Here is a 72,089-nt window from a genome sequence, read left to right as displayed (position 1 = left end):
TTCTAAAGGTTTGTCTTTTCTGCTGCTATTTGGGCACGGCCCCGTGCTCGCTGAGCACGGGGCGTGTTCAGTCTTCTGTTTTCTTAGTTTTGCTTGGGAAGATGGTGTTGAGGGGTCGGGCATTCCACTTTTGTTCCTTTTCTTGTATTTATGTTAGATTTAGCTGTCTTTTTGCTTCATTTGTTAATTTGAGCTCATTTAATCCTGAAAATACAAAAGGAAGACAAAAACACACTTTTTCCAACATTAGTACTAAAAAAGGGTTAGTTTTATGCCACAATTGATATAATTTATATGTTGCATTTTGCGCATATCATTACATATGCTTAAAATGAATTTATGCGTAAAAAGGGCATTTTGGTCATTTACCTAAGGCATATAAACTACCTATCATACAACTACTTAAGCGAAGTGACCATAAGGTATAACCTCGGAAGGTTATTCCCTACACAACTATGGTCACAATATATGGTTGGTCGGATCCTAATGATCGACCAAACGGGTCGGGTTCGTAAGTCTAAGTGGTTGTTTAGACCGCTTATCTTACGACCCTATATAAGCACTAATCTAAAAGTGACGAGTTAAACATGTTAAAACATGTTTAACGAAGTTTGAAAACAAGTTTGATATCAAGACAAAGGGTCTTGATACCCAAAAATAGTTTGGTTGCAAAAATACGCATAAACGCGCATTTTGACTGAAACTATGACTCGTCACTACACCTAATCAACGTGGTAATCAGTAGGTATAGTCACTAGGGACTATAACCATCGTGATTACGCTCACGTTGCGAAGTTCAAACGAACTTCGTGTTGACCAAAGAGTGGTCAAAGCAGAAAGTCAAACACTGTTTGACTTTCACGCTTAAAAACGCATAAAAGAACGGAAGAAGCTTACAAAGGGTCCAAGCAATGGAGGTTTGATCTAAAATTTCTCAGGTATGGAGGTTCTTAAGCTCCAACTTAGAGAAATCAGATCAAATGTGAGCTTGAATGAAAATGGGGATGGGTATTTATAGGATTTCCAAGACCGTTAGGATCGTTCCTCGTAAACCTTGCTTCGATCTTGGCCCTCCACTTGGGCACATGGTTTTCAAAACCATGGGAATGATAAAAACCATCAAAAACAAGCAAATGGTATTGACAAAATTGCATTTAAACCCCTGGAAATCGACCTGAATGCCAAAAAAGGAAGTCTGATCTGGGCTTGTCCTCGCGGCCCGCGTAGCCAGACCCTAAGGTCTACGTGGCCCGCCTAGACACTTTCAGAAACTGACAACTTTGGCCTCTGCAATGCGTAAAACTTGTTTTTGGCTCGTTTAAGCCCCGTTAACCTCATCTCAAGGCTCTAAAATGAAGCTAAAGTATAGGGAACTTAAATTATGCTCAAAACTATCTCGGATGTCGGTTCGTTTGGTCGTACGGTTGCGTTGTTCGGTTAATTACGATGAAACACGAACGGACGCGAAAAACGATCCAAATTACGCGACGAATGGAATTTTATCATGCCAATCACTAAATAAAATATTTTAATGATTACATAAATTTTTGGATGTTCGGATATATTCAGAACGTAAGATATGCGCTAAAATGCAAACTTATGCACTTTTTGACGCTTTTAGTCCTTGATTGACCAAAAAGTTTATTTTAGCATACCGAACCCCTCAAAGCCTATTTCTAAGCTATGTAAAGGATATTTAGGTATGTTTAACTTATGATCAAGTTCTGGAATGTTCGTTATCATTCAATTCAGTATACTTTTGCAGTTTGACGCAAATAGTCCCTAGGATCGAACAAACTTGATTTCGACACACCAAACCATCCAAAACTTATTTCTAAGTTATGTAAGGGTTATTTAAGGTATGTTAAGCCTCTGTTACTATTCCAGAGTGTTTGTTGCATTAAACTGGTTATATTTACGCATCAGATCGCGTATAACCTTCCAGAAAGCGATTTAAAGCTCGAAATTGAACAAGAATTGATATGTGCAAACGATACACATATTTATATAAATCCCAAGTATGAAATACAATATTTCATTGGTTTGGTATTTGTTTGATGGTTGAAGTGACACAGGTGTCACAGTCTCCCCTACTTTAGGAAACTTCGTCCCGAAATTTAATTCTAGAGGAAACTTGTGAAGACAATTTGTGATTGTTTCGTTTTCGAATGAATCCCTCGAACCCTAAGTAAAACTCTGGGCCATGTTTGGACTCTTAGAGAAATTGTCAACTGTCAAAGTGAAGTCCTTGTAATAACAAAACATGGAGTTTCGAACTACGAACAGAAGAACGTTTCTTATGAAGACTATCATAGGAAACTTGTGTGTGCTCGAAATCAGAGTCGGAGAGTGTAAGATAAAATGACATTGGTCAAGGTCCAGGACTTCTAGTAACTTAAATAACGCTACGTTCGTAATGTAATAAGGAACACTTATATATAGGAAGTACCAGCGACGTATCCACCATGCCCCTTTCTACATTGTTCCCGTTTCGTTATTCTCATCACTATAGGTCTTAACACATGACAAAACTTGCTGTGGTTTCTGTGTACTGAATTCCATAATTATGTATGCATCCATAATTACGTAATTCCTTGCACAGTTCGCACAGTTCATTTCATAATGCGTAGGGGAAAAATCAATCGAATAAACATGAAGTGACTTGACTAGACCACCAAAGAATCTTTTTAACTAGATCAACGAACGATCTTTTTAACTAGATCAACACATGATCTTCTTAACTAGACCGTCGTGCGATCTCCTTAAATAGACCACTTAAGGGATCTTTTCAATTATATCATCACATGATATTCCTAACCAGATTTTTGAATCAATCTGTTTAACTAGACCACTCAAGGGGTACAATTATAGAATAGTACTTCATAATCTAGGGGACTTTAACTATAACGTAGAAGCCTATTAAGGATTTAAGATAGTACCTTTGGATATCCTACTATGAATCCCTCATATTGAGATATGGAAGATTCTATGAGGATTTGAATAATGAATATTCGGATCACACGAAAACACAAGACATAAAGAAATCACATAAGTACATAATCACATAATTGTTTAACTTGATCATTAATTTGTTATCTTTGGACACGAGTATTTAAAGCACACCAGGAATCCAATCCGTGGATTTCATTTGGCATTTTAAACATAAGAATCTAACTATGAAGATAGGAAGATCTTAATAGGAATTCGTCTTTGTCCTTATTGAATCGTAATATACGTATTAAGGCAAACGAATAGTTCAATTAAGGGCTCCGATTTGAGCGATATTTATCCCTAAGGATCTAATTATGAGGATAGAAAGATCCTATTTTGGATTTTGGAATTTGTGTAACGAGAGGTGTTTCGAAACCTTGCACTAAACGTGCTTAAGTCGATACACAAGGTAGAAAGTTCATGAGGTTGAGGTACTAGATATGCCAAGGCGACATATGAAGCAGAATTTGGAGTTTGAGCAGCGGCAGGATTTGCAACAGCTTTGTTTTGGATAACAAAGCATCACATGTTAACCAAGTGTCCCCATCGTCCGCAGTGGGTGCATTTGAAACAGGGTATTTGGTTCGGATGATGATGGTTACATTGATTGCACCAAAAAGTGGTTCCCTTGTATGGCTTCATCCCTGAGGCGAGTCATGGTGATAGCTAAATCAACGGTCCTCTGGAGTACGACGCCTATTTGTTGGGCAATTGCAGCACCTAGTTCGGATACTTGAGTGTTGTTGCGATGAAGAGGCATCATGAAGGAAATGGAAGACATGGGAGGAAACAAGGGAAATGAAAACAGAATGACAACGCATAAATATTGCGATAATTTGTTTGTTACCAAAGGCAAACAAATGAGCTGGTGACTAATCAAAGTAAGTGGGTCATATTAATGTATCACGAAGACATGTTTTAGCCTATAAATGGACACTCACCCCAAGAGTTTCCAGGTAAGAGTGACTGGTCCGATTATGTGGATTTGTACGAACACTCTAGCCTTAGACAGAAAGCTCAGAGTACAGGCATCCACCCTTCCAGATTGCACGTGTTCACATTATAAGACCCAAACTTTGACGAGATTTTGAAAACTTAGAGGGTTCAAAACCTAGTGATCAATCATTCAAGAACAGATGATTAGTTTTCAAAGCAGATTCGAAATTTGTGTTCTTGTTGTGGTTGTCACCTAAGGATAAGTGACGGTATTGTTTTAAAACTAAACACAAGATAACTTGAGTTAGGGTCCTAGGAAGGTTATAGTCTAGGTCTAAGCATTACTAATAACCTAATTCCCTATAACCATTGGCTCTGATACCAACTTTTCTGTCATACCCCGACCACGAAAAACAACAAATCGTGACGGAAACGTCGGGGAGTGTTGTAACAGAATCATTGCTTCACAACCATGGATTTAAATTACTTCGTTTTATTGAATTAATGAACTCATTGTTTTATTACAAATCAAGTAAATACAATTATTGTCTTTCAAATTTTAAAGTCGCTAAGGCACGAGTCCATCCTATGTATATCATGCATCAACAATCATCACATAGCAGCACCTGAAACATAGGTACGTCAGCATAAAAATGCCTGTGAGATACATAGGTTTTATTAATGCATGATTCATGACTTGTAAGTTTAAAAGAATGTTTAACAAAAATAGCCATGAACTTAAAAATATTTCCTTTTATGAATCATATAACAAGTGATAAGAAATCAGATGATATAAAAGAAAGATGCATAAATAAATAATTAAGTAAAATGAGTTTGTATAAAATATGTTGTTTGTAAAACAATGTTTTGATAAAAAGGTTTGTAGTATATATAAAAATATACTTTGGTTTTAAGAAAGTGAGTAAGTAATATATTAAAATATATTTCAGTTCCAAAATAGTTAATCAGATAGTATATTAAATATACTTTAGTTGTCAAAATAATAGTTTTCAGTAGTATATCAAAAGTATACTTTGGTTTTATTAATAACATATTAAACTATGCTTTAGTTTTGTAAATAATATATTAAACTATGTTTTAGTAATTAACAAAATATATGTTGTTTTGTACAATATCACACATGAGAGCATATCAAACTATACCTTTGGGAGTATAACAAAATATACAACAAAAATGTGATTTAGAATTCATTCAAACCTTAGTGTATCAAAATACACCTTAGAGACTATAGAAATACCACAAAGGCAATCTCTATTTAGACAAAAATCGGTTTCTGACATTCCATACCACAGGAATGGGGTGTCAAATCTTATAGCGTATATCATACCACCAATCAGTCTGGTGAACGTATAAAACAAGTACAATCCAACATTTTAATTTTATAATCTTTGAAAAAAAATAGTGTTTAAACCATAAATAATCATTCAGTTTGTCAAAAGATAAGTACTACCATGTATAATCAATTATACTTTGAAAACATGAACATAACAATTAGGTACACATGTTACACCCCAAAACGTTGAAAACAGTAAAAGAGGGGACTATGAACTCACTTGAGATTGCTTAGAAGTCTTTGAATAACAACCAAGAAAAGCTAGAAGGATCACGGAATCAAACGGCACCTAATATAGATAACTATGTAAATAAACCGGACCTAAATCGGAAGATCGGATAGAATGAGGTTTCGTAAACCAAAATGAGTATAGGAACTCATGTAATATGGTTAAAAAAAGCCTACATCCTAAAACGAAACCTATCCTAAGTACCCATTACGGCCCGTTTAGGTAGCTTACGCTACTTTAAGGCGTCTGTAACGACTCTCACTAAAATTAATACTTATTATGTTAATTGTATAAAAAGGAAACCCTAATCGAGACACCCAAGTAATTCTGCATAAACCCTAAAATTTTCAGAACATTCAAAATCAGGATCAGGGCCCCTAAAACTCAAAGGGGGTTAAACCCTAATTGATATTTATCTTCGAAATACGTTGTCAAAATAGAAATTTGTTCGTACGTCGACTCACCCAGGATATGCTAGTGACAAGGCTACCCTCGGCCATAGGGGCACGCCACGCGATACGCGACAGGGGCAGAGGATCCCTCCGCGACTCGCGGGCGCTCAAATTTTGGGTATAAATGCAGGGGCTTGGGGCCTGAACTATTTGCTCAGTTCGACGGTCTAAAACGTCGTCCTACTCTTTGTATCTCCGTTTCTTTCTATCAACGCCCTAAAACCCCGAAACTCTGCTCGTTATTAGGGTAATAACTCTAATCGCTGCTACGATTCAATCTCCGATCGACTGAAACTATCCGACGGGATGTTTAAATGCTATCCTTTGTCATTAGTCGTGATTCTGACAGGATGTTTAAGTACCACCCGAACTCGGGGAATACTCTGTCACTCGTTGTGAATCCGATGGATGTTTAAGTGATTACACTTTGTCATTCGTTGTGAGGGTTTTATCTCGTGATTATCGTTAAAGTTGAATTGAGTTAATACACTAATACGAGTTCCATTGTATCTAGAAATTAGAACTCGTAAGCAAGGAGCTGCTAGAGTACTTAATAGCTAAGTAAACTTAATAGTTAAATAAACTTAGCAGCAAAGTTAGCTGAGTAGATTAATTAATCTATTAATTAAGTTAAGTATGATTAATTAATCAAGATTAATTAAGTTAATCAAGATTAATTAAGATTAATTAAGCTAAGCAAGATTAATTAAGCTAAGCAAGATTAATTAAGCTAAGTAAGTTATTTAGTTAAATGGATAAGCAAACTTAATAGTTAAGGAAACTTAATAGTTAAGGAAACTTAATAGTTAAGGAAACTTAATAGTTAAGGAAACTTAATGGTTAAGGAAACTTCCTAGCTAAGGAATAAATCTACCTATAAATAGGAAGCTTAGGATTCATTTTCCTTTGTTCATTTCTTCTATTCTTCTCTCTATACGTTTGTGTTCTAACCAATAATCACCAAAGCGATGTCCTGTCCGATCGATTCAGGAACCATCTAACGAATGCCGAAGTGTTGTGCTTTGTGAATTTCGTTAAACGGAATCCAAAGTACTATACTTTGTGAGTTCATTAAATGGATACCAAAGTACTGTCTGAATAAGACTATACTTTGTGAAATTCGTTAAGTTTCGAATCTCGTGAGTCGTGACTAACCGTTAAGGTTTGATTTGGGTTTTACACAAATACATATTCCATTCTATTAAACTATGTGTTTAACTACCAAGAATACTCCCAACTACACACTTACAATCAAACAAGCTATTAAATCATCTGAAGATCCAGAATAATAAAGTGCATGCTTAATTATCGGAAGAAGTAGAATCAAGAAGCTTGTTAACTCAATCCTGCATGCTTGTAAAGTGAGTCATTCTCTGTTAATGCACAAGAAAACATATGAAACTTAAAATTGTACGTCCACAAGACGTCAAAGTTTATCACACACGACTTCCAAGGCAAGACCTTTGAAAAATATAAATTTGGGCACGATGATACCAATACTAATTCCGTCAGTAAAAGAACTCCTAATCAAAAAGCGGCACTTTGCCACATGATCTTACAAACGATCAAAATATCGCTGAGGTACGTTGGAACAATATTTCACAACCGTCGGTGCACAGTCTAATTATAGTCATAATTATTGGCACTACAAAAGAAGTCATATACCTTTGCAAATCCCCTATTTCATTTCATTTCATTCGACATTCCTTGGTAATGTCACTTAACAAAGGTTATCACACGAAATTCCAGATAAAGTTCTTATATTTCTTTCGTTGCAATTCTGACTTCTGCCTATAAATAAGTTGACTTTCGTGTTTCTACTTCTTTTAATGGTCATCATACCATAAAGATTTCTTTCATAGTAGCAAATATTGATCCATTTCATTTCTTGGTAAATCCACATGCTACACATGCACTGTTTGTTGCGCATGTGGTTCATTTGAATTATGAAGACCATAGGAGGGCATCATTCCAATTTGTTGTTTTATCAAAAGTTCAAATATCATTTCGCTATACTTGATCTTTTCATTGTAAACCGCGTTTTTACAAAGCGATGACTCTTTAATATCGAATCAATGAATTTCTTGAAAAACTCGATTTTCTTTTGAAAGGTATACATGGTTTCTGTTATAATCATGTCCGAACTTCCTTATTAAAACTCGTTTTATTCAAACCAAGTAAACTTGCTCGCAATACGTATTCAATTCAAAGTCCCATATGATATTTTAGGCCATCACAATTCCAACAAGCACTTTGATTCTCTTGAACCATAACATGCTTGTTTGGTATTCGACTTCATTAAATCATTTCTTTGATCACGATCACCTTGTGGTGACGTTTTAACAAAATCTAAAGCTTGCGCTAATCTCAGATTTAATTATTTATTTATTTATTTATTTATATTGAATCCGCTTTGTTGATTTATTCTATACAAGCGATCTTAACACAATCATGTGCTAAGATAATGATATACAAATTTATTTCATATTTCAGTATATCTCTTAATAGTTCTTACTGCATGATAAATAATTATTGCTTTATCATGATAATTATTGCTTTATCATCTTCAATCGAAAAACATTATACTGATTATATATGGAAACTTACATAAGTAATTACCTTATTTACAATATAGTATTCCTATATTTAAAAATTCTTGTTAAACCATTGAGGTGAAGAATTTATATTATGTTTAAGGAATACTCTCGTTTAAGTTTATGACTAGTTATTGTTATTTATTTTTGGTAATAATATATTAATAATAGTAGTATTAATATTATTTTAGGTATTAGGGTTATTGTCAGGAACACATATTGGATAGCCTAGCCTTAGTTAGGCATGGACTGATCACCCATGCTTAAACAAGGCAGCACTAACCAATATCCAACCATGATAATAACTATTTAATGTATACAAATTAAGTCATCATACTTATTTAGTAAATTTCAATTATATATAAAAATATTTTTATATTATGTATAGAAATATATATACTTTGTACTGTAAAGAGAAGACATATTTTCATAAAACAATTAAAGGGACGAATAAAATTATCTAAATAATTGTCTAAGTATTCATGAACAAGACATATTATAAATAAATGTTCATCTTGATTAATATTTCACAACTATTAAATACTTATAGAAATATTCTTTTATAATATATATATATATTAAAATATCAAATGTTATTTACGCAAGCCAATATTTAAGTATGCTTGATATTAAAATAAACATTTATTATTTTACTTTTATGATTTAAAATACCCTATTATAAAATCTTATAGTTAAACATACTTGATTTTAAAAATGATAATCGTGAGTTCTAGGATATTGGGTAAACCTATTTATAAAACATATATCATTATTTTGTCAAAATTACCACAGGTTTTGATATTTTAAACCTATCTATATTTATTTATTATTCTACTTTATGATAACATAAAAGGAAAAGGTATTTAATAAATCAAAATATCACCTATCTTTAATCAAACATTTTGATTAAAATCATCTGAATACAATTATGTATTAAGACAAAAATACACTAACTTTATTGTCTGTTCGTGTATTCTTACAAATCACCCATCTCAGCACATTGATTTTCTCATATCATAATTCAATATTTGACAAATCATTTTCATGTTTTCATTTCATTTTGAACCTGTCAATCTTAAGTCTTCCTTAGGTACCAATCAAGGTAAGTTTTCTTCTGACAAAGAATTTTATTAATTCTAAAAAGTTCTTCACATTCATTTTAAATATCTATTGATCATATATCTTTTGGCTTGAACATAATCACCTTGGAAACTATATCATTTCATCAGAATGTCTCATCTTTTGAAATATCTAGATTCGCTTCCTTGAAACTCTCAGTTAATTTCGAAAACGGTAAATTTATTATTAAGTTCTTTCAATCATAACAATACCTTGCAGTATCCATATACACTTGTAGTCTGTGCTAATAATAAACCCTATCCATACGTCATTCGTTTGATTTGTCATATTCTTGGTACAATTATGTACTCAGATTACGATACACTAAATTTTATTGTCCAGTACCATTTAAGTAAACGATATTGATTTTCGGATAATCATTAACAAATCATTTTCCATACTTCCATTCACAAATAGATATTTATCAATTCGGAATCTCCCTCAATTGATCAAAGTAAGTTCATTTCGGATATTGAATCCAATTGTTTCTATAAATCATTTTTATTTTCAAAATTCATACCCCTCAAATATCTTTTGATTCCATCCCACGATACATTGTTTCTATTAATTAAAAGAAGTAACATAACCCCAAGAAAATATCATAGTCCAAATCTCGAGGGCGAGATTTTATTAAGGTGTGGAGGATATAACGACTCTCACTAAAATTAATACTTATTATGTTAACTGTATAAAAAGGAAACCTTAATTGAGACGCCCAAGTAATTCTGCATAAACCCTAAAATTTTCAGAACATTCAAAATCAGGATCAGGGCCCCTAAAACTCAAAGGGGGTTAAACCCTAATTGATATTTATCTTTGAAATACGTTGTCAAAATAGAAATTCGTTCGTACGTCGACTCACCCAGGCTATGCTAGTGACAAGGCTACCCTAGGCCATAGGGGCACACCCCGCGATACGCGACAGGGGGAGAGGATCCCTCCGCGACTCGCGGGCTGCTCAAATTTTGGGTATAAATGCAGGGGCTTGGGGCCTGAACTATTTGCTCAGTTCGACGGTCTAAAACGTCGTCCTACTCTTTGTATCTCCGTTTCTTTCTATCAACGCCCTAAAACCCCGAAACTCTGCTCGTTATTAGGGTAATAACTCTAATCGCTGCTACGATTCAATCTCCGATCGACTGAAACTATCCGACGGGATGTTTAAATGCTATCCTTTGTCATTAGTCGTGATTCCGACAGGATGTTTAAGTACCACCCGAACTCGGGGAATACTCTGTCAATCGTTGTGAATCCGATGGATGTTTAAGTGATTACACTTTGTCATTCGTTTTGAGGGTTTTGTCTCGTGATTATCGTTAAAGTTGAATTGAGTTAATACACTAATACGAGTTCCATTGTATCTAGAAATTAGAACTCGTATGTAAGGAGCTGCTAGAGTACTTAATAGCTAAGTAAACTTAATAGTTAAATAAACTTAGCAGCTAAGTTAGCTGAGTAGATTAATTAATCTATTAATTAAGTTAAGTATGATTAATTAATCAAGATTAATTAAGTTAATCAAGATTAATTAAGATTAATTAAACTAAGCAAGATTAATTAAGCTAAGCAAGATTAATTAAGCTAAGTAAGTTATTTAGTTAAATGGATAAGCAAACTTAATAGTTAAGGAAACTTAATAGTTAAGAAAACTTAATAGTTAAGGAAACTTAAGAGTTAAGGAAACTTAATAGTTAAGGAAACTTCCTAGCTAAGGAATAAATCTACCTATAAATAGGAAGCTTAGGATTCATTTTCCTTTGTTCATTTCTTCTATTCTTCTCCCTATACGTTGGTGTTCTAACCAATAATCACCAAAGCGATGTCCTGTCCGATCGATTCAGGAACCATCTAACGAATGCCGAAGTGTTGTGCTTTGTGAATTTCGTTAAACGGAATCCAAAGTACTATACTTTGTGAGTTCATTAAATGGATACCAAAGTACTGTCTGAATAAGACTATACTTTGTGAAATTCGTTAAGGTTCGAATCTCGTGACTACCGTTAAGGTTTGATTTGGGTTTTACACAAATACGTATTCCATTCTGTTAAACTATGTGTTTAACTACCAAGAATACCCCCAACTACACACTTACAATCAAACAAACTATTAAATCATCAGAAGATCCAGAATAATAAATTGCATGCTTAATTATCGGAAGAAGTAGAATCAAGAAGCTTGTTAACTCAATCCTGCATGCTTATAAAGTGAGTCATTCTCTTTTTATCAATGGTTTTACAAAACTCCAAGTTATTTTCAAAGTTATAATTACAGAGATTAAGTCTTTGTAATCACCAAATTACAGCCGGTATGTGGGGTTTTGTATACATTACTTGATAATCTTCACCATTGGGGCAGCCAATGGGTGATATGACCATAATCACAGACACCATTGGACAATTAGAGGGCCAATGGGTCGAGTGACAAAGTACCGTGGGTAGTTGGTTTGATATTAGAAACATTGTAATCGCTCTTAATGCTGTGAATTATAACAAATCTGTTTTTATAAAACCTGAATGAACTCACTCAGTATTTCCCGCTGACAAAACCTTTTTAAAAACGCGTTTCAGGTAATTACAGTAGGTTGGAGTAAGAGTTGGATACGGCACCAACAAGACTTACAGAAGTGGCTCATTTTTATCAATTAAATTAAATTAATGTTTTATGTAATCAAGTTTATCCCTTATTAAAGCTACCATTGTAAAATATGGGTTTTTATCCCATCTATTTAATAAATGAAATCCGGTGTTTCTAAACTCTGATATTTTTCCTAACTCACGGTCCTAATGAAATTTCCGCTGCAATGTTTTTCAAAAATAACCACCGGTACCACGGGACTGCTCGCGGCTTCCGATTCCGTCCAGGGTGGGTCGGGGGTCGTGACAGCGTCGTTCGCGTAAAACGCGTTCGGACCGCCTAACTAGTCCTCTGACAAGTAATATATGCCTTAACATGTCTAATAATGTTTCCTAATTAGTTTAGATGTCAAAATTTATGTTACATATGCTTAAAATGAATTTATGCGTAAAAAGGGCATTTTGGTCATTTACCTAAGGCATATAAACTACCTATCATACATCTACTTAAGCGAAGTGACCATAAGGTATAACCTCGGAAGGTTATTCCCTACACAACTATGGTCACAATATATGCTTGGTCGGATCCTAATGATCGAGCAAACGGGTCGGGTTCGTAAGTCTAAGTGGTTGTTTAGACCGCTTATCTTACGACCCTATATAAGCACTAATCTAAAAGTGACGAGTTAAACATGTTAAAACATGTTTAACGAAGTTTGAAAACAAGTTTGATATCAAGACAAAGGGTCTTGATACCCAAAAATGGTTTGGTTGCAAAAATACGCATAAACACGCATTTTGACCGAAACTATGACTCGTCACTACACCTAATCAACGTGGTAATCAGTAGGTATAGTCACTAGGGACTATAACCATCGTGATTACGCTCACGTTGCGAAGTTCAAACGAACTTCATGTTGACCAAAGACTGGTCAAAGCAGAAAGTCGAACACTGTTTGACTTTCACGCTTAAAAACGCATAAAAGAACGAAAGAAGCTTACAAAGGGTCCAAGCAATGGAGGTTTGATCTAAAATTTCTCAGGTATGGAGGTTCTTAGGCTCCAACTTAGAGAAATCAGATCAAATGTGAGCTTGAATGAAAATGGGGGTGGGTATTTATAGGATTTCCAAGACCGTTAGGATCATTCCTCGTAAACCGTGCTTCGATCTTGGCCCTCCACTTGGGCACGTGGTTTTCAAAACCATGGGAATGATAAAAACCATCAAAAACAAGCAAATGGTATTGAAAAAATTGCATTTAAACCCCTGGAAATCGACCTGAATGCCAAAAACGGAAGTCTGATATGGGCTTGTCCTCACGGCCCGCGTAGCCAGACCTTAAGGTCTACGCGGCCCGCCTAGACACTTTCAGAAACTGACAACTTTGGGCCCTGCAATGCGCAAAACTTGTTTTTGGCTCGTTTAAGCCCCGTTAACCTCATTTCGAGGCTCTAAAATGAAGTTAAAGTATAGGGAACTTGAAGTACGCTCAAAAATATCTCGGATGTCGGTTCGTTTGGTCGTACGGTTGCATTGTTCGGTTAATTACGACGAAACACGAACGGACGCGAAAAACGATCCAAATTACGCGACGAATGGAATTTTATCATGCCAATCACTAAAATAAAATATTTTAATGATTACATAAATTTTTGGATGTCCGGATATATTCAGAACGTAAGATATGCGCTAAAATGCAAAGTTATGCACTTTTTGACGCTTTTAGTCCCTGATTGACCAAAAAGTTTATTTTAGCATACCGAACCCCTCAAAGCCTATTTCTAAGCTATGTAAAGTATATTTAGGGTATGTTTAACTTATGATCAAGTTCCGAAATGTTCGTTATCATTCGATTTGGTATACTTTTGCAGTTTGACGCAAATTGTCCCTGCGATCGAACAAACTTGATTTCGATACACCAAACCATCCAAAACTTATTTCTAAGTTATGTAAGGGTTATTTAAGGTATGTTAAGCCTATGTCACTGTTTCGGAGTGTTTTTTTGCATTAAACTGGTTATATTTACGCATCAGGTCGCGTATAACCTTCCAGAAACCGATTTAAAGCTCGAAATTGAGCAAGAATTGATATGTGCAAACGATACACATATTTATACAAATCCCAAGTATGAAATACAATATTTCATTGGTTTGGTATTTGTTTGATGGTTGAAGTGACACAGGTGTCACAAAAACCCAACCTCTAATTTCTCAAACTAAATTAGCGTCACACCCCGGTCTAAGACAGAAACACCAAGGGTGCAACGAGTTGAATCATGGAAAAGAAATACCACTTTTCTATAAATATTATTATACATATTAATACAAACCTTTGATGAATAGTAACATGTTGTTTTATTATATATATTAAATTAAATTTTCTTTATAGTGCGTTGGATAAAGTGACAATGAGAATTGAGAAAGAGGTTGAATTTAAACTTAAGAGAAAATTGCTAAATTTGTCCCTGAGGTTTCACACAAATTGCTAGATCGGTCCAAAATCAAGATTTGCTGCTAAAACAGTCCAAAATCAAGATTTGTTTTGCTAATACAGTCCAAAAAACAGACACCGTTAAATATAGCAGTTGGACTGTTTTAGCAGCAAATCTTGATTTTGGACTGATCTAGCAATTTGTGTAAAACCTCAGGGATGAATTTAGCAATTTTCTCAAAAATAGTGATTTTTTTAACTGTTTTTGATATTTAATGTGATACTAATACACCATTAATGAATTTCAATAAAAAACATTCAAGTAATTTCTTCAAATATAATAAGTGATGTCATCTTAAACTTTAATTATGATACATATAATGCATTTCGAATTTATTAAGTTTTTTTTTTGGTAATTAATATGATATTAATACACCATAATGGAATTTTAACAAAAAAAAACTATTCATTTTTTCAACATCATAAGATTACCGGGGAAAACCCATTTGGCTCAAGGATCGAACCCGAGTCGTCCACCATCAATTCCGGGGAAAACCCGGTAACCCACTCGCCCGTAGGCACAGCGATAAAATTATCGGTAAATACATTTTTTTAAATATCGTGGTTTAGTGTGAAAAGAAAAAGCTAAGAAACCAAATTAAATTTCTTATGATGTTGCCAATGACCTCTACTCCGAGGGTAACCGAAGTCGTCCACCACCAATTTCGGGAAAACCCAGTAACCCACCCACCCGTAGGCACGACGGTAAAATTACCGGTAAAACCCGTTTGGCTCAAGGATCGAACCCAGGTTTCCCTGGGTCTCCTATCACTACTCACCAGTGCCTCACTCCTTTTTTGCATCAAATGAGAATTGAACCTGAGTCTTCAAAGAATAACTCAAGTCCTCCTACCATTTGAGCTAGAGGTCATTGGCAACATCATAAGAAATTTAATTTGGTTTCTTAGCTTTTTCTTTTCACACTAAACCACGATATTTAAGAAAAAATGTATTTACCGGTAATTTTACTGTCGTGCCTACGGGCGGGTGGGTTACCGGGTTTTCCCCGGAATTGGTGGTGGACGACTCGGGTTACCCTGGGAGTACTCCGTTTTCCAATGGGTGCCCCGAGAGTGCTCGGGATTGATTTGTTGGCCGTTCAAAACAAATTCTTATGAGGTTGAAAAAATGAAGTCTTTTTTTGTTAAAATTCCATTATGGTGTATTAATATCATATTAATTACCAAAAAAAACTTAATAAATTGGATATGCATTGTATGTATCATAATTAAAGTTTAAGATGTCATAACGATAATACAATTACATGGAAAAAAATAACTAACAAAAAAAAATCACTTATTATATTTGAAGAAATTTCTATAACTTTTTTTATTGAAATTCATTAATGGCGTATTAATATCAAATTAATTCTCAAAAACAGTTAAAAAATCACTTTTTTTTGAGAAAATTGTTAAATTCGTCCCTGAGGTTTTACACAAATTGTTAGATCAGTCTAAAATCAAGATTTGCTGCTAAAACAGTCTAAATCAAGATTTGTTGCTAAAACAGTCCAACTGCTATATTTAACGACGTCTGTTTTTTGGACTGTATTAGCATAACAAATATTGATTTTGGACTGTTTTAGCAGCAAATCTTGATTTTGGACTGATCTAACAATTTGTGTAAAACCTCAAGGACGAATTTAGCAATTAACTCTAAACTTAATTATGATTTGATAAACTGATGGTGAATATGAGTGAATTCATAGAAAGTTAATTTTGAAATAATCACTTCTGTTATACGTGTATTTTCAAATTTGATTCGTATTAGTACTATTTAAATTTTATTATATTTTTTTAGTTTATACCTATTTAAATAGGATGTTAGATAAAGTTTTGAGTATGTTGTTGTGAAATGTCTGTTTTTAATTACGTCTACATTTAAATATAACTCAAAACCGAGTTGTAAGTGACAATGTATAAGTGGCCAAAGCACAAACGTACATGTTATCAAAGTTCTACCGAGTTTTTATTTTAGAAATGTAATAATAACGTTTTTTATAACATTCGGAATATACTGTTGTGACGTGTTTATATTTATCTACAATTGATAAATATTCTATTTTTTTTACTAATGTAATATGGCGTTTTATAGAATTCCGAATATACTGTTGCGTTGTGCCTATTTTTACTACGATTCAATGAAAGTTCTATTCTAACATGTCAAATATAGTTAACTTTTTTGGTTCTTTCCCATGACGATCCACCATTTTCGTTTATCTGGTTTTTTTGTCAATGTAAAACTCATGTTGATTGCTATGCCAAGTGTCGGTATTGTACTGTTATTATAATGAACCGAACCGATACCGATCAAAAGTCCGCCGCGAAGCGCGGGAAGAATCTGACTAGTTATAATTGTTTGAAAAAAAAAACATATTCAAAACAAATAGCATAATAGAAAAAAATTCAAAAGTCTTGATTATTAATTATCTAGCTAAGTCCACATCTAAGCATATCTAAGCAATCATCAACTTCAATTTCCATTACCTGAAAAATATGCTAGAGAGTGTCAATTATAGAAGAGTTAATTGCTAAATTCGTCCCTGAGGTTTTACACAAATTACTAGATCAGTCCAAAAGCAAGATTTGCTGCTAAAACAGTCCAAAATCAAGATTTGTTTTGCTAATACAGTCCAAAAAACAGCCGCCGTTAAATATAGCAGTTGGACTGTTTTAGCAAAACAAATCTTGATTTGGACTGTTTTAGCAGCAAATCTTGATTTTGGACTGATCTAACAATTTGTGTAAAACCTCAGGGACGAATTTAGCAATTTTCTAAAAAAAAGTGATTTTTTTAACTGTTTTTGAAAATTAATTTGATATTAATACACCATTAATGAATTTCAATAAAAAAAGTTATAGTAATTTCTTCAAATATAATAAGTGATTTTTTATTTGTTAGTTATTTTTTCCATGTAATTGTATTATCGTTCTGACATCTTAAACTTTAATTATGATACATATAATGCATATCGAATTTATTAAGTTTTTTTTTTTATAATTAATACGATATTAATACACCATAATGGAATTTTAACAAAAAAAGACTTCATTTTTTCAACCTCATAAGAATTTTTTTTTTTTTAACGGCCAACAAATCAATCCCGAGCACTCTCGGGGCACCCATTGGACAAACGGAGTACTCCGAGGGTAACCCGAGTCGTCCACCACTAATTCCAGGGAAAACCCGGTAACCCACCCGCCAGTAGGCACGACGGTAAAATTACCTGTAAATACATTTTTTTTTCTTAAATATTGTGGTTTAGTGTGAAAAGAAAAAGCTAAGAAACCAAATTAAATTTCTTATGATGTTGCCAATGATCTCTAGCTCAAGTGGTAGGAGGACTTGAGTTATTCTTTGAAGACTCAGGTTCAATTCTCATTTGGGGCAAAAAAGGAGTGAGGCACTGGTGAACAGTGATAGGAAACCCAGGGAAACCTGGGTTCGATCCTTGAGCCAAACGGGTTTTACCGGTAATTTTACCGTCGTGCCTACGGGCAGGTGGGTTACTGGGTTTTCTCCGGAATTGGTGGTGGACGACTCAGGTTATACCCTCGGAGTAGAGGTCATTGGCAACATCATAAGAAATTTAATTTGGTTTCTTAGCTTTTTCTTTTCACACTAAACCACGATATTTAAAAAAAATGTATTTACCGGTAATTTTACCGCTGTGCCTACGGGCGAGTGGGTTATCGGGTTTTCCCCGGAATTGATGGTGGACGACTCGGGTTCGATCCTTGAGCCAAATGGGTTTTCCCCGGTAATCTTATGATGTTGAAAAAATGAATAATTTTTTTTTTGTTAAAATTTCATTATGGTGTATTAATATCATATTAATTACCAAAAAAAAACTTAATAAATTCGAAATGCATTATATGTATCATAATTAAAGTTTAAGATGACATCACTTATTATATTTGAAGAAATTACTAGAATTTTTTTTATTGAAATTCATTAATGGTGTATTAATATCACATTAAATATCAAAAACAGTTAAAAAATCACTTTTTTTTTGAGAAAATTGCTAAATTCGTCCCTGAGGTTTTACACAAATTGCTAGACCAGTCCAAAATCAAGATTTGCTGCTAAAACAATCCAACTGCTATATTTAACGGTGTCTGTTTTTTGGACTGTATTAGCAAAACAAATCTTGATTTTGGACTGTTTTAGCAACAAATCTTGATTTTGGACTGATCTAGCAATTTGTGTAAAACCTTAGGGACGAATTTAGCAATTTTCTCATTATAGAATATAGTTAGCGAAACACAACTTTTAAAAATAGAGAATAGAGAAATTGGATTTTAATAATCTCATCTAGAAGTGGTTGACCAATATTAGACTCACTTATTGTCACTGATAGTCCCACCTTTTAAATATTTTTTTTCTCACTACATCTCCATTGAAAAAAACTTAACTCCCAAATTTCAAACTGATGTTTTAGGGCTTTTGATCATAACGAGAATACGGGTCGATTGATGTAAAACTTACCTCGAAACAATTTTTGAATGTTAAGCCTTAAATTAGGTGTGTTGTTAGATATTGAGTCCTAAATTGGGTGTGTTGTTGAATGTTGAGCCCTAAATTGGTGTAATGTTGATTATTAGACCTCGAATTGTGTAAGTGTTAATTGTTAGATAATAATATAGAATTGAGTAATGGTTCTCACTTTTGAATTGGGATTTGATTTTTACAAATTATGTCTCCTAAACAACCATCCGGTGCTCAAGAATGTAAAAAGAGAAAACTAGATGAAGCAATGAAATCTCAAGAATGCTAGGAGAGCCTCACAAATTATCGGTTAGCTATTACGTTATACCATTTTATTATTCTAATACTATATTTTTGGTATGTTTATTGTTATAATGTGAAAGCCACACGTCCCAAGATTCAAACCAGCTATCCGTTAAGGCCCATTTGGATTTTAATGGGCCAATCAACTGGGTCAGCCTGGTCCAGTTTGACCCGTGTTTATTGTTATAATGTGAAAGCCACACGCCCCAAGATTCAAACCAGCTATCCGTTAAGGCCCATTTGGATTTTAATGGGCCAATCAACTAGGCTAGCCTGGTCCAGTTTGACCCGCCATAACAACTGAAGTAAGTCCAGCATGCATATGGAAGAGTAACTGACACATTTCTTATTTCATACACGTTTTAGTTCTGTTGCTTTGTTTAATTTCGATTTCCTTTGATGTAATTTGCTTTTGGGACTTTTCAAGGGCCAGTGCGTTGATCGTGGGCCACCCACCCACTTTCTTTGTATTTCCCTTTTATGTACCCGTATGCAAGGTTGGAGAACTCGCTAGTCGTTAGTCGGCCGATGAGGTGGGGACTACCGACTACTCGGGATTAATCGGATCGTGTTTTTATATGTAATTTTCAGTTTTATGTATACATATGCACATTTTTATAGGTAAATATTTTAAGTAGCTAGATTTTAACTCTTAATCAACTAAGTTTTTTTAAGTATACAAGATTAATTGTTGGAATTTACATGGTTTGGTTGAAAACTCGCCATCGCTGATTTTTGGCTGGCCGACTAGCGATTAATAAACTGATTAACGAAAAATTACTCAGTTACTGGCCTACTAGCGATTATTCTCCGACTAGTCGCCGCCTAATCACGATTTTTACAACACTGCCCGTATGCAATGAATGAAAGGGGAGTTGAATTTTCTACAAAAATAACATGTTTTTCTCTTTGTTGAGATTAACTCCACTGCTAGCTTAATCTTAGCCAATTAGGTGGTGTTCTGTGGAACTCTGGTTTGATTTATGTGGTGTTTTCTGTATCATCGATCAATTTGGATAGCCCAACATTTAGATTGAGTGGTGTTTCTGTATCTCAATTCTAGCCGTTGCATCTAATTTCATAAAGTTAATTTCCTAAATTTTGAAATTCTAACTCTCTGTATATCATAACGCTAATTGTCATTTATACAAAAATAGTTTACATAATTCATTAGGCTAAGTGGCCCTTTTTTCAGCTCGTACAAGTCACTTACATCCTCAAAGACATCTCTGATAATTTTTTTTTTGAACGATAAATTTGGATCACTGACGGACCACTGGAGATCACCGTGCCACCAGCAGAACCACCCGATCATATCCATCTCCACTAGGCAATACTGCCTATACACCAATTCAGGAGGAAACCCAATAAATCTGGGAAAAACCCCCTTTGTGAGAATCGAACCCATGACCTAATGGTCATAAGCCTTATCTGTGATAATTTACTAGTAGATGTGAACGGAAAGATCTGTTTTTACTTTATTTATTATGGTTCAAATGAATCATTAATTGCTATGTGATAAAAAAATATCATAAGTATGTATAAATATCAGAAAGAATAATCTAAAATTTCACCATAAACATACACATAATTTAGCTTTCCAGAAGGACAAAGATGACTCTATCAAAACAAACAACCTTATGTATCATGTTGATTTTCGTCTCTGGTGAAGTATTCTGGTTTTTTTTTAACTTACGCACAAATGATAATTATATTAGTTTAATGTTGTTAGTGTTGTCTTTTTGTTGTTTGTGATAGGAATGGCGAAGTTTCCCCAAGTTTCACTTGCTGATCCTCATATTCCTTGTCATAATGTTAAAGATTGTCCTTCAGACATTTGTCCACCACATGAATATGTTATATGTATCTTCCATGCATGTGTTTGCATAAAGACGGACATCCTACGGGCAATTGCACCAACAACTCGTAATATTGACAAAGACATTGATGGAACATCAACAACAAGTGTGCCATGAATTCTAAGAATTTAAAATCATGTATTTGACTTTAATATTGGTTATGGTTTAATAAAATTATAAAGTTTCATATCACTTAAGTTTATTTAGATCTTATCTTCAGTTCATTATCAATGAAAATGATATAAGACCGTGCGACATACTTGTCACGCGAGGAGGCGTGAGCCGATTTGACATTGTGGCCTCGCGTGATTGAAACTACAAATGATTGATTTGTGTTTTTTAAAAATATATCAACTTGATACTGTTTTCTAAAACACAACCTGGTGCTTTTTAAAGTGTTACATCATGTAATTAACAGATATAATATTATATCATATTCTATGACGTGGTGTTATTTTTATTATATATTATATTATATTGTTTTATTTACTTATAGTGTTATTAATCATCATTAACTCATCCAAGATATTAAAATAAAACTGTAGAAATATATCTTTCAATTACTGTTTTTGTTATAATTACTATTTTTCTTATCATTATTATTATGCAACAACAACACTAGCAGCAGCAGCAGCAACAAACAAATATAATTTGTCTATTTATAACTTGTTATTAATTTCATCACACTCCAACCAAACAACCACCTAAGTATTCTAATTTTACAACATTATTTTTATAGTATCACAAATATAATTTATCTATTTATAAGGCCTTAGGGTATACTTTAACCCTCCTTAACTTCACCTAAGTGTCACGTCACCCATTTCCCCTATTTCACTATGCCTTACTCCAAGAAAATGGTTTAATCCCATTAACTTCATCTTACCCTATTTTTAGTGGTTTTGTTTACAAAAAGAAAAGAATAATTAATTAACTATTTTAACATCTGGTTAACATGTTTACAAATAACTCATTTAATACCTCTTTAACCAGTGGCGAAGCTTGAATTTTTCGGCCGGGGGGCGAAAACGTATATACCCAAAAATTTCTATAGAACCGGGGGGCGAAAACATATATACCCACAAATTTCTATACAAAAACTACATATATAACACTACTGAGCGAAAAATTCGGGAGGGGGGGGGGGCGCCCCTCCCCGCCCCTCTTATCCTTCGCCCCTGTCTTTAACACAAGGAGATGGTGATTTGCAATGCCACTTAACATACCATGTCATCATTAACACCTCAAATGTTAAATTACACCCCATAGCGTAATTGTTTTTAATTTCATCACACTCCTACTTGTCTATTTATAAGTTGTTATTAATTTCATAACACTCCTACCAAACAAGCACATGAAACATTCTAATTTTACATTATTTTTATAGTATCACAAGTAATTCGTGTTATTAATTTCATCACACTCCTACCAAACAAGCACGTGAAAATAATCTAAATTTTTAAGTAATTTTTTTGAAACGTATACTTCATTAATGAAATCGCCGACTCAAACCGGACCGACAAAACAACCGGACAAAAAAACTTACATATTTACAAAAGAACACCAATCGTTCCAACCTACCCCTTTGAATTTTTAAGTAATGATTGAAATTACTTAAAAGTTTAATTTTCTTAATAAATTTCATTCTTCCTAACAACATTTTTAAATAACGTAAAATTCTATTTCTTTCAGTTACATTCTTTAAATACGTATTAAATGCATTCTTTCACAGATTTTATTCCTCCCAAGTCCTAACGACATTTTCTAAATTACTTAAAATTCATATTTCTTTTAAACCATTCTTTGAAAAGACAAAACATGTATCAAAAGAGAAGTTGGAATCTTTAACATTTGTTATAATTTCATATGAGGTTTGAACAAAAAGATTTACTAGCACTTTTATTTATTACATTATACTGGCACCAATAAATGCTAGATGGCCAAAATGATGTAGTGTTCATATATAAATATCAAAGGGAATAAGCATAAAGATATTACATTACATTTGTTAGAAAGATAAAGATGAGTCCATTAAAAATGGTAACCTCATGTATCATGTTGGTTTTCATCCTTGGTAAACCATTCTCGGTTCTTTCGATATATGCACAAACGATACATATCTTGCATGATTCGATGTTGTTACTGATTTCGCTTTTTTTTAATGGCAGGACTGATGAAATTTCCACAACTTTCGCTTGCTGATGACTATCCTCCTTGTAACTCCGTCAAAGATTGTTATCCAGATTATTGTCCGATAATCTCAATTCCTCTATGTATCAAACATCATTGTATCTGTATAAGGAAGGCCGATTTGCAAGCTGCTGTTCCGACACCAGTTACTCGAAATATTGATGGATATATCGACCCAAGTGCACCATGAGTTGTAATAATCTAAAGCTGTGTGTTTGGGTTTAATGTTTGTTGTGGTTAAATAAAATTCTGAACTTTTATATCGTTATTTTGTTTTTTTATTATTATAATATTATCTTCAGTTAAAAAAAACTCATTTTTTAACGACAAACACACACCCCTTTAAAATCTACTCTTGTCAATTTTGTGAGACTCAAACCCACACCACTTTACGAGGATAAACACCTGATGCCGCTAGATAAGACGCCTTCGACGCCGCTTTAATGTCTTGACTAAATTAAAAAAATCTCTTGTAAAGATTATTTCTAGGGGTGTGTTTGACTAAAAAATCTTTTATGTCTTCTCTTTGAAAGGATTAAGGGAGGCTTAGAGGATGATTCTTCACTTTGATTCTTGAACGAAAGCAACTATATTCTTGCTTTTCTTCTCCACTATACACACCCCTGTTTTTCTTGTGGCTTCAAATAACGTGGTTGTCCCTCATAACCCCAGATTCCATTTTAAGTTTCACCATATAACAATTTTAGCCCATAATGTTAAATGATAACTTATTATAAGGAAACCTTTCTTTTTATGGAGAATTTCACTAACACCCCTGTTCTTACACAAAAAGTCTCATTTGGTTATAACTAACAATTCTTGTTTAAAGTTCTTTTAAGCACCTATTCGAATGAAAAACAATTGATCATGTATTCGAATGAAAAACAATTGATCATGTAGAAACATCTGTAGACATATTTATCATATCCTTTTAGTTTAAGCATGTAAAAAGATCAATGATTGCTCTAAACCAAAAGAACAATGAAATAACTTAAACATATATTTTAGTGTTATTTATATTAGTGCCTTAAAAAGATTATTGAATTATAACAGGTGTCCTTTACGTTTGCATCAAATTACAACCGGTGTCATTTAACTAAAGAAATTACAGGCTCTGTCCTTTATGTTACTGGTTTTTAACACGTTATGTCCTTTAGACCTAACCTAGTTAAGTTTTTTTGGTTAAGTCTTACTATGTGCCTCTCTCGCATGAGGGCAACATGGTCTTTTCAGCTCAATTTTATTTTGAAAAACGAAATAAATAAATATCTTTTATCCCCTCCATTTTTCAAACCAGTATATAAATAAATAAATAAATAATTTTTTGGAATTAATCTTTGTTTTCTTATCAAACCAATCGAAATAATTGACTACAATGATGTTGGAAGCTTACCATAAATTTCATCGATGTCGTTTTGTTCTCGTGCTTGTCGTATGTAGGAGGCACCCATTGCGTTGTTTGATTCACGTTCCTTGTTTCGGTAGGATTTTTTTATCGAAGTTTTGAGTAGACAGTAACGATGGTTTTCTAGATGAATATGAACAATCAGATGTTATCAGATGCAAAGGGGAAATGGAAATTCATGTTAAATCGAGATGAAAAGACCATGTTGTCCTCATGTGTCTCCTGATGTGCGGGAACCGGATGGAATCTGTAAACTCTCGCCCCCGTTAGGTTAGAACCCGGGATTAAAACCCTGATTCGTCCCTTCACCCAGATCTCCCTCGAAAATGGTCCAAACGGAAATCGAACTTGCGTATTCACTAGGGAGGGCAGGTCTCTTAACCACTGGACCAACATCCGGACTCTCATTAGGGCATATTGTTTGTCTTGTTTCACTAGGTCTACAAATAAACAAGTAGTGCAATGTAATCAATAGCAAGTTCATTTGGTTAGCATATGCTTTGGGACTAAACCATAAATAGGGAATCAAAACAACGTTATTTATCCCGTGTTTGTTCATCGTTGATGCATTATATGATTTGCTATGGACTTCATCGTTTTGTTTGTGTTATTGATTGCCTACTCATTCTAGATCTACTCCGCAGGTTTAGAGTGTGCTTGCTTGACTAATTCTTATAAAGATCCAAAGTTTAAGAACAAACACTTTTAAACCAATGAGTATTTTACATACAATAGAGTATATAATATGTATTTGACAAAGTCTCATGATTTTGGTTATAATTTAACTACAAGAGCTTAGTTTTGAGAATTCACATATAAGCCTACTTGTATGTGAATCAAGATATTCCATTTTTCCTGCTTAATATACATATATACAAATAAACCAACATATCTAGTAAAATCTCACTATCAAACCAGCTAATGTAATGAAAATGATAATAAATATAACCTTTTGTTTACAAATTCAAGAAACGCAAACTCCGCCACTTACAATACTCTGATACATATATAAATCGTCTGCAAATAATTCTACACATCACTTAAAATTAACCTTCTCGGGTAGCCCAGTTGGCCAGCCTCACCCACCCTCTCCCTAGAGGTCCCGGGTTCGAATCTTGGTGTCCGCAACCCACGGCCAAGCTCTTCGCTCTCGGTTGGGTATTCACCCCCAGGCAGCTATGGGGCTAAGCTAGCTTGTGGAGTGTGATCACTCCAGCGGTTGGGAGGACCGTGGAATATCCCCCCCCCCCACATCGCTTAAAATTTGTATTTCAAATAAGTCTGCACGTCTCGTCAGTCACGTAAGCTTAGTCTACGACACGTACCTTTGAATGCCGAGACCCCTACTACTGGTCGGCAAACAAACAACGAGCACAGGCTCTGGCATTAAAAAAAGAGAAAAATGCCCGGATAGTCCCTGTGGTTTCGTCTTTTTTCACCTATAGTCCCCAACTTTCTAAAATTACCTGAATAGTCCCCAAGTTTTCATTTTTTGTTCCCGTATAGTCCCTGGGTCTAACTTCAGTTTGTTTTCTCTGTTAAGAGGGTGTGAAATGACAAAAATACCCTTTCCTTAAGAGGCCAAACCATAGGGACTATCCGGACATCTTCTTCATTTTTATTTATAAAACCCCACCACCACACTTCATCTTCAACCTCCACCCATGTCACACCCCTATTTTCCACGTGTCATCGGTGGGCCCGGTGGGGAGTATCGTGACGTAGTTGATATCATCATGGTCAAACAACACAATATTTAAATGCACAGCGGAAGCAAAAGATAGATTTTTATTTCAACCAAATAAAAGTGTAATATTAAGTATCACATCATGGTTGAGTAATATCCACAGGAGGATCAAAATAAAGAGGAAACTGTTCAACAGACTTTGAAGGCATCTAAAGCTTGCGAGACTTGAGTAATGATGCCTGGAGTAGCCAGCCTATTTCGTCTAGTACCTGCACTTAGCCTTTTTGGAAAATACGTCAGTTTACACTGGTAAATACAACTTAACTGACTCATTGTGAAAATGGTTTAAAAATTGATTTGAATGCACTTCGGAAAAAATATTTTTATAACTTGGGACAATTAAAATAATCTTGTATACAGTTTTACTCATTTGTCGTCCATTAGGGCCGGTTTGTAAGGCCGGACTTAAGTTAACTGACACACCACAGGTATAATGCCCACAAGGTTGATTCCTTTAAGTGGGATACCAGTTTTTACCTAATGCATCTGTCAGGTGTACGCCTACACCCCGTGCTTAGGTCGTGGCCATTTCTTTGAATGATGCCAAGGATATCCGGGACATGGTCATTTAACCCCCAAAGGCCATACACCAAATAATACATATCAAACAGGTTATGTAAATACATCAATCACAATACGATTTAAATGACTACATACACCCGACCAAGCGGTACTTTTATAGTACCGTATCCCAAGCCCAAGCCCGTATAGGGAAAATAAGTTAAGAGTATTTACCTGAGCAAATTTATACAATTTATCCCAGACGTATACCACCAAGCAAGTACAGATAGCTTTTACTGGGCTCCTAAATCTGGAACGAAGGTCTTTAGTAACCTATTAGATTCCTAACGAGTCTTAATTAAGCCTATGCTCAGACCGGTTAGTTTTAAAGGAGGATACTGTTCAAAACGCATGATTAAGCGAGAACCGGATTAGAATGTGGTTTTAGACCCGACAAGTTTGTATACTTGTGTAATAAGGGTAAACTAAACACATTCTGGATTTTGAGATAAAAATGATAAGGTTTGTCCCGTTTCGGCTAATTTATGCAAACTAGTTACATAAGCCGACCCGAACGCGAAAAGTGCGTAACGGGTAACCAAAAGAATCATGAACAGGTTTCCTAAGTTAATATGCCTTAAATATGTTGTGATATCAGTAGGATACCTTCCATTATGCCCAAAACGAGTTTAAGACCAATTTATGCCCCGAAGGGGTATTTTGGTCATTTTAGAGGTTATAAGAGAGATTAAATATTATTCTGAGTTACAAGTCTGATTTAATCAGTAAATATACTTAATTTAATAAGTTATAACAGTATGGTAACATATATATGTGAAATTTATTAATTATAACCATACTATGCACCGCATGGGCATTTTGGTAATTTCACATAGGCTTAAAAGGTCAAAACCGAAAACCTGAGTTTAAAACTTTTCCTTACTGTTAAAATATAAAAATTTACTAAATATATCAGTAGGCATCAGCCCTTATATATTTAAAATAGTTTTGATACATACTATGCGTTAAAAACGCTTAAAAATGCGATTTGGAGCCATTTCCGGGTTTTGTATAGAAAACTGATATTTTTATTATTCCAGAAGGCTCAAAATATTTTATTTATCATATTATATCAGTAGAAAAAGGTTCGGGGTCAAAAGGATTTGTAAAACTCATTTTATAGCCTGAAAGGGCAAAACCGGTAATTACCGAATTAATGCTATAACCCTAAGTTATGCTCAGCCTAGAAATAAAAATCTTCAAAAATCCCAAAATATTATTTTAGATAGGCTATGCACTAATTATGTCGTTTAATTAATAAAAAAACTTTTTATTTACGCTAATGAGCATAACTCCTAATCTAGACCTCAAACTGATGTCAAATTTTAGGGACAAGTTTATAATTCAGAAGTGAAGGTTTCTATCCTCTCACATTTTCAAAAATATCGTTTTAAGGTCAAAAGGGCATAACGGTCAACATTTAGGCATTTAACGGAAACATGCATGAACTAGGATTTCGATGGAACCAAGTTGTATAACCTTGGAGGATTATACTAACTTATAATATGGTTCTAATGGAATCCTAAGGCATATCTAAACTAAGCTAAATCGGGTCAGAACTGAAAGTCAAAGCAAAAGTCAACTTTTGTGACTTTTGGTTCCGAACCGAGCCTATACTTAGAATTGTCGGGTTGAATCATGCTTAGACATGTTCAACTAATATTTACCAAGTTATTAATGTGGTAAAACTGATTTTATGACTTTTAATTTAATAGATATGCATTTTATTTAAAACTAACCCGTTTGACTTTTATTTGACCCGACAATTAAACTAAGTAAACGTGGTAATTAGGAGGCGCCCTTTTGAGGGTTAAACACCTACCTAATTACGGTCACGTAGCCATGTTCGTCACGAACCATGGCTCAACCGTTTAAAAGTCAAAGCGTTTATCTAAAACGCTTGACTTTCGGTTATAATCGCTAAAATTTAAAATAAGCATGAAAAGGGACTTACAAAGGGTCCAAGCATGGATGGTTGATCCTAAATTCTCAGGTATGAAGAGCAAAGTCCTCAACTTAGAGAATTCAAGACCAAGGTGTGAATGAAACCCAAACTCAAGTGGGGTATTTATAGGTTTTTGAGAACCGTTAGGATTGTTTCTCGTAAACCGTGATTAAATCTGAGCCATACACCTCTTACCCACTGTTTTGGTATACCATGGGCTGCCCAAGGATTGAAAAATACCATTAACAAGAGCTGGATCAAGCTGGAACAGGCTGTTTACAGCTGTGAACTGATTTTTGCTGATCTGTAGGGCTGAGGCGCCCCGCATAAGACCTCAGGGAGGCTTACGCGCCCCGCCTAGGCTGCACAATTCAGCAACAGCTTTCCAAAAATGTCAGAAATGGTCCCTGTGAGCTCATAAGGTCATTTTAGGCACGTTCAAGGCCCGTTAACCTCTTTTTAAGGCCCCACTATGATGATTAAACATAGGGGACATGAAATATGTTTAAAAACATGTCGGATGTCGGTTCGTTTGGCCGTACGGTCACGTTGTGCGTCGAATTACGACGAAACACGGACGGACGCTAAAAATAGTCCAAATTACGCGACGAGTGGAATTTTATCATGCCATGCACTAAAATAAAATATTTTAGTGATTACATAAATTTTTGGGTGTTCGGGGATATTCAGAATGCGAGATATGCGCAAAAGTGCAAACTTGTGCACTTTTTGACACTTTTAGTCCCTGCATGACATAAAAGTTTATTTTTGCGCACCAAACACCTCTAACTCTCTAAGCCTATATCTAAGCTATATAAAGAATAAATAAGGTATGTTTAACTTATGGACATATTCCGGAAGGTCCGTTACCATATGAATCGACCTACTTTTGCAGTTTGACGCAATTAGTCCTTTAATTGCGCAAGTAGCGTGGAATAACATCCAAGCCTTCCATGGCCCATAATAGGCATTCCCAAGCATATGTTTAAATATTACTACGCTCTTGTTCACTTAAATGGTCACCGAAAGGCGTAGATTCAAAAGTTGACGCTTTAGGCCCCTCTATTGTGCAAACTTACGCATCTCATCATTTATTAGCATTAAAGCCTCATCTAATCCATATCAGGCATCCTTGAAAGTATTATTAAACATCACGATGCTTCGGGTTCGCTAAAAGGTCATTCAGAGGTATAATTAAACATATTGACACTTTTAGTCCCTCTAACTTTCAAAGTTGCGCGTAACTTTTCTAATAGGCATAAAAACCTTAGACGGCCATCATTTGGCATTCCCGAGAGTATAATTAAATATCATGAAGCTCTCGGTTTGTTAAAAGGTCACTCAGAGGTTAGAATTGACATGTTGACGCTTTTAACCCTTTATTGCGCAAACTTTCAATTAATTACGCAAACGGCTACACTTATTCATCAAGTGGCACATTTGTGAATATAATCATCGTGAGAGGTTATTCGGAAACTTATTTTAGGTAAGCTAACACTTCCAGTTCTTTCATAATCAAAGTTTTCGATTTTCAAAAAATTAGTCCCTTAAATTCAATATTGGACTTTATTAGGGTTTATTACACGTGTCAATACATCATTGGACGTGATTTTACGAGGTGTTACATCCTCACCCCCTTAAAAGAAATCTCGACCTCGAGATTTGCTAAAACGTTGGAAGTACTTTTTGTCGCATAATGGACTTAACTTGCATAGCATATCTGGAGTCTTTCCAAGCTCCCAAGTTGACCTCTATAATAGGTACATGTGTCCTTTTCGAGCATTCTTAACCTACCGATCCTTGATCGATACGGGCTTCTTATCATATCATAAAGTTTCATTAATCTGCCTATCATTACGTGATGATGTATTTCGACTTATTGGCGAAACTTATCTTTAAATCATCAGTATGGGTCGCATTGCGAACTCCACTAAGCTCCTTATATAGGTTTTAGCTTTCAAGCTATTTGATCTTGATACATTCGATTCCTTCGAATGATTTCATATATTCAGAGCTTAACTAGCCTGATAATTAACAGATTGGCACACCTTTCCAGGGTGATATCTTTTGTTGAACCTTATTCCTTAATAAGAACTTAGGAGGTTTGCTATTTCCATTAATCTTGATTTTTCTGCCAAATAGTGGCAGTGTTACAGATAATTATGGATTTGTCTGATCTTATTCATTGTTTCCAATGCAACTTTCAGATCCTGATAATTAGACTTACCAATCTTCTGTCTAACAATGGATGCTTAACATTCCATCCATACAAGGTCTCACAAGGAGCAGCCTTAATACTTATATTAACTATTATAGAAAAGCTTATTCTTAAGGTGAGATGGTTATTCCAATCACTGCTTAAAACTAATCTTAAGGAATAGCTAATCCTTGTCGCTAGTCGAACAAATCGACGATCCTGGGCAGCTGATGGAAATTCTTAATTGTTGCCTATTTGGGTTGCGGTAATCAATGCAAAAGCAAAATGAACTGTCTTTCTTAATTAACTATACCGAATTCTCAGAATATTGAGTTAGGCTATATGAATCCTCTATTTTAAAACTTACTTAATCAGGGTTTCGATTCTTCCAATGATGTACTAGCCGTCTTGGAGATTTCATAATAATATAGCCCTAAGTGGGATATAAATCTTAACTCTACTTGCCTCTCAGGAGGTGAACAGGGTAATCTTAGGAGAAGGTAATCAAGATACAAGGAGGTTATAGAGATTTTCCATATCTCAGGCTCCAGTTCATCCATTATTGCTCGTGTCAAATAAATGACACATCTATGTTATAAGTCCGCGAATTCCTTAATCGGGAACATTTACTTGGAAACTTCCATTCTGGATATCTTTTTTGAATACCATTAGCTGACTTTAGTACCATATGACCATCGGAATATCTCTGTGGTCCCATGCATTAAACCTCCATACTGATCAGGAATGGAAGCAATCTATGGAACATATTAAGATACATCATTCCTCATATGGCGCTTTTATCATACTGTCTGGTATTCGTAATCGTTAGAGATCAAAGAGATATCATCTATGTATGCTGACGCACTTCCTCTTAGAGAGAGGATACTTCTAAAATTTACGACTGAAGGTTTCTGACAGGAATAGAAGAAATGGTTCTTATGATCTTGCCTGTAAGTTTTACCTTACACTTAACATCTGGGGTTCTTACGGGAAAGTTTCTAAAAGTTTGCTAAACTTATGGTTTTATGAGAGACTTAGCAGCACCTGAAGCCAAATGTAATTCCTAGCAATAAAATCACCATAAGGGATTTATCTGGTGTCATTAATAATGCGAACTGCCTCTAATCAGTCATCAGGAGGGTTAAATGTCTCCATTCTTAATCCTTTTAAACTTAGCTGCGAAATTTTTGACAAATCTAAGGTAGTCTCAGCTTTGACTGGTTATTTCTTAATCTATAAAACGCGAGCAACTAAGGTAGATCCATAATAGATTTGTAATGAGCAGGCTTTGAAACCTTAAGGTGCCCTCTTATTGCCGGTGCCAACCACCAATAACTATTGCATTAAGCTTAGGCTTTGGGTAATTGGAATAGGGTATTATCCCAGCCAATGAATTAAAATTTGCGACATACTGTCGACAGTTTAGAACTTCTATGGTGAGAGTCAGAAAATTCTTATTCCATCTTTTTCCATTTCGATTTGAATAATAGGTTTTTCGAATAAGGTCCTTAACACTTAGTCCATCCCATAACATATCATAGGATCTTTCTTGTGGACTTCATTAATGTCCTCACTACTTAAGGGTGTTGCCATCGAACGGCTGTGGCGCATATCTCACCGCGTTCTTTTCAGCGTAACCGCTGATACACCTAATGGTTTCTACTTCATCCAATAATTTCCTGCAATCGATGGCCCCTTTTTACTATTGAAGTCTCTTGACTTCCAAGAGACGAAGTATTTTTAAGTACATCCAAAAATAATGGGCTCCTTGGCATATATGCTTATGCTGGGTTTATTCTTCGCATTTGAAGTATGCTCTTATCTTAAGTAGCGACATGTGTTTTTAGAGCAAACAGCATTCAGCTTCTTGAACCTTTTTATGACTTTTCTCATAGCCTTTCCGACGGTTGCGTTAATTACCGCTTTGGAGATTAACTTCATTAACATTGAGGTTCACATTTGATGCACCATTAACATTTGTCGCCCTTCTAGCATCGCGACTGCTGTTTGCTTTTTCTGAGTTTTCCATACTCGAAGCTTTGGTATTAAATACCGAATTCAGCAGATACATAGGCAATCCATATCATATGTCTTCTTGAATTGTCAAAGGCTTATCATAAGGAGTCAACCTTTGCGAAGTTTTGAAGGCTACTAACCAAGTAGTAATAATTTATTTAATTATATAGGGAATTGTCGAACTTGATAATTAAATAGCCATGGTGCGAATAAACCATATAGGCCCATAGATAGTATTAGGTTTATTTGATTATGTTTTGCCTAGGTTTTTAAATAAACCATCTTGGGCGTTTAGACATACAATCCTTCATATCTATTAAACAAGGGACATAAGTCACGACTGTCAATGTCGTACCGACATTTTATATAGCACAGGGGCTTGTTCCAAAGGACTTTTGGTGGCACAGAGGCCTTGTCACTAGGGAAATTTTAAACATAATCAATGATTCCTTTGGATCGGAAAATTCCATAGTTCATTGTCTTGACAAGAAGTTATGAAATGAAACTATCTTTTTCATGTATACATCCTTACCCGTAGGTATACATCCCAGATGGATGTTTAGATGTGTACATCATGTTCGACGATTATTAGCCATGATTCTTATTGATCATTAGGCTAAATGAGGGGCTGGGATGATTTCTAATATAAGGATGACAAGTGTGATTTCATCGCATCACCCATTGTCAGGAGTGTTAACACATTTTCAGGTGTTTAACAAGGATCTGAATCTCTTTAAACAGGTCTTACCATCGTAGCCAGGTCCTTAATGACATTCAAGCTAGGTTATACCCTTTGAGACTCTTTTTAATATAAATACTGGCAGGAAAGGAATAATATTTATTTTATTCAGGATTTTTATTACAATCCTATATTACAGTTTAATATTGGCACAAAAGGCCTAGTCACGTAGACAAGTTTAATTTATAACCAGGATTCTCACAGAATCGAGGTATTAGGGTCTGAATCCAAGTTCATTACCTTTTCTTGACAGGGAGTTGTAGGCTACCACTGTCTTTAGTCCCAGAGGACGTTAATTATTGTGCGTAGGCACCTCATCCTTAAGGGATGGTTACATAATTACAGGGAAATTACATTAACCCAACTTTAAGATGGCATGTGTGATTTTATCACATCACAGTTTGCCAAGCATGTTAACATACTTACAGATGTTAACAAGAATTTGGAATCTTTTGGACAGGTTCTACCATCTTGGCCATGTCTGCAATGACATTTAGGCTAGGTTTTACCATCTTGGCCATGCCTGTAATGACATTTAGGCTAGGTTTTACCATCTTGGCCATGTCTGCAATGACATTTAGGCTAGGTTTTGCCTTTAAGATTCTTTTAATATTTAACGTAGAACAATCCTAAATTGAGATGTTATCAAGGATCTGAATCTAATTGTGGAACTACCATCTTGGCCATGTCTTAAATGACACATGAGCTAGGTCTTGTCCTTTTTAGATTTTGCCATCTTATAATAATGGTAGATCTTATAATAGGAACATTATTTTAAATCTAACCGTCCCATTAAAATTTAAACAGGTACATGGTTGCCCTAAATGGGACTTCTAAGGAATAATGCTGTCCTCAAAGGGACTGAAAGATAAATATGTCCTTATAAGGACTTCTAAGGAAACGATCTTTAGCAAAAGGAGTTTCTTCTTCATTTTATTTTTGAATGCTTTCCCCTTGGTTGCACGCTAATCCTAGTCGCATTACGAAGCTCGGCCTTCCCTAGGCTTCAAATGGGGAGAATTTCCATTATGGCTTCTTTGCTTGGAGACATATTAGAATATATAGAATTGAAAACAATAATTCTCCGAATAGAGATGGGAGTATTCCTATGTTAAGTCTAGACTCAGAAGGTCAAGAAATGTGCTACTGTGTCATTGAGATTAAACACAAAAGGCTAGTGTCTAATTCACTCAATGTTGGCTCTGATACCAACCTGTCACACCCCTATTTTCCACATGTCACCGGTGGGCCCGGTGGGGAGTATCGTGACGTAGTTGATATCATCATAGTCAAACAACACAATATTTAAATGCACAACGGAAGCAAAAGATAGATTTTTATTTCAACCAAATAAAAGTGTAATATTAAGTATCACATCATGGTTGAGTAATATCCACAGGAGGATCAAAATAAATAGGAAACTGTTCAACAAACTTTGAAGGCATCTAAAGCTTGCGAGACTTGAGTAATGATGCCTGGAGTAGCCAGCCTATTTCGTCTAGTACCTGCACTTAGCCTTTTTGGAAAATACGTCAGTTTACACTGTTAAATACAACTTAACTGACTCATTGTGAAAATGGTTTAAAAATTGATTTGAATGCACTTCGGCAAAAATATTTTTATAACTTGGGACAATTAAAATAATCTTGTATACAGTTTTACTCATTTGTCGTCCATTAGGGCCGGTTTGTAGGGCCGGACTTAAGTTAACTGACACACCACAGGTATAATGCCCACAAGGTTGATTCCTTTAAGTGGGATACCAGTTTTTACATAATGCATCTGTCAGGTGTACGCCTACACCCCGTGCTTAGGTCGTGGCCATTTCTTTGAATGATGCCAAGGATATCCGGGACATGGTCATTTAACCCCCAAAGGCCATACACCAAATAATACATATCAAACAGGTTATGTAAATACATCAATCACAGTACGATTTAAATGACTACATACACCCGACCAAGCGGTACATTTATAGTACCGTATCCCAAGCCCAAGCCCGTATAGGGAAAATAAGTTAAGAGTATTTACCTGAGCAAATTTATACAATTTATCCCAGCCGTATACCACCAAGCAAGTACAGATAGCTTTTACTAGGCTCCTGAATCTGGAACGAAGGTTTTTAATAACCTATTAGATTCCTAACGAGTCTTAATTAAGCCTATGCTCAGAGCGGTTAGTTTTAAAGGAGGATACGGTTCAAAACGCATGATTAAGCGAGAACCGGATTAGAATGTGGTTTTAGACCCGACAAGCTTGTATACTTGTGTAATAAGGGTAAACTAAACACATTCTGGATTTTGAGATAAAAATGATAAGGTTTGACCCGTTTCGGCTAATTTATGCAAACTAGTTACATAAGCCGACCCGAACGCGAAAAGTGCGTAACGGGTAACCAAAAGAATCATGAACAGGTTTCCTAAGTTAATATGCCTTAAATATGTTGTGATATCAGTAGGATACCTTCCATTATGCCCAAAACGAGTTTAAGACCAATTTATGCCCCGAAGGGGTATTTTGGTCATTTTAGAGGTTATAAGAGAGATTAAATATTATTCTGAGTTACAAGTCTGATTTAATCAGTAAATATACTTAATTTAATAAGTTATAACAGTATGGTAACATATATATGTGAAATTTATTAATTATAACCATACTATGCACCGCATGGGCATTTTGGTAATTTCACATAGGCTTAAAAGGTCAAAACCGAAAACATGAGTTTAAAACTTTTCCTTACTGTTAAAATATAAAAATTTACTAAATATATCAGTAGGCATCAGCCCTTATATATTTAAAATAGTTTTGATACATACTATGCGTTAAAAACGCTTAAAAAGGCGATTTGGAGCCATTTCCGGGTTTTGTATAGAAAACTGATATTTTTATTATTCCAGAAGGCTCAAAATATTTTATTTATCATATTATATCAGTAGAAAAAGGTTCGGGGTCAAAAGGATTTGTAAAACTCATTTTATAGCCCGAAAGGGCAAAACCGGTAATTACCGAATTAATGCTATAACCCTAAGTTATGCTCAGCCTAGAAATAAAAATCTTCAAAATCCCAAAATATTATTTTATATCAGTGGGTAAAAAGTTTGGTATCAAAATTTGGGTTTAGATAGGCTATGCACTAATTATGTCGTTTAATTAATAAAAAGCTTTTTATTTACGCTAATGAGCATAACTCCTAATCTAGACCTCAAACTGATGTCAAATTTTAGGGACAAGTTTATAATTCAGAAGTGAAGGTTTCTATCCTCTCACATTTTCAAAAATATCGTTTTAAGGTCAAAAGGGCATAACGGTCAACATTTAGGCATTTAACGGAAACATGCATGAACTAGGATTTCTATGGAACCAAGTTGTATAACCTTGGAGGATTATACTAACTTATAATATGGTTCTAATGGAATCCTAAGGCATATCTAAACTAAGCTAAATCGGGTCAGAATTGAAAGTCAAAGCAAAAGTCAACTTTTGCGACTTTCGGTTCCGAACCGAGCCTATACTTAGAATTGTCGGGTTGAATCATGCTTAGACATGTTCAACTAATATTTACCAAGTTATTAATGTGGCAAAACTGATTTTATGACTTTTAATTTAATAGTTATGCATTTTATTTAAAACTAACCCGTTTGACTTTCATTTGACCCGACAATTAAACTAAGTAAACGTGGTAATTAGAAGGCGCCCTTTTGAGGGTTAAACACCTACCTAATTACGGTCACGTAGCCATGTTCGTCACGAACCATGGCTCAACCGTTTAAAAGTCAAAGCGTTTATCGAAAACGCTTGACTTTCGGTTATAACCGCTAAAATTTAAACTAAGCATGAAAAGGGACTTACAAAAGGTCCAAGCATGGATGGTTGATCCTAAATTCTCAGGTATGAAGAGCAAAGTCCTCAACTTAGAGAATTCAAGACCAAGGTGTGAATGAAACCCAAAACCAAGTGGGGTATTTATAGGTTTTTGAGAACCGTTAGGATCGTTTCTCGTAAACCGTGATTAAATCTGAGCCATACACCTCTTACCCACTGTTTTGGTATACCATGGGCTGCCCAAGGATTGAAAAATACCATTAACAAGAGCTGGATCAAGCTGGAACAGGCTGTTTACAGCTGTGAACTGATTTTTGCTGATCTGCAGGGCTGAGGCGCCCCGCGTAAGACCTCAGGGAGGCTTACGCGCCCCGCCTGGGCTGCACAATTCAGCAACAGCTTTCCAAAAATGTCAGAAATGGTCCCTGTGAGCTCATAAGGTCGTTTTAGGCACGTTCAAGGCCCGTTAACCTCTTTTTAAGGCCCCACTATGATGATTAAACATAGGGGACATGAAACATGTTTAAAAACATGTCGGATGTCGGTTTGTTTGGCCGTACGGTCACGTTGTGCGTCGAATTACGACGAAACACGGACGGACGCTAAAAATGGTCCAAATTACGCGACGAGTGGAATTTTATCATGTCACGCACTAAAATAAAATATTTTAGTGCTTACATAAAATTTTGGTGTCCGAGGATATTCAGAATGCGAGATATGCGCAAAAGTGCAAACTTGTGCACTTTTTGACACTTTTAGTCCCTGCATGACATAAAAGTTTATTTTTGCGCACCAAACACCTCTAACTCTCTAAACCTATATCTAAGATATATAAAGAATAAATAAGGTATGTTTAACTTATGGACATATTCCGGAAGGTCCGTTACCATACGAATCGACCTACTTTTGCAGTTTGACGCAATTAGTCCTTTAATTGCGCAAGTAGCGTGGAATAACATCCAAGCCTTCCATGGCCCATAATAGGCATTCCCAAGCATATGTTTAAATATTAATACGCTCCTGTTCACTTAAATGGTCACTGAAAGGCGTAGATTCAAAAGTTGACGCTTTAGGCCCCTCTATTGCGCAAACGTGCGCATCTCATCATTTATTAGCATTAAAGCCTCATCTAGTCCATATTAGGCATCCTTGAAAGTATTATTAAATATCACGATGCTTCGGGTTCGCTAAAAGGTCATTCAGAGGTATAATTAAACATATTGACACTTTTAGTCCCTCTAACTTTCAAAGTTGCGCGTAACTTTACTTATAGGCATAAAAACCTTAGACGGCCATCATTTGGCATTCCCGAGAGTATAATTAAATATCATGAAGCTCTCGGTTTGTTAAAAGGTCACTCAGAGGTTAGAATTGACATGTTGACGCTTTTAACCCTTTATTGCGCAAACTTTCAATTAATTACGCAAACGGCTACACTTATTCATCAAGTGGCACATTTGTGAATATAATCATCGTGAGAGGTTATTTGGAAACTTATTTTAGGTATGCTAACACTTCCAGTTCTTTCATAATCAAAGTTTTCGATTTTTCAAAAAATTAGTCCCTTAAATTCAATATTGGACTTTATTAGGGTTTATTACACGTGTCAATACATCATTGAACGTGATTTTACGAGGTGTTACAACCCACCATCACCCTCCTCCACCCTCCACCATCACCTCATTTCCTTCATCTTCTTTATTTCAACCAAATCAACATTTTTATTAGGATTAAATCCTCCATAGGCATCATGAATAGTTTGTAAATTAGCCATACAGGCAATGAATCGATTGAATCACAATAATATCAACATCACCATGGAAGCACTAACTAACAGTCTCAGTATACAAGTAGATGCAGACAACAACAACATAATATAAGTAGTAATTAGACTAAAATAGAAAAACCCTAGATGAAGTAAATCTTACGGGATCAAGAACATTAGGCTCGGGGCCATAATCAGCGGTTAGAAAAAAATAACCGGCGGTAACTGTGGCCACAATTGTTGTTCTTCGCACCAACTTATCAGTGTTCGGATTCATAATTCGGTGAAAAAGAGGAAGGAAGATGAGAGGGAGGAATTGCTCAAGTTTCCGGAGAATCTCGAAATTAAAAAGGATGTATAACTTTAGATGCACACCGTACAACTTCTGGTTCGATACCAATACTACCGATTATCCCCAGTCTGGATAGATTAATTTTTGTATAGTTTTTAGATTTAACTAAAAATCCATATCGAACGTGCCACGAGTCCCTTAAACCAATATGCTCATACCAACATATTCTACGTAAATTTAAACGAGAGATTAGGCTCGGGGTGATTGTGGCGGTGATGGTGGAGGGTGGAGGAGGGTGATGGTGGGTGGAGGTTGAAGATGAAGTGTGGTGGTGGGGTTTTATAAATAAAAATGAAGAAGATGCTCGGATAGTTCCTATGGTTTGGCCTTTTAAGGAAAAGGTATTTTTGTCATTTCACACCCTCTTAACAGAGAAAACAAACTGAAGTTAGACCCAGGAACTATCTGGGAACAAAAAATGAAAACTTGGGGACTATTCAGGTAATTTTAAAAAGTTGGGAACTATAGGTGAAAAAAGGCAAAACCACAGGAGTATCCGGACATTTTTCTCTTAAAAAAAGAAAAGAAATTATTGTCATTCTTTTATTTTTGTTTGTTTTTTCTATTCTCTCTTTTTAATTTTTTTTTAGCAAATCCCTTGTATGTAGATCTGTCCCTATTCCTCCCTCTGATTACCCAAACGATTCATTGTAAATCTTTCTCGAGCGATATAGAACCCCAATTCAGCGATTCATCTATCTTGTACATTATATATGGATTTCATGAAGGTGATCGATCAAACTGTTCGTGAGATGTAAGCTCTAATTCCATTTTCCCGAAATTATATCTGTAATTATTTTTTTCATATATTATTTAATAAAAGCTCATTTGATTTGATTCTCTTTAATTGCAGAAAGAGAGAAGTGAATTTGAAAGTATTAAAGGTTCCAGAGATTGAACAGAAGGTAATACCAACAAAGGTTTTACTTAATTATGCATCTTTTTAGAAAATTTGGCAATTAGGTTTTTAGATATTAAGATTTTTAGGGTTTTTAGATGTTAAGATTTAGGATAGCTAACAAAATGCAATTTTTTTTTTTTTACTTTGAGATTAACATAAATTTGATCATTGTGAGGATAATAACTGTGACTGGGTTGAACTTAATGACACATACAGCAACCGAATCCGTAAAACTTTTTGGCATTTGAAAAGGTATTAGGTTTATCTGTTAGGAAACAAAGTGTGGCACTGTGACTCAAATTCAGAATGGAAGACACCCTTTACTTTTTTTTTTTTTTTTTGAATTTTGAGTTTGATTTCACAAATGAAGTTTGTATAGTGAAAATGCATCGCCGGTTTCGGAAAGGAAGTGGTAAGGTTAAGTTAAAATGCATTTTATTAGATGTTATATTATGGTGCAATTTATGGATGAATTTATGAGGATTGAAGAGTGACTTATTCTGTTAGGAAAATGCCTTACGTACGATGGCCGTTCCTTTGACAATAACAAATTTTTATTTATGAATGTGTGTCAAATGAGCATGATTTATCATCATAATAGACTGATACAGTTTGATGCAAAGCCTTGGATTAACGGGTCAAGTTAATTCAAAATACGTATTTGGTGTTGTCCTGGATTTAAGTGCATAACTTCATATGTTCAAGGTTTGTTAGTAACCAAAAGTTTTTTTTTCTGTTTGCCAAAATTGATAAAAAGATAATATTTTGTGATTATAGTTTGTCTATTGAGCCATTAGTGTGTTCATTTTAGTGCTTTAGGGTATCATGTGACAGGAGGTTCCCAACTAAATTAAATGGAAAATTTTATAGGGTTGCAGTTAGACCTGCTATTGGGCCATCAAGAAGACACAAGCACGCAAGATGGAAGTAGCAGAAATGAGAAGACCCACTACGTCCCTACTTCTAATTAACGTGTCCAGGTCCCCTGGGTCAACTGGATTAGCTGGTAGACCCAACATTTCCAACTCCGGTTCTGGACTCCTCCACTTCAGCCCAACACAGATTCGGACTAACATATATTTAAATTAGCGGGGTTTCTATCATTGTTGAGGGGAGGGGGAATAAAGGTAGACCCAAGTTGATTTGGGATGAACGCATTAGGCAAGATTTGCTAGAGTTGCACCTCTCTGAGGCATGGTCCAGGATAGGAGGTCATGGAGGTGTAGGATTAAAGTTAAGAAATTTTAGGGGAGGGTACGGATTGTGTTAGTTTTGGATTAGGGACCTAGATGGCCATTCACTTTCGGTGGAGTTTGCATGTCTATATGTTGCGTATCATGTTGTATATGTTTCTATGTTTACTATGTTACTTTTCACCACTTCTTTTGTTATTGGTAGCTTTCTTAGCCAAGTTCCACAACTAATTACGGTTAGATTGCTGTTGTATCTTCGTTCATTTGTATAACTTTGGTAATTTTGGCACAGGTATTAGATGCAACTGATGACGAACCTTGGGGTCCACATGGTACCGCATTAGCAGAAATTGCACAGGCAACTAAAAAATTGTAAACATCTATTTCATTCATGCATAAAAATTTCCGACAATATCTTACTAAATTATATTATTTTTCGTTCAATGTCATGGATTCCAGCTCTGAATGTCAGATGGTTATGAACGTCTTGTGGACAAGATTAACTGAAACCGACCGTAATTGGCGCCTTGTGTACAAGGTACCACCTTTGTCAACTCATTACATAAAACTTCTTGTTCTCTTTCCGGTTAAACGAAATTACTCTCGGTTCAAATAATAACTTTATATTATATGAAAACGATTATTTAATCTTTTTCTGAGTCCCTTTAGTTCTGAGACATCTGTGTCAGGCATTAGCTGTAATAGAGTATTTGGTGGCAAATGGGTCCGAACGGGCAGTTGACGACATTATAGAACATACTTTCCAGATCTCTGTATGTCTTTTTTTCGGTTTTAGAATCTTTCTCTTCGTCATTTTTAAAAGAAAATATTTTTTGTTATTAGTGACTGACTTATCTTTTCGTCATCTTGTAAATCACAAAGTCGCTCTCCTCTTTCGAATACATTGAACCAAATGGAAAAGACAGTGGAATCAACGTGAGAAAAAAAGTTGAAAACATAGTATCGTTGCTGAACGATAAAGATAAGATACAAGCGGCTAGAAACAAAGCCATTGCAAATCGAGATAAGTAAGCGACATGCCCTACAAGATGAATAAAATCTACTATTTTCGTTCACGTTACTTTTTACTACAATTAGGTGATGAAACAATTCCATTTTAATTATTAGGTACGTTGGATTATCATCAACTGGAATTACATTTAGATCTGGCTCAGCACCATCACTGAGCAGCAGAAGTAATCAGTATGACGGGTTTGGTAGTTCGAGAGATGGTGAAACGTTTAGAGATCAATCAAACGAAGATAGGTTTGAACCGGGTAAATATAAGCCACGCAAAGAGGTTGGCAGCGGGAGCTCCAAAAAAGGGTCTTCTCGTTATGGAAGGTTTGATCTTTTTACTTGCATCAGTGCATCACAAGTTATGTAATTTGTAGACTTTTCATTTGCTATAATATTTGAGTTTTCTTAATACATAAGTAAAAGATACTAGACAAGTGATACTTAATGCTTTTGACTTTAACCGAGTCTGTAAAAGATTCAATATAAAATGTTAACGAGTTACAACAAAAGGACACCTCTTGTATAGAATCTGAAACATAAAGGACATCCGCTGTAATTTCATTAGTTAAAGGACGACGCTTGAAATTTGATTGAAACTTAAAGGATGTAAAATGCAATTCACTCAAGATATTAAGTGAAAATGACAATTGTGCCCTCACGTGAGTGGCACGTCTTAAGAGTTAACAGAAAAAATTAACGGAGTTATGGTAAAAGGACACCACTTGATGAGAAACAATAACATAAAGGACATCCAGTGTAATTCCGTTAGTTAAAGGACAACACCTGCAGTTAAGCTCAAACTTTAAGGACGTAAATTACAATTTACTCTAAAAACATTTGTAACATTATGATAAAAATTACTTTTGTTTATCTTATACTCTTGTAAGTTGTCTTTTTTGGTAAACTTTGAGGATGTCTCTTGTTAAACTCTCAGTTTAGTATGTAGATTATTCTCAACTTTGATTATGTTATTGAACTTATTGCTTTGTAATTTTAATCTTTCAATCTTTCTTGTTAATAATACTGTAATGACCACAGCTCCGTTCAAGACTCATCAGCTACTAATGCGTCAAAACCATCAACAAAGAATGCTGCTGATAAATATTCCTCAATTCCCGCACAAACGTCTAGTGCACCTACAAACAATAATGATGATGATGATTTTGATGATTTCGATCCTCGAGCAACATCAAATACAAGTAAATCTTTTTACTATGGTGTTTGGACAAAGTTTTATACTGTTATTCATAATCATAGCCATTTATTGAATACATTGCTCGGATGTTTGGCAGAGGCGGTCAGTGGAAGCTCTCCACACGTGGATTTGTTTGAACAGAGTTTAATCGGTGACCTTTTGGATGCACCGACATCTGTCCCTAAACAGAATTTCAACGGAAATAGCAAGTCAGAAGAAGTTGATTTGTTTGCCGATGCTGCTTTTGTATCAGCACCAACAAATGTAAACTCGGTTCTTATACAAGTTATATCCTTAAAGTTACCCCCATTCTAGATTCCGTTAAAATTAATGTTTTTTAGTTTTTGGCATTATTTGCAGCCTAAAATTGATCTTTTTGCGTCTCCACCTGCAAGTTCTGCAGCTCCTCCGGTTGTTGACTTTTTTGCATCTCCACCTGCAAGCTCTGCGGTTTCTCCCGCTGTTGACTTTTTTGCGGCTCCTGTACAAGTGGAACCTGAGGTCAAACCAGTAGAATCTAAAACAATGTCAACCCAAGCTGACCCGTTTGACCCATTTGCTGCAGTTCCAATGAACAATTTTGATAATTCCGACTTTTTTGGTTCGTTCTCTTCTCATACGGGTTCGGAATCCACAGAGCCCACACAGGTCTTCATGGATAGTGGCAACCCGAACAACCAAAACCATAAAACTTCAGCTGCATCCAGACATTCGTTAAAGAAAGACGGGTTTCAAGTCAAATCTGGTGTTTGGGCCGATTCTTTGAGCCGTGGGCTAATTGATCTTAATATATCTGGACGTAAGTGTGCCACTACTACCAAAATATGAATTACTTTTGTTATTTGACCCGTACATAATCGACCCATTTTATGATATTCGTGCAGCCAAGAAGGTAGACCTGACTGACGTGGGCATTGTTGGCGGTTTGTCTGTTGGGGTCGAAGAGAAGGATAAGGGACTTCCAAATTCTTTGTACATGGGTCGAGCTATGGGCATTGGATCTGGGCTCGGTAAGTCCACTGGTTTCACTACTTCGGCAACAACGGATATGGATGATTTCTTTTCTAGCCTTGGCGGGCCACAAAATCAATATGGTTCGTTCCAAAAGTGAAACCTTCTTTTATTGGTTTCACAAAGTTTATACAGTTACATGTAAAATATTTTGTTGAAGTGTGAGATCGTTTGGTGTGTCGATAACCTTGTAGCAATTTATGAGATTTTTTTGAGTGTTTTACGCTGGTGATGCTTCATGCATATGATGAATCATCACACTTGTACTCGTCGGTGCTGCAAACAATTTTACTCCTGGATTTGTACCTTACTTCCTGGCAATAGTGTGTATGGATTTATCTGAAATATCCCGCTGGGTCGAGGCTTCTGTATCATGTTTCTGTAGCATAATTGATTAATGTGATAAATGTAACTGTGTATCGCGGAGATATGATAAAGATGGTATAACTGACAAGTTAGTTGGGTTCGGTCACACGCTAAAATTGGTTTGGGTTAAAATGAGTGTCTTGTGGGCACAATCAGGGTGAGAAAGAAACTGAAATAACCGATTGAAGTTAACTGAACAAAACCCATAACTGGTGATTCGGTATTAACTTTTGGTATTCCTTAAATTGGTTTTAGTTGGCATGCAAAGACTGACCAGAATGCATCAGTGTTACTGTGTCTTTGGATGTATAAGGATTTCGAGTTGCACCAAAGGAGCTTGAATTGCATTCATGGGGTCCTCTTCATTTAGATGCTTTTCATGTATTAACATGTATTTTGCTAATTCTATGAATGTAATGAAAATTTGACAGTTGTAAGTTCAACTTATTTTGCCTTTACCTTAAATCATTCTGAGGTTTCATATTTATCACAGATGTCAAGCATCTGCAAGAAAGCGTAAACTAGAATGGTGGTGGTGAATATAATGATTGTTGGATCTCATCATTGCCACTTAGTTGGATCATGGATAACATCTATCTAAAGCAGAAAGTAATCAGTCTTTTTCTATTTCATTAAGGAAAAGCCAAAAGTAATCTATCCTTTTCTATTTCATTTGGGGTATGACCCGATTGTGGCGAGGCACGCCCCCGTTTGGACTCGCCACAACAGGCACCCGCGTGAGACTACCTCGCAACGTCAGGCACACAAGTTTAAGAATTCAAGTTTCACTATTAAGTTTTTAAGAAACGGGTTATTTTGAAAAAAAAAAAAAAAAACATGATAATTTTTTTCTTTCAATTCTGCGTTAAGTCGCTACCTAAACTCCCAAGGCAAGAATTTGAAAATAACCCATTTATAGAAGAAATCATTCAACTATACACGAATAAAGTTTAAGAACTTAACCACGCAACTAATGAAAGTCCGTGGTGGTTTTTCGGATTTTGCCTGATAACAAAATACGAAAAACAATAAAATACATTATAGACATTGTACAGTATGACGTATGCGTACGATGTATGTGTAGGATGCGTCTCGGATTGCTCTTGCGTATCTACAGGTTTGCATAACCCAGATGCGTACGAAATTGCTAACCATCTCTTTCTGTATAGCTTCCTTTCGTTCTCTTGTTAAACAACTGTGTTACCATACACTGATAAATCGGGCATCACTTGCAACCATCAGGCTTAACAGTCATATGCAAACGCGAACCCTCGGGTAGTCCCAATGGTGCACCTTCACATGAGCAGTTATCCACCTCAAATAACTCCCACTCTTTAATACAACATCTATCCAAAGCCGAATATAATCTATCCTTTTGCATTTCATTCGGGTACTCCCCGTCTCGACTCACCAAAACTGCACCCGTGTAAGACTGGCCCGCAACACGAGCCGCGCCACTATAATGAAACAAACCCCAACTAAAATCTTCACTAACATCCACAATAGTCCAGTACTCATTCGACACAACCCCGTTGTCCAAAACACTAAAGTAAAACGTACCCGCTACTTTCCCTCTTTTAACCCTGTACTTTCTTCTCCTCCAAACAAGCTTACCATCCAATGTTTTCACTTGAAAAACCGGCTCATACCAAAACGACCCACGGGCCTTTCCCCTATAGAAAAGCTGGTTTTGACACGGGAACTGATCGTACGCCGGGTTTTGGCCCGCAATGACCCGCCAACTCCATTCGAGATTCCCGAGCCAACCGATAAAGAGATCCTCGGCTATCTCATGTGATAATACTTGCCCACGGAAGTTAACCATTGGTGGGACGTACGGTTTTTCAGGGATCTTTGCATCTAAATCGAGACAATTGTGTTTTTGCAAAACACAAAGGGAAAACTCTTCCAGAATCGGGCTTTCATATGACGCAATGCATTGATAGTTGCATACTTGATCAACTGGACTACATTGATTCAAGCATTGAAGAGCTTTTCTACAGTTCGGATCTAGAAGACAGTTTAAAACCTGGCGTCCACAGTTCTTTACCATGCAATTCAACGTTGAAAAACCTTGAGCTCTTAAATTTTTCAAAACTGGAACTGGTTTTATGTAAGCATTGATTATGATTAATAAACAAAACCTTATATCATCAGAATTATTTCTGACCCATGCTTCGGATATGGTTTCTGCTAGCTCTTTTGTCTCCTTTGTTTTCTTGTCAAATTTGCTGAATATGCTACTCTTTTGTTCTACTTGAACGAATGATCCTCCTAACTTATTTTCTAACGCTGGTGATGAATCAAAGCAGATTATATTTGGGATGTTTCGACTGTAACGTTGTATATATTCCACTGCTTCTTGTTTTGTTACTGAAACAATTAGCAAAATGTTTGCAGTCGATAATAGCTTTTGAAGATTTTGAACGTTTGGATTCGATTTGGAGATGTTGTCTGTGAATACCAGCATCTCGTATTTGTCATCAATCCATTTCAACCTTTCTGCCTGAAATCAAAACTTATTATTAGAGTGTTGACTGGTTGACTTTTAGTTAGTTCATCTTCTGTTACAGATAACTAACACTTTTGGTGTTAGTGATGTGCTTGTATCATCAGAAACATAATGAAAGCTCTCTCTCTCTCTCTCTCTCATACTTTCTCTCACTAAAGCATGCCTACAACCTGTTTTACTAATAGTGACCAAATTACAAAGGTGTTAATTCCATATTTGACCAGTGCTTGCATTGATTCACATTACAAGAAATTTCGCTGGATAAGTTAAACAAGCAAACATGAACAGAGGCTGCTTTCGTTTGTTTATGCATGCTCGTGAACGTTGGTAATGTGTTCATTTATGTTCATTTGGGTTCATTCATTTAAAAGTTTTTTATGTTATATCTTTATTTTATTGGTTTTAGTTTTTAAAAAAATTGAAACCATAGTAATACTATACGCCTCCGCCAACATCCCTCATTTGACCATTTCAATTCCGGCTTGACAAACTTCTTAATTTTTGTGTCAATCATGTTTATTATACTTATGTCAACTATGTTTGGATAGTTATGCTAAGTACTTATTTTTGGTGCATTCTTCGCAATCTTTCTAATGAAAAAATGCAGATTTATTTTAAAATGTATATATAATGTTCATTTTTGTTCAATTATGTTCACGAACATCTGTTTGTGTTCGTTTGCGTTCGTTTACGTTCGGTAAGTGTTCATGAACATGTTTGTTTCCTTAACGAACGAGCACAAACAAGAAATCTCGTTCGATAAGCGTTCGAGAACCGTTTATGAACATGTTCATTCGTTTACAGCCCTATGTGAGACATAATATCAAATTATCAATGCATTTCAACCTTTCTGCCTGGAATCAAACCTAATTAGACTACACGGTATGGGGGGTCGTCCCCATCCGTCCTCGGTCCGGCGACGATCCAACACCGTCCCCCCCTCCCCCCCTCACACCCATCCTACGTGGATCCTACGTGGCGGATCATCCTCCAAGGAGGACCATCACCATACCGCATAGCCTTATCATAAAATGTTGACTAGTTCACTTTTAGTTGATTTATTTTCTGTTACAGATCACTGTTATTGTTAGTTATGTGCCTGTTTCATCAAAATTCAAAAACATAATGAAAGCTTCCTCTCTCTCTCGCTCTCTCATACTTTCTCTCACTTAAACACACCTGCAATCTGTTTACTAACAGTCATCAAATTACAAATACGTGATTCATAACCAGAGATTGCATTGATTCACATTACTATTGTCACTTACCTAATCATTAAAGTTTCAAACTGACATTACAAAACAAAAAAAGCCCTAGCACACTCAAAACAAACAATCACGCTTAATTAAAAACAGAAACATCAGCATAATATCATCAGTTAACTTACAGTGTGAGACATAACATCAAGCCAGGAAGCAGATTTGAGAGGACTAACAGCACCTTCTCCAACAACGGCAACAATTCTCACATCATTACGGAAACTACGAGGCTCCGTTGAGCACGAATCTGAATCTGATGAAACGCCGTCGTTCGTCTGTAAAACTGAGGATACGGTCCGTAGTTTAGGTACGGTGAATTTGTGGCGGAGATAGGGAGGTGACGTGGAGGTCCGGCGGAGGTGGACGGAGGACGACGGGCGGTTACGGTTGAGAAGAAGATGAAGAGAAAACGGTGATAAAGTTGAGAAGGTCATGAGGAATGAATGAATTGTGAGATTAAATCCAGAATGTGATAGAAGGGAGTGGAAGTGTGTGAAGACACGAAGCTGTAGCCTTGGAAAAGGTGGGAACCCGAATATGACCCGGTTTTAACTGGACCTGAACCCGAACCCGGAACCGCATCAGCAGAAATTCAAGATATTTAATTTAGCCCATTTCAAACTCATTTAACATATAATAACCCATTTCAATTTCAAACGGAAGAAAACGAACCGATGAGCACGCGTCTTGTTTTTTCAGTTTGAAATCCAAACGAAACCAAAAATTTTAAGCTAGTTGGTGAAATCTACATGTTGCGAGGAGGATGTTAAAACTAGTAAGCTTTAAAAGATTGAGATACGTTAAGGCATCTTCTTTAAAAGATTGAGACACATATTTGTTCATGTCTTTCTGAGCATATCTGTTGCTATCAATTACCGTCTCCATTTCATCGAGTCATTTCAAGGCATCAATAGCTCCTTTCTCTCCCGTAAAATCACGAGGTTTACACGAGACGAAGTATTTATACATACACCCTTTCTCAAAATTTTGAGGTTTCTTCCTAGTGGCAAGGTCCTACTTACTAGTCTTATTCCTACTTGAGGAATGAGATATATTTGCTTAATTGCTTAAGGGTTTTTATTTATAATTGGTTATATAATTTGTCATAGCCCTTATTTTAGCTTTTCTAGCATTTATAAGTCATCAAGATAATTTTAACTACTCTGGTGTGAGGAAAAAAAATTCCACTACCATCACCGACTCAACCACTATCATGGTGGGAGTATGTGCTTTTGTCATAGTCTCTATTTTAACATAATCAATCTGCTAGTCTTACTCTCATTGGAGGATTAGTAAGTACTAGTGTACCTGTAAGAAATTGAGTGGTGGGTGTATATTGAAATTTGTCTTGATGGCCCGGACTCTTTAAAATTGACTATTAAATTAGCCATGGTCTTATTGACCTTAGTGGCTATTAAGGCTTGGATATATCTCCTTCACCACCATTGTTGCCATTATTCTGGATAGCCGTTTTCTTTTAATATTATGAGCCATCAAGAAGATTTATCGATTTAGAGGTGGATCAATTAAAATTTTTATCTTATTCTAATAATACTTATTAATAATTGAAATTTATCTCTATGGCATAAAAACAAACATTTTTCATTAAATAAAATAAAGTACAATACTATGTCCAAATTGGACTTTTGATAAACAAACAAAATACAATGACATAATTTCAAACTAAGGTCTTCATTCGTCCTTCTTGTTTTACACCAGCCTCATCAATTTTCAAAACATCTTACTTTTCCTTCGTTCACTGTGCTCTACCTAGCGTTGGTGGTTGGGGTTGATCGTTTCCCAAATATTGGTAATTGGGGTTTTTGGTAGGTGGGTGAAGAAGGTGGCGGTAGAAAAGGTGGAGGATAAAGAACATATCGAGTAATTGCCTCTCAGTAGATGTAAAAAAAGGTGGTATAGGAATGTTACTGACGTAATCTAACGGGTTAACATAGTATGGGTTGTTAAACCCAAGTGGGTTTAGATGAGCATAAGCAGGTATCGGGTTATTAAAACTTGCAGATACAGTGTTCTTGGCAGGATCCGGGTTGGAGGGTCTTTCCATCCGTACGTCCTTCGGGATGGAAGCGTGTTGGCTTGTAGATGGCATCAAGGAACTGAGTTTCACGCCAGAGTGCATAAACATTCTTGCCTCAGCGCAAACGCTGCTCAATCAGCTGGCATGGTAATATCGGAGCGCCCATCGGAGGTGGGGGAGCTCACGGTTAGATTTGGTAGGTTTAGGATAGTTTGGGGTATGACTTATGAGAAAAAGGTATCTGGCTCAAATATTAGTTTCACTCGTCTGGTATTTGGCTATGTCGAGGGGAAACGTCACAGGGGGTGGTATTCGGTGTCAGAGTTCTACATCTTTGGGTCGGAGTCGTCTCCACAGTGATGCTAGTTCGAATATGGGGTAGCAACGTAGTTTGCTGCATGGAACTTCGAGCTGCTCGAGTGTTGGGGTTGTTGTGGTCTGCGACCAAACATAGGTCCTTTGCCTCCTCCGCAATGTCTTGGCAACGTATTTCGGCATATATATATATAGGGTAGGGATATGGTAAAAAGTGTTTAAAATGTGAGAAGGGTAAGAAGTGTTTTAAACCATTGGATATTTGATCTAATGATTGAGATCAACAGGGTATAAAAATGTAAATTATGTTTTAATTAGAGGGGCGTTATGTAAAATTGAAGGGTAATAGAGTCTTTTTCAATGTTTCAAATATGGTAACCGTATTCTACATAACCAAAAACACCTACATTTACTCCTTTTTCCTTAAATATCGGAATTAATGACCAAGATCTAAATCGGAAGCCTCTTTGTTTTATATAAGATTCAATGCGTGGTGTTTTACGTTTAGAATAACTGTAATCAGATTCATGACGTGGTGTTTTATCTGGAGACATTGTTCATGGCGTGGTGTTTTATCTGGAGACAATGTTCATGGCGTGGTGTTTTATCTGGAGACATTGTTCATGGTGTGGTGTTTTATCTGGAGACACTGTTCATGGCGTGGTGTTTTAAACATCTGGAGACATTGTTCATGGCGTGGTGTTTTATCTGGAGACATTGTTCATGGTGTGGTGTTTTTTCTGGAGACATTGTTCATGGCGTGGTGTTTTATCTGGAGACACTGTTCATGGCGTGGTGTTTTATCTGGAGACACTGTTCATGGCGTGGTGTTTTAAACATCTGGAGACATTGTTCATGGCGTGGTGTTTTATCTGGAGACATTATTCATGGTGTGGTGTTTTATCTGGAGACATTGTTCATGGCGTGGTGTTTTAAACATCTGGAGACATTGTTCATGGCGTGGTGTTTTAAACATCTGGAGACATTGTTCATGGCGTGGTGTTTTGTCTCCAGATGTTTAAAACACCACGCCATGAACAATGTCTCCAGATAAAACACCACGCCATGATTCAAGTCATGGTGTTTTATCTGGAATCCAAAAAACATTAAAACACCAATTCAAGATCGAAGCTTTATGTATATAACCCTTTAATATTATAAAACCTCACAAGTATACTTGCATCACCACGATCCGTTGTGTGTATTTCGAGAATTAAATAAAACTTGAGAATTGCAGTGATCAAAATCCTTACGTTCATCAATTAAATAATGGCGTCGATTTTATAATGAGAATTACGATCAGTATATAGGAGATCATGTATAAACCAAAAAGATATGTATCTCCTAAATTAACTCCAAAACCGTTACACACAATTAATTGATAAGAAAGATAAATTACTAATGTACCCTTTTGAATTAATTAAGATAAAGGATACTTGGCATCCCCAAATTATTTCTCACACTTCTTACAAAAGTAGGACTTTGTACAGGATCCTTTACCTATATATATATATATATATATATATATATATATATATATATATATATATATATATATATATATATATGTATATATATGTTTAGGATTACTCCTAAGTCCTGAGTGACTTAGACACGGAGTTTTCCTATGGAATCTGCGAATGTGAAATTTGAGTTTAAACACAAAAAGCTAGTGTCTAAATCTCTCAAATTGTAGCTCTGATACCAACCTGTCACACTCTGATTTCGCGGTGGGCCGGACTTGGGGTTTATGTGTGAAGGTCATATAACAACATCACAATTGACAGCGGAAGTAAAGAATGATAAAGCTCAAGTATAAAAAACTTGAAATTATATTAAATAAAATTTATAGCATTGTGTTAGATATAAATACCCAAGGCAGGATCAAATAAAAAGAACTTTAGACAACATAGGTCTTTAGCTATGGAATCGCAAATTCCAAAGCTTTATGGACGAACCGTATCCAACCTACTATTGAGGTTCGCCACTTGCGGTCAAACTTTAAAAATAAGCCAACTTTCGCTAGTAAATACTATTAATCGGCTTTTTTTAAACCATTTGATATATATATATATATATATATATATATATAATACCATTTGGTAATCATTTATTATACATTTCGGATAGAATTCTTGTTACTAGATTTACATGTTTGTCAATACATTCGGGGGCCGGAAATTAAATGTCGGTACATGATCAATATATACACCATTTCATATTATGCATATGTTAGGTGTATGTCTACACCCCACGCTTATTTATGGCCATTACAATTAATGAGTCGGTACTCCTGTATGCGGTACTATTAACTCCCAATTGTTTAATGTTATTCAAGCAAAACGAATTAAGTTGGGTTCTTGCATTTCTATGGACACATATTCCCCTTTTGCAATACACGTCAAAAAGTATTACATGTGCTAGCTATAAAAACATTGTATTTGGTTCTCGTAGCACAACCTTATTCAAAGTTTATTACTCTAGGTGCAACTATTTGGAGGACTCTATAGTTCGTAATGAATGGAAACATTATCCATTAGAATGTTTATAGGTCATTGTAAGTTGTTTGGCTTTGGCCAACTAATTTAGAATAACGCTCGGTTCCGCTAGATTAAGTGTTAACCGGATAGAATGGGGTTTATACCCGTACGAGTGAGGAATCTCGTGTGATATGGGTTATTTAACCAAACATTATGAATTGGAAAGGTTTTGAAAATATTTGACGCGAAACGACTAGTTTATATGGTCTATGCCATTTTAACTAGTCATGCGCATAGATACGGGTTCGGGTGCTCAAATGGGTTTGTGACAAGTCCGACAAGTAAAAACGTATTTTATGATGTTATACATTCTGTTTTGAAGTCAGAATACAAGTTTCATAAGCTGAGAATCTCATTATTTGGTTATTCGCCAAAAGGGCATATATAACTTTTTTAAAAATATACATTTGACTCGGTACTTGACCCACTTAAATGTGATGATCAAATGGTTGGGGCTAATTGAATTTTAGGTTGACCAAAGTGGTCAGAACTGGAAGTCAAAACAAAAGTCAAACTACTTGACTTTCAGATAGAATCTAACTATAAAACTGAAATTGACTAAAGGAGAGTGCTTACTAGACTTGAGGAAAGCTTAGAACTTAGAAATGAGGCTCTTATTAGCAGAAGCAAGCTCCACAAGTGGATTAGAGAGTGAAGTGAAGAGGTGTGAAGAACTTATGAGACTTAGGTGATATTTGTACTAATCCAAGAGACCTAAGAATGTGCTAAGTGTTACCAGAGGTGTTTAGGAGAGAATTAGTGGCACCCTAGGTGTCCAAATGTGGTGAAGTGTGGCAAGAAATCGTGTTAGGTGTCAAATGTAGAAGAAGGCTATTGTCCAGCCCAATATTTGTTGTCAGCGCACCCCTTGCGGACCGTAAGGGGTTACGCCTTACGGCCCGCAAGGGACCTCAGGCGCGCGTATTGTTTCAAACACCCTTGCGGACTGCAAGGGACCGTCATTAATTAAAATAATTGCCTTTAACGCAATTCTAGCTAGGGGTGTTCAAAAAAATCCAAATCTGAAACCGAATCCGAAAATCCGTATCCGAAAAACGAATAATCCGAATTTTCGAATTCTGATTCGGATGTGGATTTCTAAAATTTTTGGATAATCGGATTATCCGAAAACTAATATTTTTTAAAAATATATACAGTATATGAGCACTATGTTTAGTTTGAAATATAGTAAAAAATAGCAAATAATCGGATTCGGACGTGGATTTATAAAAGTTCATTGTTTTTAACGTTGAAAATTTGGAAAAATGAATATAGGTTTAGTTTTTAATCTATGCACGAAACAAATTTTTTGAAAATTTTTATGAATTCGGATATCCGAATCCGTATCTGAAATTTCGGATATCCAAAGGATAGGATATCCAAAATTTCGGATATTAATATTCACCATCCAAAATTTTCGGATATGGGTTCGGATATTAATATTCACCATCCAAAATTTTTGGATATCCGAAAACCGCATAATCCGATCTTGAACACCCCTAGTTTTAGCCCCTCAACTTCATATATATATGTATGCCCCTTTTAACATTTTTGTCCCTGTCCTTCAACAAATCTGAAATTTGTGGAGAGTTTCTGGACACATGTCACACTAGGATTCGATATAAATATGCAGGTTGTCACAAGAGTGTTTGGTTCTCTTGTAGCTTGACCATCATCCAATTCCTGACCAGTGTTTTCCTAACATACAATATTTATTCAACCGATTCGTAAATGAAACGATTGAACTAAATAACTGAATCCGCGTAATTAAATAACAAATAAAATAATTTTTGCTAGTTTAGGTCGCCCTCGCGCGTCGCGAAGGGCACACTTCACCCATCGCGTGACGCGAGGAGATGTAAATTGACCAGACGTTTGACCAGGCTCCCCCGCGTGTCACAGAAGGGTCTGAGGTGTCTCTCGCGTGGAGCAGCAAAGACAGTTTTCCAGAAATTTGCTAGCACTTGCAACTTTCCTACCCTTGTTACATTTCGCAGATTTTTACCAAACAAGCCTCCAGTTCAGTCGTGATCTATTTTTCTTGTTTAAAACTCGTTCCTTTTTATTAGTTAACACGTAACCCCTTACCCAGACCCGGATTTATCAAATTTTCGTTTCATTTCTTCGATTTGGTAACTCAATACCCATACCGACCCGTTTGCGACATTGAGTGACTTAGCTCAAGGCATCCGCATTCTTTCATTGTGGTTTCTTATCGTACTCCAACCACAATTAAAGATCATAGTTAGTATATTGGAAACACCTCAGCCTTTATAACCCCACAGGTTGTTTATACATCGGTTTTATTTGTTCGTTATCTAGTTTATGGCCTCAATAGACCATCAACGACCCGTTTAGTTTGCCCTTGTGATTGCCAACCATCACTCATGAGCATCAACCATTTCTTTTAATTATTTTCACCCTAGTCCTTGATCATGTCTATTTCCGTTGGGAATTACTTTCGCCTCTATGACTTCATGGGTCATTTATGCGTTAGTTTACATGCCCTCGGCGTAACTTATTTAAAAAAATCATTTTCTTTCTCTTTTTCATTTGTATAAACTACAACACTCTATTCAATTCATTTAAAGATTCTTTCTATCAATACTAACAACTAATTAAAATAAATAACATAACATCTAGCTACGTACCTTAAAGTTTTCCCTTCAAATGAGTGTCCGTCCTAGCTTAACCTTCCGAAGTATCACTTGAGTTGCCAAAAGATTACAACCCAATTTATCATTAGGACCATATGCCTCATGTCCATGGCATGTATACTTGCTAATAATTATTCATAGGGTTCTCATCAAGGTTTTTCATGCATAATTAACATCAAATTCTCACTTAGGCATTTTGTCAAACACCTTATGGGCATGAATTTTAAGCTTCCCATGTAGTTAAATCTGTCTACTTCCTATCACCCATTTCAAGATATTATGATCATACTTTCACTAACAATCGATTGATCATGCAAATTTTGTCTATCAAGGCTATCACATTTAGCTAGTTCATATGAATTTGTGGTTTTTCATTCTAATGTCAAAAACCCATTTCCATTAGTTACTTGAACGAACCTATATGCATGTCCTCTATCAAACACTTCACAAAATCAACAATTATGATAGTCAAGAACACTTCTAAAATCATCCAAACACATAATATCATGCTTCAAGTACTAGGCCATTTTTTCATGAATTTCTCCTAACTAGAGAACTCCACCAAAGATGAAACTGCAACATACCTTATGTTGTGGTGATCTTGTATGTTCTAGATCTTCAAACATGCAAGCCAACCCCTTTAGATTTCACCCCAAATTCTCAGATTTGTGTTCTGGGGTTTTGAGGAGTTATTTTCTCTCTCTCTCTCTCTCTCTCTCTCTCTCTCTCTCTCTCAAGATCACGAGTGTTTTATTTTTCAACCTTATTTATATTTTCATCTTTTGTTAGTATCCCATTTTAGTCCATATACTTTGGTTTCTTATTTAAAAGACCCCATCTACCCATTCACAAGTAAAACACACTAATTTAACTAGGTTATATTGTCCTAGTTATTATGCTCATGTTATACATATTACTAAAGTAAATATTAAATATCTTTGGGGTGTTACAGTTTTATCATAAGAAATGTAAGAGAAAACAATCGAGAAATGGTGTAAACAAACTAAATGGTTTTATTATATGAAATTAAACGCGATGAACAAACTTGTTTCAGACTTAAGCAATTTGGATATATCTAGGGCTGCAAACGAACTGAATTCTCAGCAAATAGTTCATGAACCGTTCGGTGGAAAGTTCGCTTGTGTTAGTTCGTTTAATAATTGAATGAACATGAACAAGAAATTTTGTTCATTTAGTTTAACGAACGAACATAAACATAGGTCACGTTCGTTCATTTATGTTTGTGAAAGTTTAGTAACGTGTTCATTTATGTTCGTGAACGTTTGTTTAGATAATTAGGTTAGTGTATATTGAATGGATCAACTTAATGTATGTGATGAAAGATGCCAAGTTTATTGGAAACTTAATATATGTACGTCTCTATTCATGAATGCTTGTTTGTGTTTGTCTGTATTCATTTGTGTTCATGAACACTTTTTGTGTTCGTTTACGTTCATGAATGCTTGTTTGTGTTCATTTGTGTTAATGAACGTTTGTTTGTGTTTGTTTCTGTTCTTGAATGATTGTTTGTGTTCATTTGTTTTCGTTTATGTTCATGAACGTCCGTTTGTGTTCGGTACCTAAAATTAACAAACTAACACGAACACGTTCATTTCCTTATTGAACGAACACGAACATAAAATATCATTCGGTAAGTGTTCTTGTGAACACATTGTTTCCTTAACAAACGAACATGAACAAGGGCTTGTTCATGTTCGTTTGCAGCCCTAGATATATCACCAAGAATGAGTGATCAGATGTTTAGAATCCAACAAAATCAAGACAAATGCCAATACCAAGACTGAGATGAACGATTGTGATGATTATAAGAATCGACTTTTAATTTATAGCGAAACCCAAGAGCTTGAACGAGAGACTAGACGAATCACACAAGGATGAACAATCCTTTAACTTTAAGCCCCAACTCTTCAACAATCATGCCATAAAGAGTCTTGCAGGTTTTGATTTGGCTTCCATAGATTCAGTTATGAGGTACTTCATTAATGTATGTTTATTTTTTAGAATAAATATTATACATCGATTATCAATAAGAATTATTGTTAGGAAATTTTTATGAGGAAGCTGATCTTGTATTGAAGATAATGGTGGTGGTGGTGGGTAATTGTAATATAATGAAACCACATGTGCGCATATTGTAATATGAAAAAGGGTATAATAGTCATTTACTCGTTTTTTGGATGGTCAAACAACCAGTCAACTGATAGAGGGGCTCACATCGTGACAAAATGCAAGCACGGGGAGCCAAAGTGCAAAAAGTGAAAGATAGAGAGGCAAAGTATAAACGTCAGCAAATCACAAGGAGACAAATTGCAGTTTACTCTTAATTTTATTTTAGAGTCCAACTAAATATGTTATCACTTAGATTTTAATTTTTTTACAAGTTGTGAGCAGAAAATAAAAGAAATAAAGATACTATTTAATAAGAGAAGAGAAATTTTAATATCTTATGTATAGTTTATGCAAATAAGCTTATTTTCTAATAATATGGAAGTCTCATAATTTAACATATTGACATTGTTTGACGTGTAATTATTTATTGAGTTAATCGTCATATCATAATATATACGAGACGTCAACATTATAATTTTAAAAGATTGACATATAACTTTACAATTGATTAATATGTATGTTACACTGGTTAACTATTTAGCGAATATCCATAATACTTTTATAGAAATAAAATAATATATAGAGCAAGAACAACATTATCAACTTTTTATAGTTAACAATGTTATCGTGTTTTATTAGAATATACATTTATGGCATAATTTATGTGTTGGAATTAACTTTTTCTTCAACCATGTCTCTTGAGTTTCTCCATACAAAATCGTATGGTGTTATATATTATACGGGTATATCATACGAGAGCTTAGTACATTTTTATTACTATCACTTTAGTACATGTAGTAAAAGTATCATATAAGTCGTTTTAAATATAAGTTTTTTGTCATTTAAACAAGAAAAAGTTCTAAAAAAGAAATAACGTTATGTTTTGAAATATTCAAAACGTTTTTGACGAGATATGAACATATGCTAGTTATTGTCTTTAAAAAAAAAAAAAAAAACCTTAAATTTGTTTTTACATTTTTTTCTTAAAACATATATAAATAATACAAAAAAATATACACGTGTTGCCTAAAAAATAATTTTAGTACACGAGCCACATTAAAAACAATATAATATTTGTTGGTTTTTTTTTAACGACCAACAGAATCAATCTCGAGCACTCTCGGGGCACCCACTGGACCAAACAAAGTACTCTGAGAGTAACCTGAGTCCTCCACCAATTCTGGGGAAAACCCGGTAACCCACCCGCCCGTAAACACGATGGTGAAGTTATCGGTAAAACCCGTTTGGCTAAAAATCGAACCCATGTTTCCCTGGGTCTCCTATCATTGCTCACCAATGCCTCACTCTGTACCAAATGGGAATTGAACTTGCATCTTTCAAGAGAAATGTAAGTCTTCCACCACTTAATCTAGATATTATTGGCAATATAATATTTGTAGATACATCCATACTTAAAGATAGAAAAAGAGAGAAGAAATATGAAGTAATTTTGAACGTGGGATAAGGCTTGGGGACCATTAGCTTCTGGCTTTGATTTTTACAAAGGGTTTTTTTAGATTGATTAAGTTTTCTACGAGATGAATATGATAGGATGATTGCACTGGTAATACAATGATACTATAGTGGTCCGTCAGTAACCCAAATTTACCGTTAAAAAATGTCATTAAAAATGGGTTTACATTGTCAAGACGAGTTAATGTTAAAATGTTTATTTTCTAATTATTATTGTTATTATCTGTGTGTGGTTAATAGAAAATTAATTTAGTTAGTGAAATGAGTAAAGAAGATTATCAATGGGTGAAAAGCTTAAGAGATAAGGAAACACTAACTAACCACATCATCCACGTCACTTGTTTATAATTTTATCCTCAACTTACCAATCGGATATTTGGATTCAAAAAATATGAGTAGTTGCATATATAATATTGAAGATAGAAATCTTCTTTAAGAATTTCATATAAGATAGACGAATAATTACTTTTTAAATACTTTAGTAGAACTATATCATATCATGGATAAGAAGTGATGGATTTATAGATTTCCATTTCCTAGTGTTACGGAACTATTTTTATAGAATCGGATTAGAGATTAAAATTACATTACAATAATAATAATAATATACATTTTAGAGATTAAAATTACAATAATAATAATAATAATAATAATATACATTTTAGAGATTAAAATCACAATAATAATATACATTTTAGGGAGATTAAAATTACAATAATAATATACATTTTAGAAGTATAATGTGGAAATGATTGTAGGCTAATGTGGCGGCTAGTAGAGTGGGTGGGCTTGACTCGTGGGTATGGCGTGGAGATAATTCTCGTGTTTTTTCGGTTAAATACCTTCTAAAACTGAATCTTGACTTGAGCAGTTCTTAATAAGAACTTCTTATATCTTCTAAAACTGAATCTTGACTTGAGCAGTTATTATATCACAGATTGGTGTAACTGGGTTCCTTTGAAATGTAATATCTTCATTCAGCTTGCGGTTTTGGAGAAGATTCTAACTAGGGTGGCGCTCGGAAAGAGAAACATCCAGTTGGATTCCAATCTTTATTTGTTATGTTAGAAGGTTAGACCTTATCAAATGAAAAAAAGTAAGGAAAATAAACGAGATGTAGCATGTAGCGCACGACTTGCTAGCAACATCTGTGAGTAAATAACCACTTGGCCATGGATAGTAGTTATATAATTTTTTTATAGTCGTCATTGTCCGTAAACATATATTTTTATTCGAATATCGGATACAAATATAACTTGTAAAAATTATAGTGTAAGGTGACATTAGTCATGCTGTTGTGTGACTGTTGTTCCTTTGATAAAATCTGTCACATGTATTAGTTATTATTTGGTTACTGATGACGGGGTAGTTCAGAACCGAAATAAATGACTTTAATACATGAACGCCCAAAAGGCAAAATGGTTCAAAGGTTAAAAATCTAGGGAACCGAAATAAAGTAAGGCAGTGTGAGAACAGTAAATAGTCACATCTCCACCGACTCGCCAGCCGCAATGCAGGTCCAAGAGAACACACTCTATTATCTAGGGGTCAAAAGGCTTTAACCCCCGAAAGGGTAAGCCCCTCACTGCAAGCAAGGTCGCTAGTCAAATGTATCCCTCTTTGGGAGATGCCTTCTCCTATAAATTCAGCACTTCACTCACTAAGCAGACAATTCCAGGCCAGCCTTGATTTCCCGAAATCTCTGGACATACATCATCAGTACTTGCTTCTTGCAAAGTACTTCTTTTCACTTCCAACACACACATTCTGTTTGCTCCTTCACCCAAATCTGAACACATTACAGAAGAGGGTCCATAGCAAACAACAAGAACAAACTAGTAAACCTCCTTCCACGTCTTGCAAACGTGGGGGGACCCCACGACCTGCGTTAGGCAAAGTTGAACCCTTCAACCCTTTTGCCTAACCAGCCCAGCTACTATCCTTGGTCTATTATTTGTTGCATCAACAAGTTGGCGCCCACCGTGGGGCTACGCCACTATTTTTCTCTAAAAGACCTAGTAGTGTAGCTCCATTCTCCTGAAATTGCCATGTCAGAAAGTGGATCTCCCGGAGAAGTGAATCAAGTTCCTAACACTTCTACTCCAGGTGCTAGCCAAGCCCATGCAACTACACCTGTTTCTTTCTCGACACCGGGAGGTACTCCTGAGTTCCTAACTTTCAGTACACCTACTCCGTCCAGATCGGGGGTCCCTTCCCCTAATGTTGGTGTCACTAGTGCCCCGTCGCATGTCGAACTTACCCCAGAAGGGGTCGCCAACAATTTTCTTGAGTTAAGGTCTTTCCTCAACCAATATGTGAGTAGAGAAAGGGACAAGGGAGTGAGGATCCGTTTGGACTATGATGAACCTGAAGCAACATTGTCTCCTGGACCTCCTATTCCCCCTTTTACATCCAGGGATGAGGCAGGACCCAGCAATCCTCCAAATCCTAACCCGTATCTGTCCGCAAGGCCAAATCCTACAGTGTACCATCTCTTCTCCTCCCAGCCTGCTCCAAGCGGTGCTCCACTGGGCCATGAGTTGACCCTTGACCAGCTCCTGCAGTCCCCAGTAACTAGTCTTCCACCTCCAACGACAACTTCATGGGAACAAGCCTTATCGGTACTCCCTTTAGCACGAAGCGCCGTTATGAGCACTCCCTTGGGAGTTAACTGTTCTGTTGCACCCGTAAGTCTTCAAGGCTTCAACCTCATGCCTCAGATGATGACCCAGATGATGGCCAGCTTCCCGTGGCAACACTTTATTAATCAAGTGCTAGCCATTCAAGGGAACAACAATGGTAACAACAATGTGGGTACAAGGGTTGAAGAAGATTTGGCCAAGCCTTATAAACCAAGTAACCTTTCATGCTTTTCACAGTAGATAGCCGATTATGACTTCCAGACAAAAATCAAGATGCCGGCCCACATCAGAACATATGATGGGACGGAAGATCCTGAAGACCATCTTCATATCTTTACCGGTGCCGCAAGAATCGAGAAATGGTCAAACGCTGAATGTTGCTTGATGTTCATACAAACCCTTGCGGGATCTGCAAGAATCTGGTTCAATGACTTACCTGCTCGAAGCATTCGAAGCTTCGACGATCTTAGCAAGGGGTTCTTAGCCAATTTTTCCCAACAAAGGCGGTATGTCAAAGATGCTACAGTGATCTTTCAGATCAAGCAAAGAGATGATGAAAGCCTTCGAGAATTCATAGAGAGGTACAAGAAGGAAGGTCTAACCTATGTGGGAGCAGATGAGAAAATGAGGGTGGCCGGTTTCATGAACGCCATTACATCTAAATACCTCACAAGGGATTTCCACAAATCTCTCCCCAAGACTTTGGAAGAAGCTCTCGAAAGGGCTGAAGCCCACATTTGAGGGGAGGAGGCAGTAGATATCAAAGAGCAAAGAAAAAGAGGAAACAACTGGCGAGGTAGCAGCCCAGTCAGAAAGAGAGGAAACTTTAACTCCTATGACAGACGCCAAAAGGGTTCAGACCATCGAAGGTCTGAAGGTCGCAACCCTTCTAGCAGAGAAAAAGGCATGAGTTTCACACCTCTCACCAAAACTGTCACACCCTGGCTTTGCGGAAGCGTGGTTAATTTGGTGTGACTTCTTAATACCATAGCTTAATCATAACAAAGCTATATGAATTTAAAACATGCAAGATCATCCATTAAGTTTTAAAAACCAAATACAATACCATTGTCTTAACGGGATAATACCCTAACAACCATAACATTGTTCAACAACACAATCAAAACATAAACACAGTTTAAGGACTGTGACTTGTCCAGGAAAGAGTCACATTCCCTAAACCCCGGATGACCTCGTACTAGTGCAGCGGGAAAACGTGCCATACCGTGCCAGATCTTTTAATTCCCTGAAATACATGTAAGTTGAAAAATCAACAATAATGTTGAGCGAGTTCATGTGTAAGTGAGTAAATAAACCTTTGTATTTATCAAAATCCTGGTATGTAGCAAATAAGGAAAAAGAGATCACCAATGGTTTGCAAGGCCATTGATATGTGTGAAATGCAAGTAGAAAGGCTCAAACCTAGCAGATTTATGCGTCGGGTACAAAGTCATCCCGAGGTCCGTTTTGCTGGGCCTGGGACTGGGCTCGCTACACCCAAACAGATCTATCGCTCCTGCCCCTCGGTCCTACCCTGAGGATTAATGACCTCAAGTTTCCGCCTACCCATTCACATGATCTAAGTAACAAACCTCCTTACGCTAACCATACCATGTATAAAGTATTCATAAACATTGTAACATGTATTTCACCCCCGCAGTTTAGAAAACTGAAAACAGTTAAGAGAAAAGGGGGACATGAACTCACAGTCGGTGCGTCTCTACCAAGTATACTCCAAGTCAAGCAGCTGTGCAACGACCTACATGTACTAACTCTATTAGACGGACGGCCGTGCCTTAGCTTTATGGTTTAAGTTCTTGGGAAATAGTTAGACAACTATTTCGTGTTTACTTTCCGTATATACTTGGTAATTATTTTCCTTCCCAAGGATGGGGGATTTAATACATGTGTGTTCGTATATCTTGAAAATATATTATTAAGTCTCACTTAATATATATTTATTTCTAATTCCCAAAATAATAATATTTTTTCTCAAAAATATTATATTTTTTTACTTCGCAAAATTCTCCCAAAATAATACTTTGTCAAATATACGCGTTCATAGTTATTTCTTTAAATTGCGTAAGTTACGTTTTAACAATCGAGTGGTAATAATAATTACCGGTGTAACTTATATATTTATCGTGAAAGCGTTCGTATTATTTTGGATTCGTTAACATTCGTAAATATTATTTTTACTCTAAAAATAATATTTATACACTTCACAAAATAGTGACAAATAATGTTGTGAGAAAAAAAAATATATTTACGAAATAAATATATATTTATCACGTTTAATTTTGTGAAAATCCCACCTCCGATATTTGTAAATAAAGTCGTGGCGAAACTTATATTTCGAAAACATGTCAAAAAGTATTTCTAACACTTATAGTGAAAATATTTCTAAGTGTTAGGTTTTTGGAAAAATTTCGCCAGAGTTTCCTCTGTAACTGGAGGTGGCCACGCTTTCAAGCGTATCATTTTCTTTTACAAAGCAATTCAACAACTTCTTTATTTGATCAAAACAATTTTCAACATATCAAACTAGTTGACAAGTATGTAAATCGCATAAATCACATGAACTTGTAGTTTTTCCCAAAACTATGGTGTAAATCCTCTTATATTTAATGGATCTTCATATAAAGTAATTCGATCTCGTAAAAACCTCGTTTTTAGAGAAAATCCGTCTTTACAACTTCTCGTCATTTTTACAAAAATTGTTATTTTGTCGAAACTTTTGTGTTACACAAGTGCTTACACACTTGTGTGTTCTAAAAATCATACTTGTAAGTGTAAGATCCGTTTTTAGAAAACATGATTTCTGTGATACGTGGTTCTTTGAAAATACCGCTTGCAGATACGTAGATCTGCTAGTTTTAAATACTATTTCACAAGTAAAACGCTTTTACACAAGTTCATGATTCATGTGTGGTAGAGTTTCACCTTTTAACCCTTGTTCCACTCACAACATCCTTATGTCATGATCCACGATCATGACCAAACCGGGTTAAATGATGATCCGAGCTACCACAACATATATCGGGTCCAAATAACCTCACAAAATAAATACTACAACATTTACACATTACATGATCTTTTATCCATCTTTTACATGCTTTTTAGTAGACTTTAATGCATCAAATTGCAAGATTCCGAGTTTTAATCGGTACATATCATATTAACCACTCTAGATTAGTTCAAGAAGGTGTTGTAAGTAACATACCACTAGCTCGAGGCTAGGGAAGAATCTAAGCGCAAATGAGGTGGATAAAAGCTAGAGAAAGAGGTCCTTCAAGCTCCGAGTGCTCCAAGCTTCCTAATACGAGATCCTTGATGCTTGTGTATGCTTGGAAATGGGATGATCAAACTCGAAAATGGATGTAGGGGAGGGGGGTGTTCGGCCGTAAGTTGTAGAGCAAGAGAGAGAGATGTTTTTGTGTGTTATGAGATGAGAATGTTCTTATGTGCATAAGGTTATACTTATAGACAATTATTTAGGTTGTAATCCAATGGATTTGATGTCCTCTTGATATGAGACAAGAGCCATTAAAATAATGAAAATGGTACATGTTCTAGTTACATGGGGACCGAAATCGGCCATGGGGGGGGGGGGGGTTCTAGTTTGTTTCCAAGTATTAGTTAGGTTATCTAGTTAGGTTAATAGGTTAGTTAAGTAGTTAACTCGGTTAGTTGTGTGTTGTGTTTTCTAACGGGTGTTAGGGTACTCGGGGACCCTAACTGGCTCAGAAAAGATAAATAATGTTTATGGCAATATTTTCATGTCCCGGGTAGAGTCCGGTTGTTCGGTTGGATAGTAATCCGTTAAAGCGCTTAACAAAGCTTTTAAGTGTAATTAATCCCATTTTCAGTGACACAACTTATTCCCGACACTTTGGAAAGTGTCTAGTAATATTTTTCTCATGTTTTGGCACTTTATTAGCTAGCCAGAGGCTGAATTGTTCATTAAAGTGCTGTGTTTTGTGCTTAGTGTACGTTTTAGGCACATCCAGTCATTGTATCTTATTCCTAGAGACGCAGTTTTATAACCCTTGTATCCCTACACTCACTATGGGTGTAGTAAAATATTTCTGGCTCATACAGGCCTTAGAGGCATTATCTGCCTGATGCTGGCTTTATCAGCATGTTCAATAGGTTATCCGTTCATAGTGCTACTGTGCTTTTGTGCATCATGTTTGTCACTAGAGTTCAGTATGTAAATAATGTAGTGACGGAAATCAAAGTATGATGCAGATATGTACAAATATCAGGAATCAAGTAGCAGTTCATCAGTAATTTCAAGTAAGCACAGTAATTAAGCAGCAATTAATTATTAATTAAACCGTACGGATACCTGGTTTAGTGAGGGTTGTCACATTCTCCCCCCGTTAGAAAAATTTCGTCCCGAAATTTTAAGTTCTGCTTCTAGTTGCAGGGTTATTGGGAAATAAGTGGGGGGTATTTTTCTTTCATTCGGTCCTCACGTTCCCAGGTGTATTCAGGACCATGTCTGGCATTCCAACGAACCTTGACGAGCTTGACACTGCTCCGGCGGGTCTTGTTCACTTTCCAATCCGTAACCTCAACAGGTTCTTCAACGAAGTGGAGCGTGTCGTCAACATGAATTTCGTCGGTAGGAATGACAACGGTATCTTGCGTTGGACTTTTCTTCAGATTGGATACATGAAATGTATCGTGAACTCCATTCAGTTCAGCAGGTAGATCCAACTTGTATGCTACGGTCCCAATTCTTTCCAAAATCCTGAACGGACCAATATACCGCGGATTCAACTTTCCACGCTTCCCAAAGCGTGCCACACCCTTCCAGGGTGATACCTTCAACAAAACCATATCACCTACCTCAAACTCTTGAGGTTTCCTTTTTTGATCCGCTTAGGCTTTCTGCCGGTCACGATCCGCACTGATGCGATCTCGGATCTGTGCAATCTTATCTGTGGTTTCCTGGATCACATCAGGACCAACCAACTATCTATCACCTGCGTCAGACCAACAGAGCGGTGATCTGCACTTGCGGCCATAAAGAGCTTCGAATGGCGCGGCACCAATACTGGCGTGGTTGCTGTTGTTGTATGAAAATTCGACCAAAGGCAAATGCTTATCCCAGCTACCGCCCAAATCCATCACACATGCTCTCAGCATGTCTTCCAGAGTCTGTATCGTCCGCTCGCTTTGACCGTCGGTCTGCGGGTGAAATGCGGTGCTCAAATTCAATTGTGAGCCAAAAGCTTCTTGGAAGGATTGCCAAATCCTTGATACAAATCTTCCATCTCTATCAGAGATGATCGAGAGAGGTACTCCATGGCGTGTAACAATTTCTTTCATGTAAATTTCGGCCAACTTGCTCGTATTATCCTTCTCTCTGATAGGTAAGAAGTGTGCTGACTTCGTCAATCGATCCACTATTACCCAAATAGTGTCATGGCCTTTTGGCGTTCTTGGCAACTTCGTAATAAAATCCATGGAGATTTGTTCCCACTTCCACTTGGGAATTTCTGGTTGTTGCAGAAGTCCTGAAGGCTTCTGGTATTCCGCTTTAACCTTAGCGCATGTTAAACATTTGCTCACATAGACAGCCACATCGCCTTTCATCCTAGGCCACCAATAATAATCCTTAAGATCTTGGTACATCTTATCCGCTCCAGGGTGGATAGAGTACCGCGACTTGTGAGCTTCATCGAAAATAACCTTTCTTAAACCTCCAAACAAAGGAACCCAAATCCTTTTCTCAAAACATAACGTCCCTTCCCTGTTTGGTATCAATAGCTTCTCCATCCCACGGAGATACTGTTCTTCAAGGTTTCTTTCCTTGAGAGCTTCTTTCTGCGCGGCACGAATGCGCAAAGAAAGATCGGTCTGAATAATCATCTCTAAAGCCCTAACCCTTATGGGCTTGATCCTCTCCTTTCGACTTAGGGCATCGGCGACCACATTCGCCTTCCCTGGATGATACTTAATCTCGCAGTCATAGTCATTCAACAACTCTACCCATCGTCTTTGCCTCATATTCAACTCCTTCTGGTTGAATATGTGCTGGAGGCTCTTGTGATCTGTGAAGATTGTACACTTCGTACCATAAAGGTAGTGTCTCCAGATCTTCAAAGCAAAAACCACTGCGCCTAGTTCCAAATCGTGTGTGGTATAGTTCTTTTCATGTACCTTCCGCTGGCGTGACGCGTAAGCAATAACCTTTTGGCGTTGCATCAACACACAACCCAATCCTTGACGTGAGGCGTCACAGTATACCACAAAATCATCTGTACCTTCCGGTAGTGCTAAGATTGGCGCATTGCAGAGCTTATCCTTCAATATCTGGAACGCTTCTTCCTGTTTGATTCCCCAATCAAACTTCTTATCTTTCTGCGTGAGGAGCGTCAATGGTTGAGCGATTTTTGAAAAAATCCTCAATGAATCTCCGATAATAACCAGCCAAACCTAAGAATTGTTGAATCTCGGTTAGCGTCTTTGGCGTTTCCCAATTCTTGATCGCTTCAATCTTTGTGGGATCAACATGAATTCCATCTCCATTCACCACGTGTCCAAGGAACTGTACTTCTCGTAGCCAAAACTCGCACTTAGAGAACTTGGCATACAGCTGTTCCTTCTTTAGCAGTTCCAGAATGGCTCTTAAATGCTGTTCGTGCTCGGCCTTCGTCTTTGAATAAATCAAGATATCATCGATGAACACTATCACGAACTTATCCAAATACGGCTTGCAAACTCGATTCATCAAATCCATGAACACTGCAGGTGCGTTTGTCAACCCAAACGGCATAACCAAGAACTCGTAGTGCCCATAACGAGTTCTGAAGGCTGTCTTTGGGATACTTTCTTCCTGTATCCTTAACTGATGGTAACCAGATCGCAAATCGATCTTCGAGTAAAAGCTTGAACCTTGAAGTTGGTCGAACAGATCATCAATCCTTGGCAGAGGGTATCTATTCTTGATTGTCAACTTGTTCAACTCCCGGTAGTCGATGCACATTCGAAAACTACCGTCCTTCTTCTTGACAAACAGGATCGGAGCTCCCCAAGGCGAGAAGCTTGGTCGGATAAATCCCTTGTCTAACAACTCCTGAAGTTGTGTCGACAGTTCTTGCATCTCAGACGGAGCAAGTCTATATGGTGCCTTAGCCACAGGCGCGGCGCCTGGAACTAAGTCGATGCGAAACTCCACTTGCCTCTGAGGTGGCAATCCAGGCAAGTCTTCTGGGAAGACTTCTGGATATTCCCTCACGACAGGGATGTCTTCGATCTTCGGTTCCTTAGCTTTCTTATCCACAATGTGTGCCAGAAAGACAGCACATCCCTTCTGTAAACATTTTCGTGCTTTGAGGCAGCTGATAATCCTCAACGGTGTCTCACGCTTCTCTCCATGAACAACAATGGTCTCACCATCATCGGTTGGGATACGAACAACCTTTTCATGACAAACTATCTCTGCCTTGTTGCCTGATTACCAATCCATTCCTACTACCACGTCGAAGCTTCCCAACTGGACTGGTAGTAGATCCAGAGCAAACTCACGCTCTCCCAATTCGATCACACAACTCGAATAACTTCATTGGCTTCTACCAACTTTCCATTAGCCAATTCGATCGAGTACGGAACATCTAATTTACTAGCGGCTAAACCAAGCATATTCTTAAACTCTAACGACACGAAGCTATAATCGGCGCCAGTATCAAATAAAACGGATGCATAGCGTTGGTTTACAGGGAACGTACCAGTGACAACATTGGGATCCTGGCGCGCTTCCCTTGCTTCAAGGTTGAAAACCCTTCCGCGGGCTTGGTTCAACTCTGGGCAATTCCTCTTGTAATGCCCAAGATCACCACAGTTGAAGCGTCCGGATCTCTGCCCATTTCCACCAGCATTTCCCGCCTGATTGTTCCTCTGGTTACGATTCACAGCGCCCGCTTGATTAGCATGATTGACTCGATTTCCATCGCCTCCCGTGTTTCCTTGTGGGCGATTTCCATTTCCGCCCCGGTTGGTGTTTCTGTTTCCAGAACCTCCCTGACCTCTCTGGCCCATAGTGGCCCAACAAGAATCCTTCAAATGGCCAGTCTTTCCATAAGCTTCACAAACTTTCAAACCACAACGGCCAGAATGGTGGCGCTGGCAGGTATTACACTTGGGCTGAGCGCCCATGTATCCTTTTCCTTTCTTCCCACTACCAGCTGCAACCTGAGCTGGCGTGCTTGATTCCCCTTTCTTAACCATACCGCTAGTACCTTGATTGAAGTTCGAAAACTTCCGCTTGTTACCTCCTGATGACTCCACATGAGTCTCTTTCTTCTTTGGCTCAGCTCCATCAAACTTGTTCAGGCGAATAGCTTCCTCTGTGAGAGCCACGCTCAAATCAATCGCCTCAGTAATAGTCACAGGCTTGGAAGAGGTCACCATGCTTATGATTTGAGGAGCTAATCCCCAAATAAAACGTTCAATCCTTTTGAACTCCTGAGTGACCATGTAGGGTACCACATGCGACAAGTCATGGAACCTCTGAACGTATTATGCGATCTTTGGACCTTCCATCTTTAAATGCCAGAACTCTGTCTCCAATCTTTGGATTTCAGCGCGGGAACAATACTTTTTGCGCATAAGTTCCTTCAGTTCGGTCCAGGTCAGCGCGTAGGCAGCAGCTTCACCAAGTGTCTGTACTTGGAAATTCCACCAAGATAGGGCTCC

At 36.3% G+C, this 72,089-nt stretch overlaps 2 protein-coding genes across 2 annotated transcripts; one reads left to right on the top strand and one right to left on the bottom strand.

Moving 5' to 3' along the window:
* The first annotated feature begins 40,669 nt into the window (after positions 1-40,669).
* Positions 40,670-45,822, top strand: LOC110929851 (clathrin interactor EPSIN 1). Its single transcript, XM_022173043.2, has 11 exons — positions 40,670-40,882; positions 40,982-41,033; positions 42,515-42,594; positions 42,682-42,760; positions 42,912-42,995; positions 43,105-43,250; positions 43,351-43,566; positions 44,281-44,441; positions 44,535-44,701; positions 44,798-45,236; positions 45,322-45,822. The coding sequence occupies exons 1-11, from the start codon at positions 40,842-40,844 to the stop codon at positions 45,546-45,548; spliced, it is 1,692 nt and encodes a 563-aa protein (XP_022028735.1). The 5' UTR covers positions 40,670-40,841; the 3' UTR covers positions 45,549-45,822.
* An 889-nt stretch (positions 45,823-46,711) lies between these two features.
* LOC110929850 (violaxanthin de-epoxidase, chloroplastic) lies at positions 46,712-50,094 on the bottom strand. The gene is made up of 2 exons (XM_022173042.2): positions 49,714-50,094; positions 46,712-48,320 (listed from the first exon to the last, which is right to left on the bottom strand). Exons 1-2 carry the CDS (start codon positions 50,017-50,019, stop codon positions 47,040-47,042), a joined length of 1,587 nt encoding a protein of 528 aa, XP_022028734.1. The 5' UTR covers positions 50,020-50,094; the 3' UTR covers positions 46,712-47,039.
* Positions 50,095-72,089: the final 21,995 nt, after the last annotated feature.

This window comes from Helianthus annuus, chromosome 3 (genome assembly GCF_002127325.2).
Source record: "Helianthus annuus cultivar XRQ/B chromosome 3, HanXRQr2.0-SUNRISE, whole genome shotgun sequence".
Taxonomy (NCBI): domain Eukaryota; kingdom Viridiplantae; phylum Streptophyta; class Magnoliopsida; order Asterales; family Asteraceae; genus Helianthus; species Helianthus annuus.
Note: the sequence above shows the minus strand (reverse complement) of the source record. Positions and strands in the feature narration are given on the sequence as shown.

Bases quoted from the DNA above. Each gene is read 5' to 3' on its own strand.
- LOC110929851 (XM_022173043.2), top strand. From the start codon at position 40,842: ATGGATTTCATGAAGGTGATCGATCAAACTGTTCGTGAGAT. The intron at 42,996-43,104 runs GTATGTCTTTTT...TAAATCACAAAG, and splicing joins AACATACTTTCCAGATCTCT to TCGCTCTCCTCTTTCGAATA. The intron at 44,702-44,797 runs GTAAACTCGGTT...CATTATTTGCAG, and splicing joins TTGTATCAGCACCAACAAAT to CCTAAAATTGATCTTTTTGC.
- LOC110929850 (XM_022173042.2), bottom strand. From the start codon at position 50,019: ATGACCTTCTCAACTTTATCACCGTTTTCTCTTCATCTTCTTCTCAAC. The intron at 48,321-49,713 runs GTAAGTTAACTG...TTTTGATTTCAG, and splicing joins TTGATGTTATGTCTCACACT to GCAGAAAGGTTGAAATGGAT.